Source organism: Doryrhamphus excisus, linkage group LG2, assembly GCF_037039965.1.
Source record: "Doryrhamphus excisus strain RoL-2023G ecotype Guam linkage group LG2, RoL_Dexc_Guam_v1.1, whole genome shotgun sequence".
Taxonomy (NCBI): domain Eukaryota; kingdom Metazoa; phylum Chordata; class Actinopteri; order Syngnathiformes; family Syngnathidae; genus Doryrhamphus; species Doryrhamphus excisus.
This window is the reverse complement of record NC_136358.1, coordinates 28,903,771-28,975,859: the sequence shown is the minus strand read 5'-3', so window position 1 is coordinate 28,975,859 and position 72,089 is coordinate 28,903,771.

Genomic DNA, 72,089 nt, shown 5'->3' with positions numbered 1-72,089 from the left:
TCTATTTTTTGTATGTGCCACAGGCCATTAAAAAAAGGCCCCCGGGCCACACTTTGGATGCGCTTGATTGAAACAATACTCGACACCCAGCAAGGTTATTTTGGTTTCGTACATCACTACGCGGGTACAAAGTACTGAAAGTCACGCTCCAAACGTCGGCCGTCATTCCAAGTCTTTTATCTTGGGCCAAATTGGGGATGACGGTGGCATTTGAAAGCGAAGCGCTGCTAACGTGAGGAAGTAAACGGTTGCCGCTCGGTGGTGTAATGGCGGTGCGGCTAATTAACAGCAAAAAGCCCACCGGTGCGCCCGCCAACGCCAACTGAGGGAAATGTTCCGGAAGCCAGCTGCTTTGTGGTGGTGGTGGTGGGGGGGGGGGGTGCTTTTTTATTCATGCGGGGAACGCAGTCCAGGCGAGGCCCGGGTCCTTTTTAAAACAGGCCAACAAAGCAGCATCGGCATCTTTTTGAGCCTATAATGTAAACCCATCTCCTGCACCTCATCAGCCGCTTGCACGGCCGCTCGCCAGCCAATTAATACGTGAGCCTCTTCATCTCCGCGGCCTTCCTGAATGCTGAAAGGGGCGACAGATAAAAGTGAAGGAGCGTGGCACATTCACGCTCTAATGTTGATGAATGCGCGGCACGGCGGACGCATAAATAAAAGCAACAGACGTGGCAGAAATGAAACATTTTGCAGCCGATAAAGGAAGAAATAAAAAAAGCGTGATGAATGGGAGCGTCGCTGGACTCAACATAAATGGCCTACATTGTCTGACAATTCCATTACCACGTGCCGGTCTAAAATATGCTAATATTCTTGAATTATCTGTGCTTGCTTTGAGCTTTGAGCTTCAGGTGGACACAGGACACGCAAAAATCATCTTGGAAAGATACTAGTGACGATAATCAGAAGTCCATTTCTCCTTTGTTAGCCCTTCCAAGTTGGTGTTCCACTCCTGTTGATCAACCATCGTGCCAACGTGGAGTTCTTTGCTGGCATTAAGACGTCCGTCCAAATGTTTTGCCCTTGAACGTTAGCTTGAGGATGAGCAGCTGCCTCCTCCCCCGTGCGCCCCTACTGAGCATGTGCAAACTCAGTAGATAAATAAGATGTTTAGGAGAGCAAATGTCCTGCAGGAATACTAATTAAGCAGCCTATTTATTTACTCTGCATTGTGCCGCAGGTATTCCGCTTATCTCAACATTGCTTACATGACACAAACGCGGAACGTGGAACGTGGAAAATAAAGATGATGCTGGGGAGGAATCGCAGGATCCAAAATGTTTTGATAGTGAAAAGGATGGATCCAATTGATCGGAGCATCCCGACACTATATTCATGTTGACCAAGTATCAGGTTTATTGCACGGTTATTGCAGTGTTCATATTGTGGTTTATTGCACGGTTATTGCAGTGTTTATAGTGTGGTTTATTGCATGGTTATTGCAGTATTTATGGTGTGGTTTATTGCACGGTTATTGCAGTATTTATGGTGTGGTTTATTGCACAGTTGTTGCAGTGTTTATAGTGTGGCTTATTGCACGGTTATTGCATTATTTATAGTGTGGTTTATTGCACGGTTATTGCAGTGTTTATGGTGTGGTTTATTGCATGGTTATTGCAGTGTTTATGGTGTGGTTTATTGCACGGTTATTGCAGTGTTTATGGTGTGGTTTATTGCACGGTTATTGCAGTGTTTATAGTGTGGTTTATTGCACGGTTATTGCAGTGTTTATAGTGTGGTTTATTGCACGGTTGTTGCAGTGTTTATAGTGTGGCTTATTGCACGGTTATTGCAGTATTTATAGTGTGGTTTATTGCACGGTTATTGCAGTATTTTTGGTGTGGTTTATTGCACGGTTGTTGCAGTGTTTATAGTGTGGCTTATTGCACGGTTATTGCAGTATTTATAGTGTGGTTTATTGCACGGTTATTGCAGTATTTTTGGTGTGGTTTATTGCACGGTTATTGCAGTATTTATAGTGTGGTTTATTGCACGGTTATTGCAGTGTTTATAGTGTGGTTTATTGCACGGTTGTTGCAGTGTTTATAGTGTGGCTTATTGCACGGTTATTGCAGTATTTATAGTGTGGTTTATTGCACGGTTATTGAAGTATTTATGGTGTGGTTTATTGCACGGTTATTGCAGTATTTATGGTGTGGTTTATTGCATGGTTATTGCAGTGTTTATAGTGTGGTTTCTTGCACGGTTGTTGCAGTGTTTATAGTGTGGCTTATTGCACGGTTATTGCAGTATTTATAGTGTGGTTTATTGCTCGGTTATTGCAGTGTTTATAGTGTGGTTTATTGCACGGTTGTTGCAGTGTTTATAGTGTGGCTTATTGCACGGTTATTGCAGTATTTATGGTGTGGTTTATTGCACGGTTATTGCAGTATTTATGGTGTGGTTTATTGCACCGTTATTGCAGTGTTTATGGTGTGGTTTATTGCACGGTTATTGCAGTGTTTATGGTGTGGTTTATTGCACGGTTATTGCAGTGTTTATAGAGTGGTTTATTGCACAGTTGTTGCAGTGTTTATAGTGTGGCTTATTGCATGGTTATTGCAGTATTTATAGTGTGGTTTATTGCACGATTGTTGCAGTGTTTATAGTGTGGCTTATTGCACGGTTATTGCAGTGTTTATAGTGTGGTTTATTGCACGTTATTGCAGTATTTATAGTGTGGTTTATTGCACGGTTATTGGTTATTGTGTGTGTGTGTGTATAATATAAAAGACCTTTGCCAATAAATATGAATACTACTGCAGTAATAATAATAATAATGATAGTAATATCCGGTGTGGAAAATAATCCAGTGTGAGTGGGCGCCCCGCCTGCATTGATCAGGCGTGGAGATGTGCGTGTCGCATTACACGCCGGCTGAAGTGTAAGCGTTCACACGCCGCTGTGATGTTGTCGGCGTCACCGCCGTACGGCAGCCTGGGGCAACGTCTGGTGTTTACCACCCCTCTGATATCCATCTTTAATCAGCCGGGCCCTCGGATGGATTAGCATGCCGCACGTGGAGCTGTGTCAGACATTACCATGCTGCTGCTCGCTGGTGGGGGCGAGATAAGGTCAGCAGTTAAATATTATCACCGGCCACGGGAGAGCGACAGAGAGTGGGAGGCTGTTAGACGAAGGTGCTAGCTGCCATGCTAAAACGCCCTGATAAGAACCAATCATTCAGGGAGGAACTGCGGGCCCTCCGTGATGAGCGGCGGTCATCCGTCTTCAAGATATAGCGGAGACCCTCCCTCTCTGTGATGTCATTAAGGGGAGCCGCTGGAATATAAATCACTGTCATGTCACCTTTGTCTGCGCGTGAGATGGCTTCACCTCAGGCTTCCCTGCGGCGAGCCTCAAACAGGCTGCATCTGATGCTGTTCACAAAATTAATAGGGTGCCTGACGAGATGTTCAAAACACCTTTCAACATCTGGACGTGTCATCCAGCCGTCCGACTTTCCCTCAACAGTGATCAAGACCCCGAGATACTTGAACTCCTCCCCCTGGTGCAAGATCTTGGAACAGAACCATGGCCTCAGGTTTGGGGTGCTGAATCTCATCTGAGAAGCTTCAACCAAACCATCCCAGTAAACGCTGAAGGTCACAGCCTGACAAGGCCATCAGGGCTACATCGTCTGAGATGAGATCCTGAAGCCCCCAAACTGGACTATCTCAACGCCTTGGTCACACCTAGAAAATCTGGCCATAAAAGTTCTGAACATTTGGTCCTTGTTGGGATGTCCGATACAGTAACTGATAAGCCGATATGGTCCAATCTGGCATAAACGTAATGCCGCATTTAAGAACATCATACCAACAGTAAAATATGGCGGTGGTAGTGTGATGGTCTGCGGCTGTTTGGCTGCTTCAGGACTGCGAAGACTTGCTGTGATAAATGGAACCGTGAACTATGCTGTCTAGCAAAAAATCCTGAAGAAGACTGTCGTTCAGAAGTTCTGCAGCAGGACAAAGATCCAGAAGACACCAGCAGGTCCACCTCTGATTGGCTGATGAAAACCCAAACGAAGACTTAGGAGCGGCCTCATCCAAGTCCTGACCTGAATCCTATTGAGATGCTGCAGCATGACCTTAGAAAGCCCCCAATGTGACTGAATGACAACAATTCCGCAAAGACGAGTGGACCAAAATGTAACAGATGGGTAAAATCCATGAAAATTGGCTTTGGCAATATCGCCATTGCTCAAAGGATACAGAAAAAAATGTAAACATCCCATTCCGACATCTTATTTCCACCACGGAGTTGAGCTCACAGTCTATATCCCAAGTGTACGTCACGTAGATGTCGTAATAAGCCACCATAAGCCAAAATAGCCGCCATCAATCATAAAGCAGCACTTTAGCTGGGCTTCGGCCTCCGCTCCGCCGTATTGGAACTAGCAGCCAAGATAAATGGTTCTTACTGTTCCTGTGGCAGTGACCACTGGTGGGGGCAGCGGGGAAAAAATCAATTGTATAATCAGCCGATGAGGAGAAGGGGAAAGGGCCGTGCTGAAGTGTTCAGGCATCCATTCCCCTCCATGCGCCCTCCCCAAATATCCTGCCGACTCATTCTCGACTGCTCTCGACGCAAAATACAAAGCAGGTGCGCATTTCTTTGTGTTTGTTTTCATCTTCATTAGCCAAAGCAATTTCCTTGCTAGTCCTCCTCAGCCAGAATACCAAACACAAAAGTGGAGCAACAACAACGCTTCAAACTCTGGGAATATTTCGGGATGCTTTTTTTGTTTGGGCTCCAGGTAAGAAAGGCTTGCCATGCAGCTCATCATCAACGGCGGCAGCAGCACGCCGCCAGGGTTTGGCTTCCACTTGCGGCTGTTTTTGTCGCTGCGTGACAAACGAGACGCCACGGGTTCGACTTCAAAGATGCTCACGAGTTCACTTGGAAGGTTTTCCAGGAAAAAATTTGAATGGCAGCTGCCTGTGATTGCGGTGGAGAAAAAGACTTGGTACCTGGGGGGGGGGGGGGGGGACAAATCAGGTCTCGGCTCCGAGTCAACATGCTGCTAACCGCTAATGAACTACCGACTTGTGGCAGTTTGGTGCCCGATAAATGAGGCGCCACAAGATGGGGAAAAATGGTCGCTAGCGTCAACGGAATGTAAGGATGACAAAAAACAACCAATATGAAATATGACCTCACAGCTAGGAGACAAGGGTTCAATTCCACCCTCGGCCATCTCTTTGTGGAGTTTGCATGACATTCCAAAAACATGCTAGGTTAGTTAGCGACTCCAAATTGTCCAGAGGTATGAATGTGAGTGTGAATGGTTGTTTGTCAGAATATTTGTCAAAAAATGTGATATTGGTTGATATCGGTGTTGGACAATATCGTTTTTTGTCAAAAAAGCCAATATCAGACATCTCTGGTCTGAAGCAGGTTTTCTATAATCTATGAAAATATTGTATTTACAGTAAGTAAAGAATCCTATTTAGCAGAAATTCACTTATTGCGGTCAGGCCTGGAACCAATGAACTGTGATAAACGAGGGATAACTGTACAGTTCGAAGAATTGGAACGCCACTGCCTGGCGCAGGGGTCCGCAACCATCGGCACCAGAAGAGCCATTTAAAATCCGTCATGTTCTTTTTTCTGTCTTTCTGTTCCTCCTCGTGGCGTGACGAGTCGCGGGTTGCTGACCCCTGGCCTTTAGCCAAAGACAGTCAGCCAGGCGGGTGTCAGACAAGGGGGGGTGGGGGGGTGGGGGGGCTATCATAATCAATCATATCGTAATGAAACCCAATCACGTTACAACACTGGAAAAAAGCTGCCAACATCAAGGTTAGCATAACCAGGCTAGAGGAGTGAATAAATCCTTGGTATCCAACTCACGTTGCTTAGCAACCACACCTGTAGGGGGCGCCCCAGAGCCAACAAACCCCAAGCGAAAACATGTCAGATATAATTGTCCAATAAAAAAAAACAAGTTCACCAGATAGCTTTACAGTTAGCATGCACAGGAGCGCTAGCTTTACCCCTGAGAGCGACGAGATCAAACTCTCAATTAGACTCCTCTGACCTTGAGAAGAACTCCATGGTCCTGGTCGGAATGTTAAGCCTTTTTTCATCAAAAATCGGCGAGAGATTCTTTACTTTAGTGGAGAAGATGAAGAAGCACGTTTGTGTCCGAGCCTGCAGTGGCTGTGTCTACACCAGCAGCAGGAGGACTCCAGCTTCCTAACTGGAGTTACTAAATGGCGGCATGGCGTGCATATAGAAATCAAGTCATTATAGACTTTTAGGAGTGCTGAAGCTCCGGCAGAAGCGATTAAGATGCTTATTAAAAAGGCGAGAAGATGGTGGAGCTCCTCTGCCAGGAGCATCTTATGAAAAGGGAATCATTGTTTTCTTTCTCCCTCGGCTCCTCCGCCTGCTGACACTTCCTGTTCCGTCCTGGTTGACCAACAATGGGGGACAAACCCTCAAACTGACACTTCCTGTTCCGTCCTGGTTGACCAACAATGGGGGACAAACCCTCAAACTGACACTTCCTGTTCCGTCCTGGTTGACCAACAATGGGGGACAAACCCTCAAACTGACACTTCCTGTTCCGTCCTGGTTGACCAACAATGGGGGACAAACCCTCAAACTGACACTTCCTGTTCCGTCCTGGTTGACCAACAATGGGGGACAAACCCTCAAACTGACACTTCCTGTTCCGTCCTGGTTGACCAACAATGGGGGACAAACCCTCAAACTGACACTTCCTGTTCCGTCCTGGTTGACCAACAATGGGGGACAAATCCTCAAAGGGCTGATAATAATACATAATAATTAATCATAATAATAACTACTGTGATTGGCGGGAGACCAGTCCAGGGTGTACCTCGCCTCTCGCACCAAGACAGCTGGGATAGGCTCCAGCATACTGGCAAGCCTCGTGAGGTAGAAGCAGTAGAAAATGAATGAATGAATGAATTATTATTAATAATAATAACTACTGTGATTGGCTGGACACCAGTCCAGGGTGTACACCACCTCTCACCCCAAGACAGCTGGGATAGGCTCCAGCACGCCTGTGACCCTCGAGAGGATAAGCGGTTTTCATGATCAGGAAAATATCTGATACCGATATCAACTGATTTTTGTGCTGATATCCGGTCGAATATTATCATTCCCGATAATTATGGGACATGCCTAATATATATAATAATAATATATAATAGGATAAAACGGGGATTCTCATTGGCCCCTGAAGGCAAACATGATAACCAATGAAATAAAAACCAGCCCAAAGAGCGGAGCAGAGCAGAGCTGCAGAGTTGGATCGTAATTCCCAGTGTTGACCATTACAGCAACGACAGCCTCCACATGACATGGAGCATAGGCGGCCATGATGACTGCACAGCATTTTAATGATGGCCGTGTCAAAGTTCCAGCCAGGCTGGGAGACGGTCAACAAAGTCATCCAACATTGGCTGCTGTCCGAAAAGAACACAGGCTTCTGTTAGCGCACAAATCCCTTTCATCAGCAAACACAAACCCAGGAAGCGATCCACGGGCGGCGAGGAACTGGTTGCGGTAATGGATTTCATCAGACGAGGAGCAAGCAGGCGGGTGCCCCGTTCGACTCCCACGGATGAAAAAGACGTGAAGGCAAAGCCGGCCAGCCAACCAGGGCTCGGCGGTGGCCAAACAACTAGCAAAAGTCAGGACCCATCAACCTTTTAAAACTTAAGGGCAAAGGCGTCAAGGGCAAGTGGGGGCAGTGCCATACCAAATCCAACAGAGGGTGCTGTGGTCACGATATGTATTTTATACTCATATATATCATACAAAGTTGGGTTACATTGTGAAATGAACATGTATTGTAGTACAGAGATCAGGACCAAAATGCAGACAAAAATGTGTCTTTTAAAGATAATAGTGCTATATATAGTGCTAATCAGACGCCAACTGACCAAACAAGGCAAATGATTGACACCGAAGCGTGAAATGAGTAGGGATTGAGAGAACAGAAGAGAACAACGAAGGAAGTAGTTCCAAAATAAGGGCATGGACACCGGAAGTGAGGCAAAGAAAGAAACTAAAAGAGCTATCACATCGCGACACATTGATAGTTCACCTATCTGAATCTGAAGACTGGCTATGTGCTAAATAAATGTTGCATTCATTCCTGTTCAGGGTAAGCTGGAGCCTATCCCAGCTGACTGTGGGGGTAACACACTGGACTAGCTATTAAGTATTTACACTTATGGACAATTTCGAGTTGAATATGCATGTTTTTGGGACGTGGGAGGAAGTACCCGCACAAAACCCACGCAAAGTATTTGTCTATTTTGTGTGTGCAGTAACCTATCGATGGTGAAGCGTCCCCTAAAAGCATCACAAAGTCAATGTCAGCGGGTGAAATTATGACACGGCTTTAAGTGCACACATTCTATCTGCAAAAATCATCTTAATGTAAAATACGCAGGTACTCTCTATGCAAATGGTCTCTCTCGGGAGTGATGTATGATTATGGAATGATTATTACTGTTATGTATGCATTGTCAGCCTAAGTCAGTCTAATGATTTGTGAAAAGGCATCACATTCAGATTAGTAGGAAACAAAGCTATTATGCATCCTTTACCCACTTTATTTACACATGGGGGGGAAATCAAAGTCATACAAATATGCATATGCGGTAAATAACCACCCCGTTTCAACCAGGGGTGTCCAAAGTGCGGCCCAGGGAGCATTTACATTGGCCTGTGGCACATTCAGAAAATATAATTGAACCACTTTAACTTTAATCTAACAGGAAAAAGTCTTAATTTTATGAGAATATCATCATAATATTATGAGGAAAAGAATGTAGTTTTAGTAGCATAAAGTTGAAATATTGTATGAAAGAAAAAAAAAGTTCTAATATTATGAGAAAGTAGTAATTGTAATTTGTAGGAAATTAGGTTGCGGTTATTAGGTTGTTATACGAGAAGAACATTGAAATGTTTGGAAAATTTAAATAAAAATAAAACATTAATAGACGAGTCAGCCATAATTTTACCAGAATAAAGTCAAAATTAAAATTAAAATAAAACATAAATAGATGAGTCAGCCATAATTTTACCAGAATAAAGTCAAAATATTAAGAGAAAGATTTTTTTTATGAGAATAAAATCGTAATATTATGAGGAAAAATAACTTTATTCTAGTAGCATAGAGGCTAAGTATGAAGGAAAAAATATACATATATTTTGGAATATTGTGAGAAACAATCAAAACAAAGTAACTAGTATAATAATTATTCATGTTATTTTTATTAACAACATGATTATAATTATTAATAACAATTAGGAATATAAATTGAGAATTTATGGTGATAATAAAGGTTAAAATTGTCTGGAGTCCCGTCAGCCATGTTGTCGCAGAAGAAAGGCGTTATGTTGTCCTTTTTGTTCCATCCCGAATAACAGAGCGGCTATCAGAAACATGAATCAGATTCTCAGCATGGATGTATGGATGGGAGCGATCGGACCCAAGCCGTGGTCCTGCTCCACCCTGGAATGATGCCAGCGCTGCCAGGAGACGTGATGGAGGAATAATGGACTTCTTTACAGGTCAGCGAGAGACGGTGACCTCTGGCCGTGTTCCGTCTGTCCTCCACTCATCCGCTGCGGCATCCATCACTCAACCGAGGAGCCTCAGGGTTTTGTGAGGATAAGCGGACTGGGAAATTGGACTTTTCTGACCATTAATTCCCTTTCTTGTTGTTTTCCGCAGGCTCACTTGGATGCGTCAATCTCGGCGTCAAGCGTTGATATTCACCGGGCTTTGTTTATCATGCGACATTAATCCTGACCTTTTACGATAAACACTAAATTAGCGGTTATTGTTTACATGCCACACTAACCAGTCACTCCCATCCTATTTTCATCCCGTGGAAACGGGACTTGTTAATCCAGATGATGGCCTCCATGTTGTTGGGCTCGGCTACTGGCGGTGGTCAGTCAGTTGTTTGTCGATATGTGGCCTGTGATTGGCTGGCCACCAGCCCAGGGTGGACCCCGCCTCTCAGCTGGGATAGGCTCCAGCACGCCCGCCACCCATGTGAGGATAAGTGGTAGAAAATGAATGAATGCATTCCTAATGCCTGGTAATTAAAAATATGATTATTCCATAGACACAGATTAATTAATTAATTAATTAATTAATTATTATTTTTTTTAAAATAATATTTTTATGCAGGATGCGGTCTAAAATGTATTATTAAAAAATATTATTTTCAGTATCAGCAGTGAATAGATACATCATATATTTTAATTTGTATTAATTTTAAAATTCAATAATTATGCAGCCGTAGTTGTGGCACTGGTAGTACTGTACTACTAGAATTATATAAACACCAAGTATTTGTATTTAGTGGGCATTACATTAGTGCATTAGGCAGCACACACAGTAATATTCGGCCCAGGGTGTCCAATCCACGTTAGAGACCCCCACAGTGAACCTGGGCCCAGTGAAGTGGGGACACGCCGCCACTTGGGGGCAGTAGCTGACCTGCCACGCTCTTTCCCAGCGGGAATACAGTATTTGCTTCTCTCCTTGTGTGTTGAGTGTTAGTCAGTGGGCCCGCACCGCCTAAGGCCAGGCTGCAATGCAGGCTGGCACCCACTTTAGCCCAGACTCATCCCAGGCCGCCCACACACGGCCAATTAAACCAGGGAGACGTTCCTTTTGGGAACGCCGTGTTCTTATCTGAGCGTGGACACGAGCTCCAATGAGAAACGGAGTGTTTTCTTTTGTGAAAGAAAGGAAATGAGCGCACGTGATCGTTATTCTCAATCGGCTAAGTAGCCATTGTGCTTCATCTCTAAGTCGCCGTGTGATTTATCTTCAGAGTTTCCAGAAACTTGTTTATTTCATAACGCTCCCAAATAAATGCGGAGCGCTCTTGAACTGGGGTTGCTCTTGGCTTATTCTAAAGCTTTCCTAAGCGACTTATTTCTACACGGCCTGTTTCCCCAGCCCCGAGAGAGAGAGAGATCCTTTTATTTGATCTTATTTTTTGGCCTCCTCTGCAGCACAGTGGATGCAGCACTGCCTTCAAAGTAAGAGCGCGTGGAATCACAGCATTGTGGCCAACAAAGGCACGGATGAGCTTTCATGCGCTATGGACGCTCCTATAGGACGTCCTCCTGTGGGCGTGTCGGACCACGCGTGTCAACACGCATGATGCGCCGTCATGCATGACTTGCTGAGACTTTCACGCCTTCGCCACCCGGGCCTCTCGGAGCCAAGGAAGAATGGACGCCTTGGTGGGAGCTGCTCTACAAGCCACGGGTGGACACCGCCGATGTTTTTGTGCAGTTCCCCAGAACAACATCCCACAGAAGTAAATCATTTTTCAGAAGGAAAAAGTTGAATTTGTTCAAGACAAAAGTATGTTTTTGAGGAAAAAAATTGTATAATTATAGATAAATAACAGATGATAGGATTGGTCTGCTGTTTTTAAAAACTTTTATTCAAACACAGCTGTCAACTTTGCTGTGAATTTACTCAAAAACCTCAATCAAAGATCATTGCAATGACAGGAGTTCCTTGCTGTTTTTGAGAACCAAATACAAAACTCCTAGTCAAGATTATCGCTATGAAGGGAGTGCTCTGCTGTTTTTTGGCAACTACTCCAAACATGCACGTCAAATATCCGCTATATTGCTGTTTTTGATGACCTATGATTCTATGACGGAAGTGCTCTGCTGTTTTTGAGGACCTACTGCAAAAATGCTCATCAAGATCATCTCTATGACAAGAGTGTTCTTCTGTTTTTTGGCAGCTACTGCAAACATGCACGTCAAATATCCGCTATATTGCTGTTTTTGATGACCTATTGCAAAAACACCAGCAAAGATCTTCTCTATGATGGGAGTGCTTTGCTGTTTTTGAGGACCTACTTCCAAACACTAGTCGGGATCCTCTCTATGACAGGAGTGCTCTCCTCTTTTGAGGACCTTCTGCAAAAATGCTCATCAAAATCCTCTCTATGACAAGAGTGTTCTGCTGTTTTTTGGCAAACAAAAAAAACTCTATGTGGCAGGAGTGCCTTGCTGTTTTTGAGGACAGATTGGAAAAATAACATTCTGTCTACGGCAGGAGTGCTCCGATGTTTTTCAACAACTACTGCAAAAACGCTCGTCAAAAATCCTTGCCATGACAGGGGCGTTTTGCTGTTTTTGAGAACTTAATGCAAAAACCCAAGTCAAAGATCCTTTGAAATGGGAGCGCTCAAATACCAGGAAGAGAAATGGTCCTCCCCCGGGTAGAATGTGAACATCAGTTGGGGGGTGGGGGGGGTGGAGGAGCGCACTACACAAGCTGTTTCTGGGATCGTACAACACGGCTCAAGTCATGAAAGATACAAAACTAAAGAATCAGTTTCCCTTCTTTGGGTAATTGTTTTTTGGGCGATGCCCCAGAGGGACAGCCCCACATCCCGTTCAGATCTGCCGAGCCAGCAGCGGCAGTACGTATAAAAAGGAAACGATCTGGTCTGTGTGAAGCATGTCAGGATCTTTAAATGCCATCTGAGAGACGCCAGTCCAGCTGCTGGTTGCCATGTTGACAATAACAAGAAGCGAGAGGAACGTACTTCCACTCATGCTTGACATGTCCTGGAACACAAAAAAAGATGTCTCCTGCTTGCGTATGTGCTCAGTCTGCTCGTCCACGAGCTGGAAAACGTCCCGGGGAGGAGGGGGCTGCTTGTCAAAGCCTAGCTAACATGACAGCTGATTCCCTGTTATAGCCCCCCCCCCCCTCCAAACACACTTCCTGTGCAAAATCATGGAAGTATTTTAGTGGGGCAAAAAGTGATATGGAGGGTTGACGCTATCGCACTCGTACAGAAGGCTTGTTTCACAGCAGGTGGCGAATACGCAACACCAACCCCTCATCCAAGAAGCTGTCAGCCCCACTGGGGGGGGGGGGGGGGGGGTGGGTAGGCAGCAGAGGACTTCTGCAGCGACATCCCCCAGAAGTAACTCATTTTTCGGAAGGAAAAAGTTGAATTTGTTCAAGACAAAAGTATGTTTTTGAGGAAAAAAACATATAATAATAGATAAATATTAGGTGATAGGATTGGTCTGCTGTTGTAAATGAACTTTTATTCAAAAACAGCAGTCAACTTTGCTGTTTTTAGGAATTTACTCAAAAACCTCAATCAATGACAGGAGTTCCTTGCTGTTTTTGAGAACCAAATACAAAACTCCTAGTCAAGATCATCGCTATGACGGGAGTGCTCTGCTGTTTTTTGGCAACTACTGCAAACATGCACGTCAAATATTGCTGTTTTTGATGACCTATGATTCTATGACGGAAGTGCTCTGCCGTTTTTGAGGACCTACTGCAAAAATGCTCATCAAGATCATCTCTATGACAAGAGTGTTCTGCTGTTTTTTGGCAACTACTGCAAAAATGCCCGTCAAATATCGGCGATATTGCAGTTTTGCAGGAGTGCCTTGATGTTTTTGAAGACAGATTGGAAAAATACCATTTTGTCTACGGCAGGAGTGCTCTGATGTTTTTCAACAACTACTGCAAAAACAGGGGTGTCTTGCTGTTTTTGAGAACACAAGTCAAAGATCCTTTTTATGACAGAAGAATCTTTCTGTTTTCAGTAATCTGCTGCAAAAATGCTCGCCAAAGATCCTCAATATGAGCCTCCTCAATATGCCTTGCTGTTTTTGAGGATGCAATGCAAAAACACTCGCCCAACATCTTTATGTCAGGAGCACTTTGCCGTTTTTTAGGAATCTGCTGCAAAAATGTTAGATGTTGCTGTTAAGTTTGTGGGCTGGATTTGGCCCCCAAGCCGCCAGGTCGGTAACCCTGATCTATGACGAGGGTTCCACACAGACGCAGACATCTGCTGGCCGTCTTTAATTCAAGACCTTTCATTCTTTCTATTGATTTTGTGGCATTTTTAATTTTTAAAAAAGTCCTGAGCATTCCTTTGCAATAAAGGAGACGCGTGGATGCGTTTATATTCCTCTTTTATCGCCTATCAATTCATGTTTTGTGCATAAGCAACACCCGACCAGCTGCAGAGATGAATCAAAAGTCTAAGAACATGGGAGGAAAATACGGCCGAGCTAATCTTCTCTTGGCTAACCTCTGCTGACACCAAATAAAGATTTCATTTTTAAAAGTCTCGCATAGGTTCCTTTAGCACACAAATCAATCTGTGCACATTAAATACGACGCCGATGCTGAGTAACGCAAGTCACCAACATTTTACAGCGAATGCAGAGGTGGACGATGCCCACTCGTGGTACTTCAAATCCAGATTCTGCATCATCAGGAGGTTGCCTACAGCAATATCTGTTAATGCCAATGGTTTCCATCTAATATCATTTTTAGGGGGTTATCAATGAAGTAATAGCATGTCGAGGATAAACAAGTCATGCATTTGGATTTTTCTTCAGCCACAAAAAAGTCCCATTTGAACGTAACTCCAAAGGCAGGAACGTTGTCACGGAAGACTCATTATTATGTTCATCACATCAAAGAAGGAGAGTTGCGAGGTCAGCAGCCTCGCAGAGAACTTTGGGTGTCCCGGTCTTTGCAAATCCCCGGTTAAAGATCCCAGTGGGAGGCGCGTTGCCGGATTAGCCGGGCGCTGAATGCTGCAGCTCTCTGCGGTGAAACGCAGTAAAGCTGACAGAGAATAAGCTGTAAGTTTGGCTGCGGCGTGTGATTCATTGGACCGCTGACCTTCCTTTAAGGGGGGATGATGAACAGCCCGGTGCTAGACCTCGGGGCCGGGGGGCCGCGCTCCCCCGCTCAGCTGTCTGCTGCCTCACCTTCAGCTCACATTCAATCACTGTGGCCACCGACTGATAAATACTCACCATATGCTCTGCCACTTCCTCCATTGGTGTGGAGAACAAGCAAGGAAATGTCAGCGCCGGTGAAACGACGCCGTCTTGTCCTCCTGTGGGTACGCTGCCCCGCCCTCTGCCCAGCTAATTGGGGTAATGACGGGCAAATTGAGGCCTGCTTAAGTAAATAAGCTGATGCTCAATTTTCTTCGGCATACCGTCGTACCTCGGTATTGGTTATGAGTCCATTCCAAAGGGTCGGACCAGAAACAGATCGCTGCGGGAATCAGGTATCAGGTATCAGGTATCAGGTATCAGGTATCAGGTATCAGGTATCAGGAATCAGAAATCAGGAATCAGGAATCAGGAATCAGGTATCTGGTATCTGGTATCTGGTATCTGGTATCTGGTATCTGGTATCAGGTATCAGGTATCAGGTATCAGGTATCAGGTATCAGGTATCAGGTATCAGGTATCTGGTATCTGGAATCAGGAATCAGGTATCAGGTATCTGGTATCTGGAATCAGGTATCAGGTATCAGGTATCAGGTATCAGGTATCAGGTATCTGGTATCTGGAATCAGGTATCAGGTATCAGGTATCAGGTATCTGGCATCTGGAATCAGGTATCAGGAATCAGGAATCAGGAATCAGGAATCAGGTATCAGGTATCAGGTATCAGGTATCAGGAATCAGGAATCAGGAATCAGGAATCAGGAATCAGGAATCAGGAACTAGGAACCAGGTACCAGGTACCAGGTACCAGGTACTAGGTACCAGTTACCAGGTATCGCTAGATCAAGCAAAGTACCCAACAGTATTACAGTTTGCCACATTTAATACCAAAACCTGGTCAATATTATTGCAAAAAACGTGATCTTTGATTACATCGTCGCATTGCTGAGATGTTTCCTCATTCCTGCTTGTCTTGCGTTCATAAATCTCTATTGTGATTCTTTTCAACTTGTCCTCAGGAGAGTCCGCCGGTCCAGGAGGAACTTGTACTTGACAAATCGATAGAGAAGGCAAAGAATGAGCAATTAGTCCCAGGCTTATTATTTATTGCATTCTGAGTTCAACAACTTTAATAAAGTGTTGGCGTTTGTGGTCAAACAGACTGCGCTGTCGTAATGAGACCACCCGTGAGCAATTAGGCTCCTCAGGTTCCCCTGGAAACACCCATTAATTAGCCGGTCTCGGCATGATTGAGCGCCTTATTCGCTAATACGGTGTCACACATTAATGCCGCAATTTAAATGCAAATGTTGACTTAATGACCCCCGTTGAATCACAATGAATAGTTGCAATTTCTATGTTTTTTATGCGGGGAGGGGTTGCATAACTGTGTTGCGTTCGCAGTCTTACCCAATGGTATCACGCCATGAAAGTACCTTTAGTGACTTCATTCTGTGTAATCGCATCACCAGCGACTCCCGTTAATAATTCAGCCCAACAAAAGGGTTACAGCGGGGGAGCGCAGTGATCCCTCACTTTTCGTACAAAACCTAACCTTGGCCCAACGCGACGGTCCCTGCAGGGCCTGCGCTGGTCCGAGATGGTTGTAATGGCACTAATCAGTCGCTGCAAGCTCTATGCTAATACCCCCGCCTGGCTTATGAATCTTTAAAGAGGTGATGTCAAAGACAAAAGGAGGCGGGGCTCAGGGTGGGTGGGAGAGACGTGAGCGCCTCTAAATCTGATTAGCTCGGCATCACGCTCTTGAATGCAGCCGCATGATTGGTCTAATTATTTCTATATACTTTGGAACTCCCTATGTGCCTGCTTATAATAATGAAGATAATAAAATAACTTTATTATATGAATGCGTACTGGCGACACCCAAGAAAGACCAAAATATGTATTCGGGAATTATTACCAACTTATGGTGAATGACCGTAAATATTTTCTTTGTAAAAAAAAGTACACATAATGCAAATAAATTCAATCACTGGCTCAAAAAAGCTCACAACATAAATACTACTACTAATAATAATTTCATATAGTGGTGCAGGTCAAGTACCATATTTTCTGGACTATAAGTCACTCCGGAGTATAAGTCGCACAAGACCAAAAATGCATAATTATGTAGAAAAAAACATACATAAGTCACTCCGGAGTATAAGTCGCACAAGGCCAAAAATGAATAATTAGGTAGAAAAAAACACACATAAGTCGCACTGGGGTATAAGTGGCAGGAACAGCCAACCTACGAAAAAAAGGGGGACTTATAGTCCGGAAAATACAGTAATTGGAGTTGTTGGATTATGTCGTTGCTCGAGTCACCAGGTTAGTTAGCACCGGTAGTGCAATGTAAAAATACATATAGCATTAGGTACTACTAATGCTATATTAGCGTGTTTTGTCGTGTACTATACGTGTTACGCTGCAGTGTATAGTGTCAATACATGTTTACACACCAAGCGATTAAACGATGACATTAGTGCAATAGCTGCAGATCCAGGTCAAATACACACTAAATCCGCACGCTACAGGATGCAAATCGCAATGAGGGCACACGTCTGGTCACACCGGCGCTGCTTGGTGCTAACGAGGATGCTAATGTTGGTGCTATTTACACCGCAACGGTTAAGTTGCCTGACTTTTGCTCTTGGTTTCAGCACATCAAAGCTTAACAGCTTAGTTCCAACTGGGAGGAATAACACGGGATGTAAAGTATTACCACTTAGTGGCCATGCTGGACCACCCAAAGACAGCTGGGATAGGCTCCAGCATAACTCCAAGACCCTAAGCGGCATAGAAAGTGAATGATGATGGACTTATTTTCATGAGCATGATTGCTAAAAGTGTGACAACACTTCCCTCCCTCGTTCTTAATGACCCACTTTAAAGCAAAAAGAGTAATCGCTACGCCTGCAGGTGCATCCGCATATAGACGGTGACAGATTAACGCTGACATACAGATGAAGAGCGTTGCTTGAGTAAGGTAATTACTGACGTGCATTTTGGGCTGTGCATACCTGAGGCTCATTTCTTAGCATCGCGCACAAAAACAAAAACAAAGCGGAAGCTCAGTGATTTCGCCATTCAGGTCAACAACAGACCTCAGGCTGTCTGTCACGGCTCACTCGGAGAGGCAACGCGGCTCACCAACTCACGTACTCGCGTACTCACGTACTCACGTACTCACGTACTCACCACAAGGCAGCCGTGATGCAAAAGTATCAATGTCAGATATCTGAAGAACAGGAAACAGACCTTCCATCCATCAGTTTTCCGTACCGCTTGTCACGGGTAAGGGGGGGCCCTAACCCAGCTGTCTTCGTTTGAGAGGTGGGATGCATCCTGGGATGGTGGCCAGCCAATCAGAGAGGGAAAGTGACCATATTATGCTAAATACCCAGCTGCAGCAACAATACATGTTCATGAGTAGAAACTGTTAATGTCGTCAATATCGACCAAGTCCCGGCGAAAAACATCTGTGAAAATTGTTCTGTACATATTTCACATTTGCATGTCAACATTCACAGCCTGGCTGAAACCTGTTTATCATCTTCTAAACATGTTTATTGTACATTATTAGACACCGCTGCTCTTCAAAATATTGGCTCTCCTCTCTGGGAGTCGGCTGCATCTGCGCTTCAGAAGGCAGCGGTTGCGGCTGGAGGGCCCAGCAGAGGTGGATAAACCTGCTTTTTATTCAGGTTTTCAGTTCAGATTTTGAATTTTAGTCAGAAGACTAAAAATAAATGCATTGTGGAATAGAAAAGGTGAGCATGTTGTTCATGTTCTAGTAAAACCAGCATATCCAGCATAAATGTTCCCAAAATGAGTCGTCATTTAGTAAAAGTATCTCCCACAAGAAAAAGCCTTGACCGAGCTGCCATGGTGTAGTGCTTAGTAGAGTACGTAAAACTTGCTTTAAAAAAATTGCTTTTTTGAGTAATAATAAGACATAGTCAACCATGAAACAGCTATAATTTATTACGTAATTTATTTGAAAAATCTCAAAATTATTGCCAAGCATACGTAAAACTTAAAAAAAATTTAAAAAATTGCTTTTTTCAAGTGAGTCAAAAATAATTTCTAATATACCAGCCCTTGATTTGTACATGTTTATGTCTTGTTTCATTATTAAGTGCAAACATGAAACTTCCATGTCACAATCAGGGCTAGCGAGGTGAACGCAAGCTAATACATGAGGGTGGGTGTGTCGTAAATCACATTTTTTATTTAATGTCTCTTCAAATTGCTCAAGAAAAAAAGAAATCCTGAAAGATCCAAGCAAAGTAGAAAATGTTCCTAGTTGACCATATTTATGTTGCCAACGCTCCAGCTCAGCAGTGACGGTATCAGGGAAGACGTGCGTTAAGAAAAACTATTGCAAACTGAATGTGTCGTGATCAGATGAGCTTTCAAATGCTTGACCGCTGGCATGCAGAGACTGATGCAGAAGCGTGCAAATAAATATATTTTTAATAAGGAAAACAAGATGCTTTTCAGATGCTCTGAAAAGAAACAACTGGCAGAAGGAACCCTTCAGGTGACAGCGGCAGCGAGGAGAGTCGAGTCGATGAACAAGAACGATGCTTTCTTCTTCTTTGGTTTGACGGCAGGTTGGAACCATGGCTTAAAAAACCTCATTTTATATTAATTCAGATAATAGAGACAGAAGAAAATAATAATAATAGTAATACTACTACTACTAATACTGTATTCTAACAACTAATAAAAGCAATTCAAATCCTTTAAGCCCCCCCAGCGTACCTGCTATGCTGCTGGGCTTTTAACCCCCACTAATTACAATTGTAAACATCTGTGTTCAACTCCGCTGGCGTAAAGTGGCTGCCACTTACGCCCAGCTGTAAGTGCAGCATTTCAAAATAGGAGTGAAGGACAGGAAGTGATCATTCCTGTTCCGCCAATGGGTTGCCATGGTTACCACAGGAGCAGCAGAATGGATAATTGAAACAACCGGAAACAAGCAGACACCGTCAGTGACTGATGCACGATCGTGCCCGCTGTCTTAAAAAAAATGCCCCGTGTACTTATGGAACAAGTTGAAGATTCCAAAGTGAATATTGCAATATATTAAGAGGGGAGTAATATTTCATGTATGGCTCATATCAACCATATCCAAGTGTACCTAATGTTGTGGCCCATGAATACAGGTTTATATGTTGTTCAGTGTCTGCACGGCGCTGGGGCATGCCCACTCTGCCGTGATTGGTCACACACCCAAAAGTGCTTCCTAATCATGAACCATATAAGGAAGTCTGCTCTCTGTGACATCACAAAGGGCCAGTTATGACCACACCTTTTGAAACCGAGCATTTTGAGCCATCCCAGACTTCTTTCAGGGCTCACTTCCAAATGTGCAAACCTCATGATCTGAAACTTTGGCATGGTTTAAGACCAGAATGCAACATTCTAACTACATTTATAGGTCAGAAACGTGGAAAAAGCATCATAAATAAATATAATATATATAAATATATATAAATATATATAAATATCAGTCAACGACAATACAACTGAACCTGTGATTGACTGGCAACCAGTCCATGGTGCACCGTGGGCTCCAGCAAACCCCTGAGGCCCTAATGAGGATAAGTGGCATAGAAAATGGATGGATGGAACACGAAATGCAGTTTTTAAATGAAACTTTTTGTTATTAAGGGAGAAAGGCTACATGACCCTGTGTGAAAAAGTGATTACCCCCAATATACAGATACAAAGCATACTGTGAGGTCAACATGCTAACCACTAGACCACTGTGCAGCAGTACACAGTACATAGAAATTTATGTATATGGTAGTAGTTCTTGTGTATTTTTTTACCTCTTTTTTAAACATTTGAAATGAACGTGAGCAGCACGGTGGACAAGCGATTAGCATGTTGGCGGCACAGTCAGGAGATTGGGAAGATCTGGGTTCGACTCTCCATTCCATTTCCATTTCCAAGAACATGTTAGCTTCATTGGCGACCCCAAATTGTCCATCGGTATGAAGTGGGTGGGAATGGTTGGTTGTCCATATGCCCCCGCCACCCCGTATGAGGATAAGCGTCACGGAAAAGCGAAGGATTGAAATGAATATGTGGTACATCAGCAAGTAAGAAAGAGTGTTGTTTCCTCTCATCCCTCCTTTTTATCCCCCAACATAAATTCAAAGGCTTTTGCCCCGTCTTTGGAGACAGACTGAGCGTCTCACAACAAGATAAAGATCACCCTGGGCAATAAAGGCGTCCATTTTGGAGTGTGAGTCATGCTGCTGCTGCGGTGCAGTGCTGGAGGTATCACAGGGAGCGATGTGATCGTCTCTTCTTGTGTTGTACAATTCGTGACAGAGAGACGATAGTAAAAAAAACACACAAAACCTGAGTCATCTTGTCCAGCTGACTTGAAGTCTTGAGGGGAGCATTTTTAAAAGGATGATGACGATGATGATGATGATGGCTTTATCCTTTCTAATCCAAGCCGGGTTTCACTACGCTTTAGTAAGTACATGCAACTAATGAGGAGTTAATGGTGTGAGTCTGCCGCATAGAAATATTCTTGTAAACGCCCATTTACTTTCATTTATACTTTTAACATGTGTCAGATGCAGCCTTTTCCACGTGATGCTGAGCACCCAAACAGAATTCTGGCAAATATTTGTCTTCCTTTCATGTTTGCCTCACCACCGTCTGTTAGACAGTTTGTGTAGTACAATTATCCGTCCGATTCCAAAACCTCAAAGCTGAATTACCATAAATTCAAGTGTATACACTGCACCCACTAAAGTTAGAGGGCAAAAACACTGGACTATAAGCGGCACATATACAAGCACAAGTTTGTGAAGTCCAAGTAGGTCTTTACCGGACAGGAACCAATAATAAGCCAGGAAAAAGTCACAATGAGCTTGTCACTGGAAATTACAGGAGCTCCGAATCACGGTTGTCATCTTCCAAAGAACAATAAAGTCATCACACAGCAAGACCACAAGGAGTACTTATAAGATATATAAAAATATGTGCATATGTGTTATTCAGTTGTTCCAAAAAGGTCGAACGAAACCCAACTGTACAAAAACCAAGGTCATATTTCCCCATAGGATATAAAATGCTAATCCAATTCATCAGTTCCAGACACCTAAAAATATGAACAAAAATACTTTACATGCAAAAGAGTGACTTTGCTGTTGCTGCGGAAGCGTACATTGTGGTGAGATTCAATTCATTTGTGTTTCTCACCTTTTTAATCAAATTGCTGGCACTTGGAACTTTATTTGGTCCCATTGTGGGTTATTGAGCAGTCACAATGAAAAATGCACGGATCAGCAATGCCAAGGGTGCTTTGTTTGGGCACTCTTGCACATAACAATAAAGTACAAGGCAAACAAAATACTTTATTCTTATTTGTTAAATGCAAATTAAATGGAAAGTACATTTTAGATAAACCTTGTCAACAAAAATGAAATTTGGCTGTATTGTTGTGGGTTCTTTAATATGATATTAAAGTACTCAGACACAGCTTGGCGGTGGAAGAGAAGAGGACTGGTCCTTAATTTCCGTGTATATTGACTTATATAAGGCTTCAACCACGTATGAATGACATGCATCAACAGATATCTTCCCAACAGAACTTTGCCGGCGAATCTTCTCAGTCATCCAGTCATTCTATTCTCAAGGCGATCAATCACAACTGGACTGTTCATGTTGTCTTAGGCTTTACCAGTTGGTGCTCAAAGACGGGATGACTTCCAGGAAGACTGGGACTTATTAGCGGGAGCAGAAGGTGGACTTCACAATGTGTAAGAGCAATGTTCAAACAACCTTAGGTCAAGGTGAACTCTTCTTTAGTGTGATTGGAGTTCACAGAAAGATTCATTCTATAATCTGATTCCACCCGTCGGGGGTCCCAAAACCCCCAAAATATGCAGAAAAAAAAGCTGTTTCAAACAACCAATGAAATGTGAGCGTTATTGTCTTCTAACTTCACAGCTAATAATGTGTCATTCATTTAGCATAATGCTAATTACTCTTGGACTGTTAACAAGAGCAAAAATAAGCTTGATACTTCCCCTTCCCAGCTTAGCGTGGATGTGTGAAGCAGATGTGAGAAGCAATCTTCAGATGGTTTGTCGGCCAGTTTCAAAACGACGAGCTTTCCATGTTTGGGGACTGATCTCGCAAAACATAGAGAAAAAAAATCAAGAAAGAAGGCTTCTGGCGGCGCGCTCCAGTGGAACTTATTCTAAGAAATCACCAGAACGGCCAACTCTCTCTGCATGATGCAATTCTAATTTATACAGCAAAGAATTGTGGGTCAGATTTTGGCAGCTTGTGTAAGATTGTTTCCCTCATGCATTACTGCACACAGGAGGATCACACCGCCGCTGCCTGGCCAAACGGCGCCTGCCTGTCAGAAACTCCGGCAAATTAATCCTCATTTCTGCTTTTTTTTGGCCGTGAACACGAGCCGCTTGCCAATTTCCACACACGCATCATTCACCATCACATGGAAAGCAATAAGTGAGTGGACTGTCTGATTCCACGTGCTCCTGCGGGATTCGCACAAGAACAAGCTAGCTTAATTAGATGCCGCGAGGAAGTGCCCAACAAGGTCCCTTAATTGCGTTTGGAAACAGACCTCATTTAAAAATCACATGCTACATGTAAAGCAAACAACGTTACATGAACAAACAACTTCCTGCTATTTTTATGCGTGCTATTCAAATGGAGAATAAATCTAATTAAATTGAAAACAATAAGCTTCAACAAGCTGCAAGATGTCGTCAATGTAATGACGTGCGCTCTACCTAGTGCGGCTGTAGTGCATTATCTGAGTGCTGAGCCTCTCCTCTAAATGACTAATCTTTGTCCCCGCGGTTGCAAATAAAAGACATTTCATTCTCGTTGTCTTTCCAAGAGGGCGTGGAAGAGCTAATTAAGCCGTGGAGGAGAAGCCAGGCTAACCACTAAGCTAGCTTAAATGTAAAGCACACTTTAACACAAGGCTAGGATATGCAGCAATGGACAGGAAATTAGCAAGTAGACTAATAAGAGTCTAGAGACGGAATCATCACAGCATCTACACTGTCCGAAACTGGAAATGACACATTACGCTACCTTATGTATAATTAGCTAAAATCGTGTACATCCTGTAGATAGAGACTGCGGTAGATACTCCTGATCAAAATTTGATCACCTGTGGAAAAATTGCAAGAATTTACATTTTGTACTGTTGAAACTCAAAAGGGAAATTTGCCCATCATTCACATTCCGTGAGAAAATGAGTTAATATGAGCTAGCTAGCATGAGCTAGCATGAGAAATCCCTATTTTGACGCTAAAGCCCGAACAAAAACCCCCTCAAAAAACAGTGTTTCATACCGGACTTGTATATTAACCAAGCATATTAACCAAGCTAACATGAAAAACTACTTTTTATCTCACGGACTAACACGACGCGTCGCTAATTGCTAATCTCAGCGTCATTCCCAGACGGAAGAGTGGATACCTAGCTCTCAGTTTGGCTACAAAGACTAAACAAGATGCTGGTTTGTCGTCAGCATATGTCAGCACACGTCTTGTGCTGGAAGACGCAGCCATCCCAAGTGTTGACGTTGACAGAACTAGCATAAGTATTTGTATCAATGCGCCCAGAAAAGAAGTCTTGGTAAAACCCACACATACACGGGGAAAACATGCAAACTCTACACAGAGATGACCGAGGGTGGAATTTAACCCGGGTCTCCTAGCTGTAAGGTCTGTAAGGCGCTAACCACCCGATTTTCAAATATTTCTTTATAAATAAGAGATACAGGATATGGTGTTGGGATTGTATAGAAGTCACAACGTTCGCTCCACTGTGCTGACTGCGTGCTAGCTCTAGTAGGCGTGCATTAATTACACAAAAACATTGAACGTAATTAATGAAATAAATTAGTTAATAATGACTTTTCACTTGTTAACAATTATTGGCTGGATCGGCCCGGCTATGGTTAGCGCAGTGGAATCTGAACAAAGCTTATTAGTTTATGAATTTTCATGAACTGCACCGTTGTGGAGTTCTTATATTCCCAATATTCAATTTGAGGGTCATCAACAAGGGGCAGGAAATTGCCGATGTCTTGGGGGGGGGGTCATAAGAAGGAACAGCCCTTCTCTCTTCATGCTCTGCCTTTTCCCGTTGAAAAGGCTGCGGCTGTACGGCATAGTCGAGATGGTGTTTTGCATATAGATGCAGCTCACGCGGCCTGACCTCTCCCACGTATCCACATCATTGGATGGGTCCGTTTCGGCATCACCGGTCGCCGTGCAGCTGCCATAGTGGGACTAAAAAGGTAGAGCTAATTAAAAATAATGAGCCGCGGCTGCTGTCCTCCTTGTGTGAAAGAAACGTCTCGGCGGGGACAAGGTGAGTACAAATCCACCATGGAAACCCGCACCGAGCGTTTCTTCTTCCAGCCTCGTGTTTGTTGGCTTAGCAACCGTTGATAATCAATTCCTGCGCTGATTATTTATCATCACCGAGCAAAGTCATTACTCTGAAAATGATGAACATTTTGGAAGGAAGCTTGAAGGTCAGCACTAGACTGTGTTTTCACATGGAGGAAAAAGACGACTGAGATTCAGTAGGTTCTTGGAAGTAGGATGTTACGCTGCCTTGGCTGCACGAAGACGTCAAGAAACAATCCGATGTTTTTAGACCTTTTTTCTTCAAGGCGTATTTAGACATTGTTCCAAACTTTGTATGTCCAGCTTTGGATAGCGATTACCGATATGCTAATAGAAAACGTCCGTTGGTTACCGATCTGGTATTACAGTTAGCCCTTTTTCTGAGCAGTAGTAGTACTACTCTTTAGGATTTCAAAGTACAATTCAATGCCAGTGTCCTTGATGTCATTTTGACAGTGATAAAGCAACAGACATGTGGACGGTATTGTAGCATCGAGATTAATATTAGGCATTCGGTTTTAGAGACAGATGAAGATCGATTCAACATAACTTTAGTTTCGGCTTTTTGGGGAGATTTTGACCATTTTGATTTGGAGTCCTAATTATTTCCAAGTGGATACAAGCGAATAGTGGTTGATTTGATAAAATGATGGGATGGAATTAGGATGGATGCTTCCTAGATGAACAAAAGTACATGTATTCTGTATTTTAGTATTAATAGTAGAGGTGCTCCGATCGATCGGCCACCGATATTCGTTCAGTACACTCTGCTTCTGCACCTGTACAAATATTTTTATGGTCTTGCGACAAAGTAGATCTCAGACTTATCAGATCCATGTAAACCATCTCAAGCTCTGAGAAGTTCAGGACCGGATCTCCTGTGGGCGCCCGGTGTCAGGACTAAACACGGTGAGGCCAAGTTTCAGTTTTGGGCTGCCAAAATCTGGAACAGTCTTCCAGGAGAAATTGGTCTGTTTTGTGTAATGATTTTATGAAGTCATTTGATCCTCGTCATCAATAAAGCATGTTGAAAGACTTTGTGTACAAATTGTACTCGACAAATAAACTCGTCTTACAAATTACTCATACCTAAACAGACTTTTTTTTATGATGCGTTTTGGCATTACTCGTGATGTTCTGTCTCCCGTTCATGCGCAATAATTTGCTGCGGTTGGACACTCTTCAACGTAAATATTAAGACAGAGGAGGGCAGAACAATGAAACGGTACAGCGGGACGGAGCCTTAATGAGGCTCCTCACATAATGTACATGACAGATCCTTTTTGTTGGATATAAAGTCATGGAGACGATTCACTAAACGCTAATGGGATATTGGGCTTTTGGGTGAAATATCAGGATGAAGCTAAAATGCACTATAACCTTTCGAAGTGAACTTCATTTGACCTTCTGTAAACTTTTCAATGTTTCCGTGGTTTTTCCAGCACTTGCTGTTAGAAGGACTTGAATGCAACTCGTCCAGTGTCTCCGTATCGCTCTTGCAACCTGATGATGACACTCTGTGACACCCAAAGTCTGGAGTGAGCAAACCTTTTGATTTGCAGGCTACATTGGTTTCATTGGTTACACCCTGGACTGGTGGCCAGCCAATCACAGGGCACATATAGACAAACAACCATTCACACTCACGGTTCATTCATACCTATGGACAATTTGGAGTGGCCAATTAACCTAGCATGTTTTTGGAATGTGGGAGGAAACCGGAGTACCCGGAGAAAACCCACGCATGCACGGGGAGAACATGCAAACTCCACACAGAGATGGCCGAGGGTGGAATTGAGGTCTGCACGCTAACAACACGACCGCCGTGCAGCCCGGAATCACGTTCCTCATCACCGAAATCTGACCTAATTTGGCTCATTTGGAAAAGTGGGCGGTAAAAACTTCATAACTTCCCCAAAATCCCCAAACTGAGGGTGGAATTGAACTCGGGTCTCCTAGCTGTGAGGCCTGTACGCTAACCACTCGATCACCGTGCAGCCCTTAAACAATACAATGTAACTCCAAGTCAGTCACACTTCTTATCCCCCGAGAAATTCTTGATGTAAAAGTTCCTATCATGGCGACAGCGAGCTATGTCAACATGGCCGTCAGTCTTCTTGAGAATCACCAGGGTTATTTGCTCCCCGCTGAAGAGTTTGAAGTTAATTGTGTGCGCGGTGTAAAGTGGAGCATCACATTGCTGACAATCATGGCTTGTTACGATTCAGGGAATGTTGAGTGGTGCCTATCGACTGGCGTCTTCCATCCCAATCAGATGCACGACGAGAGCGAAGGGAGCACACTGTGGAATTTATGATCAACTCAACTTGTAAGACGTGTCCAATCCCGCCGAGCTGTGTTTTGCTGTCGCCGCAACTAACGCGGCGCCGTGGGGGCTTTTCCGCACACAAACAAACAAACAACAATAATGCGGCATCCGAATGCATTGATTACTTTGTGTTGCCGTAATAAAACAGACAGTCGCTGTGTGATTGATGCACTCGCGTTCCCCTCGGAGATGCACGCCATGCCACCGGTTATTTGGCTCCTAATGTAAGTCCAATTAATCCATTCCAGACGCCAAAATATCAACAGAAAATTTACATGATACTTTTACATGGAGGCATACCAATTCATATACAAATAAATGATGAATGAAAGATAAACAAACATTTATGGTTCTTGATTGGAACAAGGAAAAACACCACACAAGATGACCAAGGTTGCCATGAGCCACGTATACATGGACCCAAATAGTCCAATTGCATTCGGTTTATTTGCTCAAACGGAAAGAATGTAACCCTTGTATACACCTCATTCCCAAAAAAAAGTGCCAATTCAAATAACATATAATGGGATTCCCAGGGGTGGAATATTCCTTTCCCCAATCCGATTGAGGTATCTTGTTCCCACTCAAACGGAAAGTTGTCAGGTTGCGTTCTTCTTCGTGGTGTTTTTCTTCTTCTGTTGTTTATTGGTGGTTGGCAAGCGGCTTTCGTGTGCATTAGCGCCATCTGTGGAACAGAATCTAAACCCTAAGTCCAGTTTTATTAAAAAAGAAAATATATATCTAAATAAAACATTTATCCCGGGTGCGAAAAAAATGGCAATACGGAGTTATTCCAACAAGCGGAAGAAAAACTTGGGGAAGTCGTTATCACGTGATGTTGATGTTTAAGTTTTTCTGGGCATGCCCCATTGACTGTTCTGGTTGATTGTAGCGGCGCATGTAAACAAGAGATTGGAATATTCCCGGGTGCGTTCTTCAGTTTTAAAAATGGAGGCCAGCAATCGGCACTGGACTGCTAAGCAAAGTTTGTTTTTGATCCAAACTAATTTCAAGACTGGACGGATGAAAAACTGGCAATACGGAGTTATTCCAAAAAAGTGGAAGAAAAACTCTGACACTAACATGTTTTTTGGAATGTGGGAGGAAACCGGAGAAAACCCACGCATGCACGGGGAGAACATGCAAACTCCACACAGAAATTTGTGGCAGTATTTTGTAATGTCATTTCAGTGATAACCAAAACTGACACAAACCAGGGTGTACGAAACCTGAGGTTCCACTGGAGGTTCCACTGGAGGTTCCACTGGACATTCCACTGCTGGTTCCATGGCCTTGACCGTCTTTGGATTTTGGACATGTTCCCAAAGGTGAAGAGTATAAAGCCAACGATTCCAACTATTAGAGTCTCACTTTCAGTTTCATTTCTCAGTAAACATCAGATAGGAAATATTTCCTATGGTGGCGGCTAAAAGTCTTCCCATTTCGATGATATAGGAAAAAAAAAACGTCTCTGCGGCATTCATCCAGACATTTTTGATAGGAACCAAATGAAATTATACACAGACACTCCGTAGCAAACATACTTATGCATTTTAATCAAAAGTCGATTTAGATTCTGATTCTTGTGTTCCGGCGCGCTTGCAATAGTGCGATAAAGACAGTCGGAAGAACCGTAGGAAGGTGGCGAGCCACTTAACATGGAAATGGTTCCTCCGTCCTCTGGATGGGAACACCAACCAATCAACAGGCAAAAGATGCTTCAGCTGATCTATCAACATTTGCACGCTTTGTCAACACAAACATTGGGTTCACAATTGATAACCAAGATTTTTCGTAAGAAACCAACGTTGGCGAATGCTCGAGGAAGACTTTAGGAGCAAATATCTCCAGGAAACGACGGTTTAATGTATTTCCCCAAGGATGCTGAGTGTAAAAGTGCAACAGAAGTCGGATCGCTGGGTGTCCTTGCGGTCCAACAAAGCCGGCGCGCCACGGCGTGATGGATGCGGCTCGCTTCCCATCCCCCGCTGCAGCTCGTCGGCTCGGGGCTAAATTCCCGGCTGTAGGATAAGCTCGGTGTGCGTTAAAAATACCGACGCCACCCTCGCCTGCGTTTCGCCTGAGGAAACACTCAATTGACCTTAAAGGCCACTTTAGGAATTGAGTGTGAAATATTTCACTTGATGGAATTTGCATGAAAGCGACACTTTCTGCCCGCCTCTTCATTTATTCATATCAGCAGGAGAGCCGGAGAAGCTTCCTTGGCCCTCACGGGAGCAAATCCTGAATAATAACACCCTTGCGTACCTTCGTCTCAATTCCGGTCTTTGCTGAGGCTTTGGCTTAGCCGCCTACAGGCTAGGCTAGTGTCACATGCGTGTGGAAAAACCCTCATTGGCGTTCTTCATCTTTTTCCTGGAGATTGACTGCAAGGGGAAAAAGTGGAGGCAGTAATCGAGTGTTGCACCACGAGGATCTGGGAATGTTCTCCGGAAGTCGAGGAATACAACGACAAGAGGACCTGAAAGGCAAACAGATGTCCCCTTGATGGTTCTGTGTTAGCGTACGAAAACCACTTAAAGTCAGAGTGGAGTGGAATGAAACAAAACATAGCGTAGTTCAGCCTCTTACACGGAATATCTGAGAGCCTGGCGGCCACGCGGAATCTAATTAGGCTTGAAGAAAACTGCATTATTGCCTCATTACTGTTAATTGACCTCTCCGAGACCTGTTACTGGAACGCTGCAGAGGATGCCTGCATAGACACAAACGCTACCAGAGGAAATGGACAGGCGGCCTGTTTGCGAGTCAATTCTTTTGCATGTTTGACCGCAAACTAGGCTAGCCAAGCAGAAGATGCTAATTTTCCAGTGTTGCCTCGGGCAGCTCGAGATTATTCGCCGTATCAAGCCACGGTGCGATGCTTAGTAGGTCGCGGTAATGGATTCATTTGTTCCGAACAAGTCAGTCACACTCGCATTTGTTCGATTCAATATTTTATTTAATCCTGCCCTTTCTCCGCGATATGGAGAGGTGGCGAAATTGCCGTTAAGGATGACATGATGGCTACGAAACAGGTCACTTCCGGGGCGGAACCGACCTAAACAAAGCAAACAAATCGTGAAACGGGACTCCCAAAACAAGAGCATTCAGACGCCACCTCCTAAATGTTACAAAGGAGGTGGAATCGCCCCTTAAAGCGTCTCCCATCAACATGCGCGCGTAGCTGGAGGCTGCGGCCATCTTGCCTCATTAAATTCTCATGCAGCCGTCATCAAAAGCCGTCTTTCATGTCAGCGCGTTGCTGTGCGGACCGGACCGTTCTCCGCTGAAGAACTTGTTTTTTGTTTTAGTTGTTTGCTCTTCAAAAGAGACGCTCATCCTGGAAAGACGAAGCTTCTGATGTTTGACTTTTGACAACAGCTGGCATCAGCACGCCAGCGTCAGCGCCACATGTTCAAAACCCGGGGCTGCCGGCGATGAAACGTTTGACGGCGGGGGAAAGTAACACGATTGGCTGTGAGCGTACACTAAATGTTGCTTTCGATAAAAAACGGAAGGTTTGGGTGAAGAACTTCATCTGTATGCGTGTTAGCTCATCAAACGTTTCACCGCTAACGTTCCGTGCGTTTTGACTTTTACAGGACTTGAAAATATCAGCAAGTTGTTGTCACTTCCTGTGTCACTATGGACGATGTCAAAGGAAGTGATCCATGTTATGATGTCATAATTTGTAACATTATAATACTATGACTTTTTTCTGTTAACATCAGCACGTTATTGTCGCAGCTTTTTTTTTGGTCACTCTTGTTTTATGCAGCTTTTGTTAGAATTTTATGATGTAATATTACCAGTAATTACCAGTAATTACCAGTTTTTCCAGTAATACTAACACTTTACTTTTTTTGGGAACGTTTGTTGGCAATTTTTTTCCAGCAACTAAAACAAATATCTCTCATAACTATGAAAAAAAGTTTCTCTTGTGATGTTGTGACTATTATAATACGTTTTTGGCTTTTGTCATCTTCTGACTTTTCTCTGGATTTTGTGTTTTCAATTCACCTTTTTTTAGGGGGGGGACTTTCTAAAAAAAAGGTAATTTTCCATCTTTTTTCAAGGAAAATAATAAAACAAAATAAAAAAATCAGGGTTTTATACTGATACAGATCTCGATCATTCATGAGTGAAATGGGCCGATACCGATACTGGGCCAATGCTGATCCCATACATGCAGTTTAAATGTTTAAATGTACTCCTGGCAATATTAGGGTCACCAAGGTTTCTTCTATGAGAGCTACTTTTACCAAATGAAAATGGCCAAGAACTACACATTTTGTTAACATTTATTTCCATATCTTATGTCAAGCCAAAAAAAGCCAATATGCTGCTTTTACCAGAACATGAACAACATGCTGGGATCCACAACTCACCTTTTCTATTCCACAATGCATTTATTTCTAGTCTTCTCACATTATTCACTGAAAACCTGAATGAAAAGCAGGTTTGTCCTCCTCGGCTGGGGCCTCCAGCCGCACTGTGCCCTCGGCATCCCGGAGAGGAGACAAAATGCTGGCACTCATCCGTGACTCGTCGTGACGGTCAATGTTTCTTTTGATATTATGACAATTCACGTTTTATTATTATGACTTTTCTCATGAATTCACAATATAATATTATAATATTAAAACTTCTTTCTTGTAATATTACTAATATTTTTGCAGATTTCTTTCACATCATTTTGTTATCATAACATTTATTCTTAATGTGGCAATATGTTTGGTTCTATGGCGGTAGAAGTTGTGCAGAACTTCACTGCAGCTGTTCCAAGAAAGTAAAAATATACTTTGTAGGTATGAAAGTGGATGACTACCCCGGTGAGAACGTGTGCGTTCTACGACATACACGTCATGGCGATGACAGACACGTTGATATCGCTGCCTTCTGTCAGGTGTCAGCGCTGCCTTGCCACAAAATAAAAGAAATCCAAATCCAAATGCACATCAAATGCAAACATCACACGTGCGTATTTCTATCTCCGTGTGTTTACCAGCGACAGGGGCGGGAACTTGTCGAGACCGCAGCGAGTGTGGATTTTTGTGTGATCTCTGAAAAGCAGCAAATATTTTGAATAGACTATGTATTATTGAAATGATGTACACAGTATTAGTTAAACAATTTGCTGCAATCCAGCACTACGTATATTCTGTTCTTACATATAACGTTGACTTTTGATTGACACCGTCAGAAAGGTATCCATTTAGCAATATGTTGCATTATTTAAGAGTTTAAATGTGTTGTGTCAGGAAATCATTGAAAATAATCTCCAATCACAAAAACTTCAATTCAGCCCCGCCCCCCCCCCCAAAAAAAAACAACAAAATTGGGGAATGACACCAGATTTCCTTAATCAACAATAAAATATATTAGGGCTGTCAAATGATCAATTAATCGGATGAAGCGCAGTTTTTCATTTAATTAATCATGATTAATCATCATTACCCACTGTCTGAAATATGTCCATTTTGACTGTATTTGATGAACAGAAAGATAACTGACAGGACAGGATTTTTGGTTGGTTGGTTGGTACTTTTATAATCAGTAACTGTTACATTTGTTCACTTCCTGCTTTCCTATAGTTTTTTTATTTGTATTTTTTTTTGTCACATATCGAAGTAGGAGGTGATATGAGCAACCAATGACATAATGGGTACCATAGACTGGTTCAAGACTCTTCATGAGTAATATAAAATTATAAAAAAATATTATAATTATAAAAAATACAATATGTTCCTATAGGAAATATTGCCTAGTTTTTTTCCGACGTTTTGGTTTTCGTCATTTCAAAAACTTGAATGAACAGCACCTCTGCTGGCTGCATCAGGTAGTGCACTCTATTTGCCACCCCTCATATAAAGAATGTTTATCATCACAATGTTTATTAGCATCTTAAATCAACATTTTAAAGTCAACCTTTTGAAATGAAATATTTGGGTGTCAGTATGGAACACACCAGTCAATATTCATGTTGATTCTCCATTATTGTTGCATTTAGAGTGTTTACAACCCCCCCGGCCCGGATAAGCCAGCCGGCGTAAACATCGATAAATGCTGCTGCTGTTATGGCACGCAACTAAACAGCAAGTCTAATTTCTCACGGTGCCGCTCCTCAACACAGGCTCTGCCATCATTCCACTTGTCTCTTCACTGCATACCCCCCCCCCCGGCCCCCCATTTTTGTTTGGTGTCGGCAATAAAATGTAGTGATCGGGGCGCCAGGTGAGAGATGACGAGCGGATTCGATATGTGAGGAATACAATCAGCGTGAATTTCAGTGATGGTCTGGTGGCATTAAAGAAGCTCTTCACCATGGAGTCATTGCCGATAAAACGCGTGGCCGTGAAAAAGCTAATGGACAACTTGTTTTTCTTTCTGCACAGGTTTAGTTAAGTGATTATTTCAAGCCCCTTTCACTCTCATTTTGGATTGTGATGTGTCTCTGTACTCTGCGCGGTAGGGACGGTAATTGGCTGTGCGCGGCCCGAGTGGTGCATTACATGATTTCTTTCACGTCATACAGTATGAGCACAAATCACAGTTTAGTGCTCCATCTTTTATGTTCATAGAAAGCACTGGCACTTTAACAAGAAAAGCTTGATGCTTTATGCATCCCCCCCCCATCCCCCCATCCCGACTACATAGGAAAACAACATTTCATCACTGTCAGCAAACAACAGGTAATGCACCCCCAACACCGACACCCCTCTCAAGCAAGGTTGGCCATTGGGTCGATTAACCATAAACCTGATAAATGAGCAAGAAAAATCACACAATAACGTGTCAGAAGTTCTATACAATTTCATCAGCTCCATCTGAATATTTTTATACAACATTGGGGCTTTTAATAAAGATAATAATATTCTTTTTTACAAGGTCAAAAGAGAAAAAAGTACACAGATTGAGTTGTGACATTTGCCAAGTTGTTCATATTACATCTAGTATTACTTAAAGGGGACCTATTATGCTCATTTTGTTGTGGACTCCTGTAGAGCAGCTACACACAATAACCTGAATCTGCATCTCCAGGATCTGCACCAATTCCAGAACTGTTTCCAACCTGTGCTGTCATGATTGATGAACATGAAAAAACACGATAAATTGTAGTCATTTGACAGTCCTAATTATAATAATGTACAAAATAGAATAATGCTTTAGACCAGGGGTGGGCAAACTACGGCCCGGGGGCCACATCCGGCCCGCCAAGTGTTTGAATACGGCCCGGCCAATCTTTCCAAAGTATTTCATTTAAACTCAACATACAACCTGGCATCATGGCCTGAGCCAACCTTTTGATGGTTTTATCAATTTTGTTTTTTGACATGGTCTGTTGTTTACAAAGTGCTCCTGAAAAAAGGGACACAAGCACATAATAATAATAATAATTATTATTATTAGATTATTAGATTATTATAATTATTATTAGAACTATTATGATTATTATAATTATTATATTAATGCTAATTATTATATTAATTATATATAGTATTATTGTTATATTTGCATATTTTACATAATAATAATATAATAATTATTATTCTAATTTTATTGTAATTATTATAATATTTTATTATTTTTAAAATATTTAAATATAAATATAAAATAATAAATAATAATAGCAGATTGCATGACAATTTTACAGATACAATAATACCAGGTGGACTGTTACGTGTAAAATATATAGTCTGCCCCCCCCCCCCCCCCCCCGTAAATTTTGTCATATCAATGCAGCCCGCGAGTCAAAAAGTTTGCCCACCCCTGCTTTAGACGGTACTCTAACTGCAGTCAAACCTCGGTTTTTGTAATACAAAATGCCCCGGTTTTCATATGATTTGGTTTACATCGAAACTTTGCGTTCAAATTTTCTCTCATTTTCACTGTCTTGGTTTTCGTACAATATTTTGAGCTCAAGTCCCCAAACAAAGAACTCTCAACCATCCATTTGTCATTTTTGACATTATTTCCTGCATGACAAACTTGAATTATCCCACCATACTGAAGCTCTGATCCATGAGTTTGAAAGGCTTAAAGCTGGACTCAACATTGGATGTCGTGGTAGGACTCGTGGTGTCCAACACTGTGGAAATCCTGAAGAGGAAAAGTAATGAGGATTTTCACGGACATCCCCACGGACTCTTCCAATCGAGCTTTTACCGTGCTTATTTCCAGGAATTGTTACATTCCTACTGAGGATAGGCGGCATATCCAGAATGGATGGATGGGTGGAAGTGGCGAGCTAATTTGCTTGAGAGGCGATTTGATGAGGTCATCTTTTGCGCGCCCGGAGCTCATTTTTGCACAGCTGCTGGAAATGTGACTAAAATATCTATCTAGTATGTCTATGTATCTGTGTATCTGTCAGTGTATATATTATGTACTGTAGTTATGAATGTAGTGGAATTAGCTTCCTTTCAAGTTTATTCAAGCCCATTTTTACGTGCCATGAGAGTGACGTTGGTGTGATTCCCTGGAGGTCAGTACTGCGGCTAAGATTAAAGTCAATTATAAATCGGGAACCCTACTTCACTTAAAGTCACCTATCACGATTGGCTGTGCAACCGATTAACAAGCGATAAACGAGGGATTACTGTATAAAAAAAAGTGCAACATTTTTTCTGAAATGTGTGCACTTGAAAAAAACCGCCATCTTCACACCTTCAGCGTGTGGTGTGGCGTCTACAAGGTCATTCGCCCACCAGCAGCGGGCACCTTCCGCCTGGCGTCGGGTCGATAATATTTCTGCTAAAGCATTACAGCTGCGTATTCCCCCCCGAGGCGCCATGACGTTATCGTGTGTATCTAATCTCTCGCCGAGCCCAAAGCAGATAGAGCCAAGTTTTTTTGTCTTCTTTTGTGTGTCACTACGCCAGATACACGACACAAACAAAGCCACGCGCTGATGAATCGCCCCACGTTCATCATTTCCGAGTATTGTCTTGATAACGGTGCCTGTGAATCTCACATGAGAGTAGGCTTCTACTCGGAGGAAGTAATCAAGAGCATTTTAATAAACAGGCGTCCTCATGGCATGCCGGTCCAGTAGACAATGGCCACAGATGTGTGATTACCTCAAGTGATGGGCAGCTAAGACTCGAGGACATCTGTAATCAGGAACCCTTCAGCAAACAGCTTTTTTATGGCTAATTTACAAATGAAACCATCTTGATTTCAATCAGATTCTACTTCCATTCCTGGAAATAATTTCATCTGCACTAGCTTTAAACGTGCTATGAAAGTGTCTTGAGAATTGAGAGCCTATTAGCTTGGCTGAAGCCGGCTGTGTTCTTAATGAAGCCCTCCCTCCTCGTCATGCTAATGAATATTGAGTGTAAAGACAGCTGCATCAGGTATCGTAAAGTGCTCCAAGCCGTGTTCCTGGTGCATATTTTTGAGCGGTATTAATGTCTCTGAGCATGGCCGGATGATCACCCTCGCCGGGCTGGAAAGCAAAAATAAATCACAAATTTCCATCACCCTGAAGTAGCGGAAAACCCGCATTGAGAGGTCACTAATTGAAGTGAGCGGAGGGTCACGGAAAGAGCCATGCTCTCACCTGGATGCCGGAGATGCGTCGCAATCTCCAATTAGCCAGGAATGAGTCATCTACCGAGCACTCGAGTGACGATTTCGGTGAGAATATCGGGTTTTTTATCTTAATGTCCCGCAACGAATGGCGTGTCGTGTGTCGGAGTGGCTCGTAAATGGGCGCCGGCGTGTAAATCAAACGGAATTAACGTTCCTAAGCAAATTTATGCTACTAGACAACTCGGACTGCATAGACGGCTGCAATGTGTCCCAGCAAACTGGCGTTCCAACATGGACGACCCATTTAGAGCGAGCATAGTAGGATACTGAGCCTTCTTAAAACAACATAAAATCAAAACAAAAAAAACATCCACACTCACATTCTTAACTTTGGACAATTTGAAGTCGCCAAATTCGCAAAAAGTGCCAATCCGAATGAAGCATGTTTTCTTGGCTTTTCGTTGTAGCCGAACCTCAGCGGGCCTCCTTGGTAACGGGAAAGAAAGAATGTCCAACGCAAAGGAGACAACAGAAAATCCCGATCAGACTCATTCTGGCTTTGCTGGCTAAAGAAGGTTAGTCTCCAAAGTGTCTGACATGAACTCTTATTGTCCAGCAAACCGTGTTCTCCTTCCATCCGGCGTAAACAGTCCCTCATCTGGAACCAAGAAGAAAGTTAAGATGATGAAAGCAAGTCCGAGGTGTACTTATGGCATCCCTGGGAGACAGTGACCTTGAAAAACCTTTGCAAAGTTCTTAAGCAAGCTAATGTGGATTAATTCCTCTCTGTCAGGACGCGCCAATTAAATTAGGAATTAACTTTATTTCCCGGCCATACGTATTATCAGCAAGGTCTTGATCCTACGATGGGTCTCAGCAGCTCCTCCACAAGAGAGAAGAAAAAAAAAATCCAAGTCCAAAAAGGGAAAAACAATGAGCTGAGTATCCTCTTCACGGGCAAATAATTAAGGATTAGCCAGCAAGACTGAGCTAATTATGTCGACAGCGACTGGATCATGATGATGAGGGGAATGGAAAGGCAGCCACTAGTGACGAATGGAAGCCAATAATTGACTGATTATTTTCAGATAACAACAAATGGACGCTTCAAAATTCAAGACAATGAATGTGTTGATTTGTTCAGTTTTTCAAGTACTTTTCCCAATAGAATCAATGGAAAGGATGGAATTTATTCCAGGGCCATTTTATTTTATTTTATTTTATTTTATTTTATTTTATTTTATTTTATTTTATTTTATTTTATTTTATTTTATTTTATTTTCACCGCTTTAATGTTTTACAATGCCTGGTGACGCCGTGCAGGTTCTGAGTGAAAAAAGATGGGAATTGAACCCAATTTGTCGTACAAACATTTTCAACACACTACAAGCCTTCAAAATAAAAGTGCTGTTTGTCGTCTTACAGTGTAAACAAGAGTGTGATCAAAAACTGCATGGGTGACTACATCTTCCTTATGATTTCACTGATTGTATTTGTCATGAGTTTCATACTTTGCACTTTACTTTGTTCTTCTACCGATGTTTGTGCCACATAGAAAAGCACAGCTTCCCAAATGACGTAATTTCCAGCATGATTGACAACAGTTCTGAACGTCTCATGCCGTGGCGACCGTGGTGTTGCGAGCGTACTTTTGTTCACAACTTGACTCTGGCTGCGTATTTGGCTCAAATCTCAGCCAGGCGTGTCGCCGCTCAACAGAGTCTGTTCCACAGGAAGACCTCCGAAGCAAGCCGAGCGGGGTGAGAGGAGGAGTTATTCCTAATCGTTCCACCGCAGTTGCGAGAGAAAAGCATTTTTGCCTGGCAATCGTGCTGGCGTGAGAGGGAGCGAAATGAATATTTGATGGCGTGAGATGGATACATTCTCCTCAGTGGGAAGCTGGACCAAATTTGTGCTGTATTAGCCGGAATGGGATGTCCTCCGAGCATCATCTTGCTGCAACCATTTCATGTCTTGTTTGCTTCCTTTTAATCCACATCTTTCCCGTTTGCTGTTTCGTTCTGTGATGTATTCAAATGCATATTTCATATGCATATTTAAAGCAGTGTTACAGGCCAAAACCAACCCTCAATGGCAAAAATATGCAAATAATGTGACTTGTGTTTTTTTCTACCTAATTTTTGGCCTTGTGCGACTTATACTCCGCAGCGACTTATGTATGTTTTTTTCATCGCACACTGTCCATGGTTGAAATTCTTCTTTAGTGTGGCCATTTATTTTGGTTGCAGTGCTGGTTGGTCATCCAAAGTAGGAATTGAAATTGTAGATAAACGGAATGTTAGTCTTCGATGCTGTGTGACAGACGCCAAATGCTACATCAGAAATCAGGAGGAGGTTTTTCCAAACGAGGCCGATTGAAGCCGGGTCACAGAAAGTTGATGGAAAGAGTGTGAGCGTGTGAAAACGGGTGAGGAAGCTGCGACTGGAAACGAGTCGTCATTTTACACTTTTAGACCACCGGTGAATAATGCATGAAAGGCAAGTGTGAAAAATGTCTGCCGCTCGAAAAACTTTGGTTGGCAGCATGATGTTCAAGGACTGGAAACGAGAGAGGAAAAGTTAAACATGATTCTCTTGCTCCGTTCTGTACAGAAGAAGCCTTTGGGTCAGCAAAACAACTTATTTCCCATCTTTCTTATTGAACCATGTCAGTTGCCGCTCTTTATTGCAGTCGGCTCAGCTTTCACTTCGGTCGGAGAACTGCTGAAGTCAGTAAACTCGCTGGATTTGCGCTTTTGAGTGGAGCCACTAGTGTGAAATCTTAGCTCCCTGCTAGATTAACTACCCAATGACAGAGGCTTTTTATGGCTCTGTTTCATCACCGCGAGGGATTCTCCACCTGGAATTATTTTATTTCACTGCCGGCAATTATTGGTAAAGAGAGACTGTTGATCATGCAATCCACCCCTCATCCAATCACCAAGTGAGGATCCGTGCGGAAATTGGAGATAGTTATCAGCCATGTCAACCCCACGCTGAGTGATACTGTCCACTTAGAGTCATCGACAAGGGGAATGTCAAGAAGGGAGCTACAGTACGAGCGCCCATGGAAGAGGCGGCCATTTCTGAATTTAATGGAACGAGGCCGTGCTTACACATCTTAAAAGTACCTCCATTCCGACAGGTCCGCAGATCAAACTAATTTTTCCACAGGAAAGTCTTTGGTTTACAGGATATCTGATCTGAAAAGTGCCAGTGATGTCCTGCACGTCCATGGAGTCTTCAGTGGTCTTCCAGGAGGATCTACCTGACATTCGTCTTAGAAGATCCTATCTTCACTGAAACCAACAATTTGCAATTTGCAATCACATTCCAGATAATCTGATGCCAGGGGGAGACTGGGGCGAATAAAGGCATTTACCTTACCTTATTTTACCTTACCTTACCTTACCGGACCGGACGATTAAAGGCATTTACCTTACCTTACCTTACTGGACCGGACGAATAAAGGCATTTACCTTACCTTACCTTACCTTACTGGACCGGACGAATAAAGGCATTTACCTTACCTTACCTTACCTTACTGGACCGGACGAATAAAGGCATTTACCTTACCTTACCTTACCTTACTGGACCGGACGAATAAAGGCATTTACCTTACCTTACCTTACCTTACTGGACCGGACGAATAAAGGCATTTACCTTACCTTACCTTACCTTACTGGACCGGACGAATAAAAGCATTTACCTTACCTTTCCTTATCGGACCGGACGAATAAAGGCATTTACCTTACCTTACCTTACCTTACTGGACCGGACGAATAAAGGCATTTACCTTACCTTACCTTACCTTACTGGACCGGACGAATAAAAGCATTTACCTTACCTTACCTTATCGGACCGGACGAATAAAGGCATTTACCTTACCTTACCTTACCTTACTGGACCGGACGAATAAAGGCATTTACCTTACCGGACCGGACCAGACGAATAAAAGCATTTACCTTGCCTTACCTTATCGGACCGGACGAATAAAGGCATTTACCTTACCTTACCTTACCGGACAAGACCAGACCAGACCGGACCAACTCAGCGAGAGACTCAGGGAAACTGTAACTGTAATGTGTGAGGGAAGCGTCTTTAATTGCAAAGCAGAGCGCAGTAAAAGGCCATCAGTGTCATCAGCACCAAAGAGGAGCAGGCAGGGAGAAAAGTCCATAAAACAGCCAGGGGTCCAGGAAGTCCAGCAAATGAGGTAACGACTGGCAGCAGGACGAAGGCAAGGTAATCATAAAAAGAGACCAAGGTAATTTAGGGAAAATAACGGCGATCACACTATTGTGCTACATCCAAACATGGAGGTAATCCAGGAGGAAATATGTGGCGCTAAACAGCTGACTCAATCTTACTCAAACTGACCCGGCAATATGGATTGCAGGATTGAAGGGAACCGCACCAGGGAACTTTGTATTGATTTCTACGTGCAGACAGCACAGAATGACAAACATTTTGCTTTGAAGGACAAGCTTTCATACTCAAACAGAACAGGTGGAAAATCAACTATGTTTGATACTTCAGTAGCAGTACATGGACCCTGTATGCTAATGTACACGTTAGCAAGCATACTTAGCACCTTAAATGTCAAGGAAGGAAACACATTTTTGTATCCCACATATCCGAGTTTTAATTGGTAGGAACTGGACTCTTGGTGTTCTGTTGTCAGATCAGATCTAATCTAATTGAGAGTCTGAGCGCCCGGAGCCTGGGTTTGAATTCTCATTGACTACATTCATGCAGCAGAGAAGTAAAGCAGCCAAACTGCGGGGTACCGACTTCCGTAATGCATCCTGGCAGTCGAGGCGGCTGACATGTGACCCACATGGCAAGGAGCCTCATGGTAACATCTAGTTGTTATGCACGGAGATGACGTTCCATATTCAACATGTTGTGTGGCGCCCTTATTAACGATAACAGCTCTGGCACTGGCTGGATCCCCATCCTCCCTGAACCCCGCCCTGCACCCCTGCACCTCTGCGCCCCACCGCTCAACCTCCGCTCTCCTTCATCCCGGCAACTTTGATCCCTGCAACCCATCCACCGTCATCTGCCTTGTTTGTTCCTCATCGGGCGTTTCGCCAGCCGTCTGTCAATGAGGGGACGATTCCACCCAGCAGATTCGCATTATTGCGTTGGCACGGGGAAGGTAATTATCGGTGAAAGTCGTCATCTTTTCAGAGGAAGCTCGGTAATGTCCCACTGGGGGAGTCCTGTTAATTTCATCTGAACGTTCCCACCAGCAGCGGCTGATGTATAAAAAACATCCACAAGAAAAAACAATATCTGCTTACTGTCAGCATCCATATTGGAAACCTTATATGGACTGTAGGGCTTATTCGAGCTGTCAGGACGGAACGCAGACACAAAAACAGACATGGTACTTTCAAGCGCCTGCAGGTATTTGTAAAAGTTCTGCTCGTTGTCATCTTTTTAAAGAAAAGAAAAAAGTGGAACAGCTAAACAGAACAATCGATGAGAAATTGTACTCTGCTGGAATGGCGGCAGAACTTTTTTTTGGGGGGGGTCTGTATTTAACCTCCTTCCTTCTAAAGTGATCACTCGGGCATTTATCCCAGGTCACGATCACAACCACTCTAATTCTGTAAATTCTCACTCAACAGGTCACAATCCTTCACCGATCTCCCGATCTCCACAGCTGAGGTATCTGAATGCTTTTGGGGGGAGGGGTTGTTTGGCCGACTCAGCATTCTTGACATAGCGGCATTTCCAAGTTGATCAATGTCGCTCAGACCCCCATTCATCTATTTTCTACCGCTTATCCTCATGAGGGTGGCGGGGGTATGCTGGAGTCTATCCCAGCTGTGCAATCTTCACATTTGGAACAAACCTATGTGTGTGCGTGCATTTGTGTGTAAAATTTTCGTACAATACGAAACTTTCTGCACGCCAAACTCCTCTACACTCTCACCCCTTCCTGCCATGTGTGATTTGTCTCTTAAAGAGGAACTGCACTTTTTGGGAATTTTGCCTATCATTCCCAATCTTTATGTGAAACATGGACACCTATTTTGTTTTTTCCCTTTTCTGTGCATGAAAACACCAGAAAATGAGTTAATGTGAGCTAGCTTACAATGCTTTTTTGAGGGATTTTTTTTGTGTGAAGGCTTTAGCGTCAAAATAGGTATTTCCCATGACTAGCACATATTAATTCGTTTTCTGCTGTTATAACACAGAAAAGGGAAATTTATTATATAAAATATATTATAATTATTATATTAATGCTAATTATTATATTAATTATATATAATATTATTGTTATATTTGCATATTTCACATAATAATAATATAATAATAATTATTTTAATTTTATTGTAATTATTATAATATTTTATTATTTTTAAAATATTTAAATATAAATATAAAATAATAAATAATAATAGCAGATTGCATGACAATTTTACAGATACAATAATACCAGGTGGACTGTTACGTGTAAAATATATAGCCCCCCCCCTGTAAATTTTGTCATATCAATGCGGCCCGTGAGTCAAAAAGTTTGCCCACCCCTGGCATAAGGATTGGGAATGATGGGCAAAATACCAAAGAAAAATCCTCGCCAAGCTCTTATCGAATGCACCTAAGCCAACTTGTGGCTGTTTTTATGGCTTAAAGGTTCTCTAAAGTGTTAATGCATGAGTGGAGTGTTGCATCATCACCTCTTTTTGCTTCACTCTAACCCCCCCCTCATAATAGACATATATATACATATATACACGTTGTTGGGATTGGGCACTGAGAGATTTGAAAAACGTCTAAATACATCTTTGGTATGGAATGCGTAAAGTAACATTATCATTACTTTCAACTACTTCCATTTATGGAAGTGTCCCTGAGTTATCAGTGCAATTGCTTTTTGGGAAAGCAACTACTAACGATAACAAATGACTTTGTTAAAGTCATTTGGCCAACGCTGACTATGAGCATTAACATACAAATCTTTCATTCGAGTCTACTCAAATGAAAGAGGTTTCCCAGCCTGAGTTCAGTCATGTTGTTTCCAAAGGCTTTTGAAATGCATCGTGTTAATGGCATCGAACGCTGAGCCGTTCTGCAATTAACGTCACTCTGGGTTCTGGCTCAGTGACAAAGTAAATGAGTGCCGTGTACGTTGTGTTCCGATCCGACCGAACGTTCACACACGAGGGTGGCATGGCAAGAACAGCAGCCCGGTGCTTCGAAACAAAACAGATGTTGGACCATGACCCACTCTGGGACTAAATGACAGTCGAAACGGGTTTAGAGCAATGTGGAGTCAGATAAATGGACCTAATTTGGTTATAGTGGGGGGCCCTGGCCGGGAAATGGCCGCTGACACCTGAGACCCTGCTATATGTCAAGGCTCAATCGGAGCAGGCCGCCGCCCGCCCATACATCTCCATTTGACGTGACAAGACACACAATCCAATTCTTCAGCAGAGGAAGAAAAGCACGGGAGGGAGGCTGGGCTGAGACGAGGTGAGAGGGAGGAGGCCCCACAAAGACATAATGAGTTTGTTTTAGACGATAAAGGTGCTGCAAAGATTGTTTAGGCCTCATTAAACTGCAGCAGACTCTAAATCTTGGTGCTTTCTCACTCGGGAGAATTGAGAGCCAGAGACAAAACACGATTGGAGGCAATTAAAGAAATGTTCAGGTAGACACTTTTAATTGCAGCCCTTAAATGGAAAGCTTTTAGTGCATTTCTTTATGTTCTGAGATACAGACATGCATTTCAATTTACATTTTCATCTTCATTTTCTCTTTATCTTGAAAAATTAGCCTATCCCATCAGTTTGACGGATCGTTGGAGTGTCAGGACAGGAATAGTACCTTACCTATCAAGAACCAGGTATAAGTTCTGCTGTGAATCAGAAACCATATTTGGTATTTAAACTACCAGGGACCGTATTTGGTACCTTATTCAGTTACTATGGTACCCAATATGTCATTGTATGCTCATATCACCTCGTACTTTGGGTACTTAAATGCTGTATATATGGACATTTTAATGTTCACATGGCCATGAAGACACCACAGCTTCAGGTGGTGCATGGTCGTCAAATGGCGAGCATCCCTCATGACTGAGGGCCCTGGTCTGGTTTTTTTCGACCGGACAACGCTGTAGTTGGCTGCTGGCTGGACCAAGGACTTAAAAGCTCATTAAAATCCAAATCAGCTAAAGGTCAATTCTGGCTATATTTCAAGTAGTCTTAAGATTTGGATCATGTCTCAGAAACCGGATTTGGTATCAGAAGTATCAGGAACCATATTTGGTACCCTGTATATTAGAACTCAGAGTTGTGACTCTATTTACAGCAGTTCTTTTCCCTTCACCCCCCCCCCCCCCCACCTCAAGGGACAGACATATTTATTCATCCGCCCGATTTGAAATAGTCGAGAACCTGATATTTGTTCACGTATCTGAACTGTACAGACTGAACTTGGAACTGGAGGAAAATGGAGAGCATCCAAGCAAGACTGAAGTTGCATGCTGAGTACATTTCTACATCTTGGTAGGTCTGCATTGGAATGAAGGCCTCCGGCGTCCCCTGACAGGACTCCATTTTGCTTTCCTTCCAGCCCATTCGTTTCCTTTTCATTCTTCAAAGCCATAATGTGCTTCGTTAAGGATTTCACGTCTTCCTGCTGTTTATCTGTTATGGTCTTTAGTAGGGAGGAGCTGGATACCATCATGCGTTTTTGCTGGGTACGAGCATGAAACGAGTGCAGCTCGTCATTATCCGTAATCGTTTTAGTAGTTTAGTAGTAGTATTTTGTAGGGTTTTTTTCTATAAGGAACCGCCTTATTGTCAGGTTCAAATTCCTGTGACATTTTTAAAAACACTTAAATACAGAAGAGACAGACAACAATATTCAAAGTTACTCGCAGCGAGGAGAGTGAAAGCACATACCCAGTGACATGCCGCTGCACTCTGAATATGCAGTTCACACTCCTCTCTTTTTATTCTCTTTTCGGGGGTCACTACTACATGTTCGTGCAACTCTAAGGGGGGGGGGCTGTTGTACGAGCTGTATTTGTTTGTCTATGTGTGTGTGTGTGTATATGTGAGAGTAATTACTTTTATTGTTTTATGAGTTCTTATCTTGACACATTCTTGCAGGATTATCATGAACATCTGCGGGGTTGCTGTTGGCGCATCCAGGCACCTCCAGAACCTGGGGGTCGCTGGGGGTCTCTGATCAGGGTCACAGGAACATTCCTTCTTCAGCACATTCAAACTTTTTCTATTGTCTAAGCAAATGGATATAAGGGTGATAACTAACGCTATATTCATTCTATCTTTATTATATTCTAAGACTTATGTACCAGGAAGCGTACTGTGTGCCAAAACAAAGCAGCATTTCCAACGGCTCTGAGGTAATCATGATGATGCTTCTGCAAACTCATTACCAGTCATCAGTGTTTCATCACACCAGAGTGCTCCACGTCCAAGCGAGTATCACATTGCAGAAAACAAGCAGCCATGTTCCAGTCAGTCATTAGAGTCAAACAATACCGCGACGATGACTCAAGATCAGAACAGCTCTTCACAGCTAATTGCAGTGGAACACTCGGCCGTGGGGGGGTTGGGATGGACACCTCTCAGCGGCATCCCCACGACTCACCACAACAGCAAGACGGTCGCTTTCCGTGTTGTGTTCCGCCAATTTCACGGCTATGAATTTTGCATAAAGTTTGAGGCAACAGTGTACACACACCGCCATCAATGTCAACCCCCAACCCCTTGTTGTAATTAATCGTATATCTCTAGGGGGCACGGAGATAGCGAGGCGGTGGGGGCAAGCTGAAGCCCGGATAGCCGTAATCTGACATTGATGTACAGCAAAAATGGAAGTCCTAGTTCACCTTCCCTTTGTTCCCGGGAAAGGGAAGTGACATGTGAAAGGGTGTAATTAATGGACCAACAAATAGCTCCGGTTTGGTTTAATGACAATCTATGTGTTAAGAACCGTTCACCATTGTTACCGTGGCAACGCTGCTTCCCAGAGGAGCGCTGACAGGTAATTCTGCATTTTTGAAACGGTAATGAAGCAGAGTGCAATGCCAGATTACACCTGAGGGACGAAGACGTCAGGTGTCCTTCGGGGTGTAAAAGTGCAACGCTCTCGATCATCAACGAGGCCGCCGGCAGCCAAGCATTTCAGCGATGGCGGCGAGTCTGAAGGTCGTAAAGCGTATCGGCGTGACGTACCCAATTACTAACTGATGCATTAAATGAATGATGGGCAAATGAAGCTGCCGTGACAAATGGAGAGACCACCGTTGGCAACCTTTTAGCCAGAAAAGTAGCTAGGAGCTGAACTAGAAGTGCTGGATGACATCATCATCTCATTTACGTACAATTTGTTGTCAAATGCTGAAGGAAAAAGAACAAAATCTCTCAGGGGAGGCAAAAACGTGGGTGAAAACACCTTAATTATGTTTAAAACCACAAATAAACGGGATTCTTGATGTGTTAAATCCCGTTCATTAAAATAAAATCTCTCTAAAACGTGTGATCTATGTGTGGCTATTCAGAACCACAGCAAAAATTATTGTTGACAACTTAGTAATTTTGTAAATGTCAATTTTGTAAATTGCATTTCAAGTTTGAATCTGGTAGTGACAACAAATATAAACAAATATAATATACCGTATTTTCCGGACTATAAGTCGCACTTTTTTTCATAGGTTGGCTGTTCCTGCAACTTATACTCCAGAGCGACTTATAAATGTTTGGTCAAGTAGTTTGGAAAATAAATTACCTGCAAAAAATGCCACTTATACTCCAGTGCGACTCATGTATGTTTTTTTTTTATACTTAATTATGCATTTTTGGCGTTATAACTTGGAGCGACTTATAGTCCGGAAAATACGGTACAAATATAACAGTTTGCTATGCACGCCATATTGCACGCTAAAAAGGAGGAGAACGTTTAGCATACATTTTGGATGCTAATTTAAAAACATGCTAAGTTGGTGGATGTTAACGCAGGTCCATAAAGGAGCGCAGTGCTTGATATTTACAGCCACTTCTAAGAGAGCGTTGCCATTTTGTCATCAGTCAGTCCAAGCGAGGTGCCATCTATTTGGCACCGAATGCTGATCTCAAACCCCTCAAATATTGTCAGCCTGAAGCTAATCCTCCAAATCTTGGGCTTGACTCAACCCGACCCCAACTCCCGCGTGGCAATACTTACATTGTCCTCGGCGGCTTCCAAGCTGATGATAAAATGCCACACCTGTGAGTTTTAATAATGCCGGCGAGTCAAAGGAGCCGTGAAACGCTGTGAGGGGGCACCGGTGCATTAATCAGGCAGCCTCTGTGTCACGAGCGATATGATACAGAAAGAAACTGCTTTGTCCGTGTATTATCTGTCTCTTTGCTTGTTTAATAAGAAAGAAACAAAGAATGGCGTTTAGCACCCCCCGCATGCCTGAAGGTAAAAATGAAACTGGAGGTAATAAGAGTCTTGTTTTCACAGCTTCTGGTATTGTTACTCGTGAAGGAAAGGAAAGGAAAAGATGCCTTGATGCCTCAGTGAACAAACGAAAGCAGAAACACCACGAAAGCGGTTCAAGCAAGGGCAGTGATGAAAGCTGATTGGTCCAGGACTCCAGCCTCTTACACAATCTCGAGTGTATAAAAGGGTGGGCAGGGAAAGGAAGGGTGCTTTTTTGCAGCTGCGCTGTAATAAGACCCGCTTACTTGTAGGCATACAGGAACGGCAGATAAGCCCGGACGTCTGTATTAGGTATTCAGGAATATCAGGAATAAACAATCTGGTTTTCATTCTATAATTTGGTTCTTTAAGATTCCCTTATCCTCTATTCAGAACCCACTTAGAGTCCTCAGGGGGAAGATTTCTACACCAGCCAATGAGAAGAACCTGTTGGCTCGTATGTACTTAAGCAGCCAATCAATTCATTAATAGCACGTTACGTTTACGTTTAGATTTGTCCGATGTAAAAAACATCCCGTAGCTCAAAAAAGGCTGACAAACACTGCGTTGCGCCTAATCAAGACATTTATTTTGTACATCACATTGTTCCCTTCGGCACCTTTAGGAGGTGTCCCTCCATCTTAATCCATTGTCTGCACTCAATGACAGTTTGGAAGCATCGGGGTCCAAGGTCTGGCGTTCCTTTGGGAGCCTTGAGTGCTCGTGTTTTCGGTGCATACCTCTGTGGCCTTTTATATGACAAGCTAGTGGTATCGGAGGATGGGCAGGATTCTGGTTCACCGCCCCTCACCAGCCGTCATCCTGCTCTCCTGCTCGCCACCCCCTCAGGGAGCCGCCATCAACACCTTGCACTGCTGCCAGGAATTACAGATATGTGATTGAACTCAGACCCCAAAGCAGGCAAAATGTAATCCACCACCCAAAAACCTTGTTGCCCTGCAAGGTGAGAAGCAGTCAGTCTTTAGGGCTCAAGTTAGACCTTCCCCTGATAAAAGACCAGCTTAGGCGGCTGCAGGGACGCCACTTCAAAGTCTTATCTAACACGTCAGATTATAAAAGCCTGCAGTGTTTTAACAGCAAAGCATCCAAAGGTACCGCGGGCCCCCCCCCCCCGGCAGTAAGTCTCAAACAAATAGTGATCCATTGTACCGTACATCTTCCAGAGTCCGCATCTGTTTGCAATCAGAGCTGATCAAAGCTGACAGCAGCGGAAAACGCTCACCCTGACATCAAAACATTGATATGTTACATAACATCAATCACACATCGACGGCTAACTCAGCAACCCAAATTCGTCTGCAGTAATAATTTGGCACCGGCGACAAACGGGTGCGTTTGACTTTTCTTAAAACCGAAACGGTTTGATTTTTCATTATGACAAATTAACATTGATACATTAAAATATTCCAATAGTAAGACAAAGATTAGCATTAGCGATTAACATTATGCTAACAACATGGAAAGCACCATTGACATGCTAACGCTATTAGCGCTACTATCATTTTATTAAGCTTAACGTGATTGTTCGTTGTACTCACACAAATACAATTTAGACGTTTCAGTGGCAAAGAAAGGAAGGATGTTTTCCAGAAAATTCCCTGGTAGCCATTTTTGGTTTCCAGAACGTTCTGACAATATCAAGTTTTTATGATGATTTCTCAATGTTAGATGACTTGTTTTGTTTTCTTAATGTTCCCCTAATGTCCCCTCAGTACGGATGTTCTGATCATGTTCGGATTGTTTTACAAATTCCTTTGATGCGGGATATGAATATCAGAGTTTTTGCTTTTGTTTGGTTATTTGGCACTACTAACTTCATTTACTCCCATCACAAACAAACTTACTAGTAAATATATAGGCCATAACGATGGTTTTTCAGATTTATAGTATGCCTTTATCACTGACCATTTTCAAGCTACAACCTTTTCAAAAAGTAACATCAAGAGTGAAAAAAACTGGGCCTAAAGAGCAATCAAACGTAGCATACGTAACATCAGGCTGTGGTTTTTCTTTTTTCATTTTCTATATTAAATAGCGTGTTTATCGTTTTTGCAAATTGTGGTTGCAGCAGAATAATGGGTTTATTTTGCGTTATTTCCCTGGACTGGTGGCCCGCTAATCACAGGGCACATATAGACAAACAACCATTCACACTCACATTCATACCTATGGACAATTTGGAATTTGCATCATTGCATGTAAACTTATAGTTATTGTCTATAAAATGTGTTTTGGTTAACATATTTTGGGGTCTGGAATGTAATTTTCATGATTTTGTATGGGAAAATCTGCTTTGGTTAGAGTCCGTTTTGGTTAGTGTCGGCCCTTCTGGAACGGATTAATGTTGTTAACTAAGGCACCACTGTACTTCCCCACCGGGCATTGGATAGGTACTGGAGCATCGCCTACCTGGATTCCACTGTAAGCAAATAACTATGGCAAGCCAGGATGGACAAACAGAGGAGCAGCGAGAAAGCGACGGCACAAAAAAGGCCGACGGCATCACAGATTGGCACCCAAAACTGTCTGCGAGGTGCCAGTGTTGAACACTGATCCACTGGCCACTCCAACAAACATGATTACATAAATCAGCTTAAAGCCTCTCGTGTCACTCGAGCGCAATCCTTCCAGACAGGCTAATAAATTACAGCAAACAAACTTAGCGGCCCGGTCGCAGTAATTGGGTTTGCTGTCTGTTGCCGCACATTCCGATGTGCCAAAGCGGGTTATTATGCCTCATCATAAAAATGCAACGGCCGGACATAATGTTGTTTTTTTGATAAGGCAGGCGAGCGCACGGGTGGATTTGAATATGCTTAGCTGAGATTTAGCATCTCCGCCTGCAGCATTGTGACCGCCGTCATTTTTTATTCACTGTTTATTAAATGCTGCGGGTCGCCAGCACGCGGGCAGACGGGGACGACATATTGTTGAATGCTGATGCCGCGTGCCCGCACAAACATCATGCAGCCGCCGAGCTTATCATGGGATGCTGTCTTGCACCATTAAGCAGCAGCCTGGGATACTCATCACTAGGGGGAGGAGGAACATAAAATGCAAATGCTTACAATAACTGGGGTGCACAATACACTCCATCAGGAAAAGCAACGTGATAAAGCAAAGCAAAAAAGAAACGGGCGGAATTGGATGATTATTTCATTACATCAAGACATTTTATCACACGGGATATTTGGTTTAATACGCGTCTATATATACAGTGTGTGAATTATTAACAATGCACTCAAGAGGCGTCTATCGATTGGGCCCGCTACAAGTGTCATACGACCCACACGTTATCACATGATCTGCGTAGATTGCCTTTCCCGCCGCGGCTACTGGCAATGAAATGAGCAAACTGGAGAGCATACTAAATATACCAGTGATGAATCCCTCCAACAAACTCCCTTTGACCTTGAAATGTTCTTCACTTTCTCATTTGCAGCCGTACAGACTGAGTTTGACACCGTTTTATTCTGCTGACTGTTGGCAGCCACACTTGGGCCTTCAGGACCGAGCCAGTGGAACCAGTTTTGGTCACTTAGGTGCCATATTTTAATGTGTAATTCATTCCGTAATCTAATAAAGTCAGCAGGCTTGGAACTTTTTGGTACATCCCAACACATCCCAACGTTAGCATCAGTTCACTCGCTAATTGTTTACTTGCACAGGTAGCATTTTAGCAGGCATGGAACTATTTTGGTAACTAAATCAAACTAAAGCTGATATTCAAAATAGATTTCGCAGAACCTAATTTGGCCTTTATTTTATTTACAATTTGTTGTTGGCACAGGGAAGCATTTTTAAGACTAACTTGTAGTAACACATCCCACGTTAGCATCAGTTCAGTTGCTAATAGTTTACTTGCACATGTAGCATTTTAGCGGGCATGGAACTATTTTTGGTAACTAAATCAAACTAAAGCCGATGTTCAAAATAGGTTTAGCAGAACCTAATTTGTTGTTGGCACAGGGAAGCATTTTTAAGACTAACTTGTAGTAACACATCGTACGTTAGCATCAGTTCAGTTGCTAATAGTTTACTTGCACAGATAGCATTTTAGCGGGCATGGAACTATTTTTGGTAACTAAATCAAACTAAAGCCGATGTTCAAAATAGGTTTAGCAGAACCTAATTTGTTGTTGGCACAGGGAAGCATTTTTAAGACTAACTTGTAGTAACACATCCCACGTTAGCATCAGTTCACTCGCTAATTGTTTACTTGCACAGGTAGCATTATAGCAGGCATGGAACTATTTTTGGTAACTAAATCAAACTAAAGCCGATGTTCAAAACAGATTCAGCAGAACCTAATTTGTAAAGTAGAAACTTGAAATAGCCACATTTCAACTTCAATATGTTGTTTTTTTTTTTACTTTCATAACAGCAGCCACAATACAATTTTGCCTCAGTTTTTGCTGGCTAGCCATTAATTTTCCTGCCATTTTTGGGTTACTTCCTGTTTGTCAGCGTTCTAAATGGACCCCGCATATTTGTTGGGATGGCTTCAAAGTCTAACCACTAGATGCAGTACAACTGGCAACTCCTCCTGTGCTGATGTGTGAACTAAAATCCAAATGAAAGTATGAATAAAATAAAGTATTGTTTTCAAATACACTGTACACACGTGCACCAACCTAGCCTCCACATAAGCGCTAATTGCCAAGATGAAGTCACTGTGTTCTTTATTCAGAACGATGCTGCTGAAAGGCGGCGTGGTTAAAACGCCAGCTGCTGCTGATGCATCATGATGCGTCGCATGATAGATCACCGCGTTGGTCGCAGCTGGGGACAATAACGAAACTTGGATGGGAGAAGCAGCCATCAATTAAATGCGCATTTCATCAAGAAGGCAGGAAATGAGAAGTAATCCTTGGAAATTAGGCTGCAAATAGCCTCTCATTTTCATCTTAATCTCGCAGCCCTTGTTTCGCTTTTTTTTTTTTTTTTTTTTTAAACCAAGGACGACTAGCAAATCAAACTGAGGTGTGAAACCATCCCGATATCGCCTTTTAGATGACTGGCTGTGGATTCACACTACAGTACGTACACTGGTAATCAAACTGGTTGAAAAATAACCAAAAATTGCATTGTTGTTGAGGTTATAAGTAGAGCTTAAAAATGCACAAAGAAGAAATAGTAGTTGAATAAAAAAAATAATTGCAAAACAGCAAAAAATATATATATTTTTTTAATTTTAAGACCGCAGCTTTTAAATGGTTAAATCTTGGCAAAAATGTGGGTTGAATGTTGATGGGACGACTGCATTATTCTTTTGGTGTCGACCCAAAGTTCATGACCTTAGGTGATACTTAATGATACTTTATACTGCAAATACGGTGGCCAATTCAAATACCCCGCTAACGTAATCCTGTGTACTTTACCTAGGTTAATTTTAGCCTGGAAGTTGACCAGACCCGGTGTTCAGTAGTACTTGTACATTTTACTTGTGGCAAAATGACTTCGGAAGTTGGATATACGGCTCCGTAGCAACAGTGGTATCTTTGAAAAAGTGGAATCGTTGGCATAGCTATGGTATTGGGTCAAAAACCCAATTGTTACTTGTTGCTGATTAATGCCTTTGTTATGTTTTATGTATTGTCACATACAGTCTGTGCATCCAAGAACATTTATGCAGGGCATATCCTGATCCTTGAGAGCAGTTATGACGTTATTGTCTTCGGGCATGACACAGCTATCACTTTCTGGAGACTTCATTGGCGTGTATTGCCTTGACGTTACTGTTAATGCAGTGTAAGAAGATAGCGGCCTTGTGCCTTCATTACCGCCTCCGTTATTTCCAGCTACAGAGAGAGCCGCTATGGTAGACAATGTACAGTGTACTTTAAAGGGCCTCAGGCGTTTATTACCCAATCAATACCCAACTTAATCTAATTTAGTGGGAAGTGATGAACTCTTTTACTTTACTTTACCCCCCGCTAAAAAGGCCTTTCATTGCCTCATTCTTTTCATGCTGCAGACAAATACAATGTTCTCCAAGCCCCCGCCGTGACTGTTCTCACGCCCTCCCCCTTTTTTTTCCACTTCTGGGAAGAAGGTTTTTTTTTCCAGCTTTCCTTCTTTTACTTTGCCAAACTTTATGGCCGGTGTGTGCATGAGGGTGTCACACCTTTTGCACTATGGTGTTGGGGATTGGTGCGGTCTGTCCAGACTGGAAACATGGTATCCATGGGAGGAAACCGGAGTACCCGGAGAAAATCTACCCATGCACGGGGAGAACATGCAAACTCCACACAGAGATACTCAATCAAACCCAGGTTTTCCCGATCTCCTGGCTCTGTGGCCAACATGCTACATGCTAACCACTCGGCCTGCATAAGTTGTCACATGTCGCTTCGTTGAGAAACAACACTTTCATTTTAGTCCATGGTTCCCAAGCATGACTTTCTGATTTCAGTGCATCAAAGAAAGTGAAATATGAAGTCAATTTAGATATCTTAAAATGCTCAGAAACATTGGCCGACGTTGGCTGCTGAAAGGGTTAAAAGGATAAAGACGGTATTCTTGAACAGTGAAAGAATATGCAGGAAGCTCAGGCCAAACGTCTCCGCTTACGAAAGGATGTGCCTGGACTGCAGGATGGGGCGCTTGAACACAACACAGACGTTTTTGCATTACGGCAGCTAGACAGCCGCCCCCCCCCCCCACCCCCATGTGCCATGATTTGAATGAAAAGCCAAATAAAGTGATGAAACTATTGGGTGCCTTATCTGACTTATCAACTCCTCGCCCTTGGTGCATGAAACACGCATCAGATTGATTCGCACTGATTTCCGTTTAAAGGGACACCACACACGTTGTCATCATGTGTGGGGCGAATAAAACCAAAACTATTGTAGATTGTAAAGAAAGACGTGGAATCACAGATCTCCTGCAATCAGAGGCTGAGCCTGATTGCATGACTATAATGGACGTGGATTTATGCCAACATTGAACATGCTACTCATGTTGGGAACGTTTATTTCCATAGCTTAAGTCAAGCCAAACAAAGCCTATATGCCGGTTTTACCAGAACATGAAATCACATTTCTATTTCACAATATTTATTTCTAGTCTTCTTACATTATTCACTGAAAACCTGAATGAAAAGCAGGTTTTTCCACCTCTGCTGGGCCCTCCAGACGCATCCGCCGCCTTCTTAAGTGCAGATGCATTTGACTCCCTCTTCTGTGCCCGGAGAGGACTTACAATATCAGTGTGATATCCGTACTGAGGAGGTACTCAGGTTGGGATCGGGGGCTTTATAGCCGCTGCCTGACGGATGATCACGTTGCCAAGCACCAACCTAAACTTTTCAAAGCGCCACCCCGGTGACAAATGTTCGAGGCACCGTTTTTGTTGTACGGGGTGCTAAGCTTACATCACATGGCAGACATGCTAGTTCTGGTACCCTTTTTCACTGATACCGGCTGATACCGGTCGGTGGACGATCGATCAAAGGGAAACTGGTGGCGAAATGAAGAGCAAGCTCGTATCTCTGCAGGCATCTTTAGCAAAGCGCTGCAAGACACAGATAGTAAGAAGTTGCTGTTGTTTTTGTGGATGTTGTCTCGCTTGGACAGTTGCTCCGGGCACCACTGGAACCATCCCAAAGATTCCTCTGTTCTCTATTAATCACAGAGCGGCAAAACACAGGGAAAATACAATGTGCTTGCTTTATAGTTGGCTCATGTGGACGTTGTCTTACGAGAGGGGTCGAGCTCGGCTCCTCCAGTCGTTCCTTTCCAGCAGCGAGAGCGATGGCGTTATTGATGAAATGGGAGCAATTGGAAAAGAAAGCTTTGTGGCCTCTTCTTTGTCGGCAAGCAGAAAGGAACACAAAGGCCTTCTCGTCGCTGGCTGGAGCGACAAGCTCTTCGTCTTTAGAGGCGGCACAGAAAAATCGATGCTGCGCAAATGCAGGCCCTCTTCTGTGGCCAACATTGTGTTGTTTCCATCTCACTTTGGGGGGCTTTGTTTTGCGTGGATGTCGGGGCAGCAGTTTCGTAATGCACCCATGTTGGCTGAAAACTAGAACACGACAAGACCAGGGATGGAATGGTCCGCCATGATCACAGCTTGGTACATACTCTTTTTGAAAACATAAACCTGCTGACCTTTGTGACTTCATGTGACAAAGTGGATGGGTTGGAACTCATCACTTGTCCCTTTAAGACCGGCCATCCATCCATCCATCCATCCACCTCTGTCAATCCTTCCATCCATCTCTGTCAATCCATCCCAGCTCTCCAAGCTCTCCCAGTTCTCCAAGCTCTTCCAGCTCTCCAAGCTCTCCAAGCACTCCAAGCTCTCCCAGTTCTCCAAGTTCTCCCAGTTCTTCAAGCTCTCCCAGCTCTCCAAGCACTCCAAGCTCTCCCAGTTCTCCCAGTTCTTCAAGCTCTCCCAGCTCTCCAAACTCTCCTAGCTCTCCCAGCTCTCCAAGCTTTCCCAGCTCTCCCAGTATTCCAAGCTCTCCCAGCTCTCCGTTTTTGTGTTTCCAGCAAGTCGACCCCACTGGAAGGCATTAACGCTGGGGTCACCAATGTAGCGGCTCCAAGTTACACAAAGTGTTTTTAAATCAAAAGCAGCAGCTTCCTGTACATTGTACACAAACCACGCCCCCTAGCCCACAACTGACTGGGTGAGAGATACGCTCCCTGGTGTCCACCACTCCATTTTTTGTGTGTAATTCTGATCAAATGAAATAAACAATATCACGTTCATGGAAATCCGACCGTGCTGTAGCCTAGTCACCATCATTAGCTCACGAAATGAAGTTGAAGATTTGAACACGTGTGCTTTTAATGGCAAGACATACGGAACATGTCCGATGTTTCAAAGCTGTACATTCAGTGCTGTCGTTTGTAATGGATTTGTTACAAGCAAGCAGGCAGGAAGAGCTGTAGGCAAGATGTAGCGTGTATCCCTTAGATGGACTGAACGGGAATACGTCCGTGGTGTGGGAGGGAAACAACATTAAAGGCGGCGCATTGTCGATTAGACGCCAGCTCAGCAGTGGCAATAAGATCTGGGCGTAGAACCGACACACTGGCGTTTTCTGCATTAATTGGCGACTATTGTGTCTGTGACAGCATTCGCTCATCTACGGGCTGAAACGGCGCCGACGGAGACGCATGGCGTCCTCGCAGCTGCCATTCGTCTTCCCCCCGTTTGACCGTCAGAGGAAAATGATGAATGTTTAGCGTATGACTGCCACTTCCTGTCCTCTTGCTGACCTCATTGCTGCATTGTAATTGGGCTCCGGGTCCCAGAAGGAAGACGAGCAGAAAACGTGAAATCCTAATTACACTTTCAAATAATCCGACCAGTTTCTTTTTCTCGCCATAAAGCGTTTTCCTGCTTTTACGTTAGCATTTGTTTATATCGGGTCTGACACTTTTATTAAGTCTTCACATCCTCCGTTCTCAACAGCAGCTCCTCTCCAGCCGAGAAGAGAAATCCTAATTAATCATAATTCAAAGCCCACTGCTTCAAATGTTTGTTCCCTTCTGAAGGATGGAGTTATTGCTCTTTGGGTGCTCACATTTAAGCAGATAAAGACATTGTGGGGAACCATAACACGCAAAGACTCTCTGAAGGGCTATGATGCTGATGAGGGCATCCATTTTGTGTTTGGAGGCCATGGAGGAACAACAGGAGACCTTCTTCTGCTTCCATTCAATAAAAAGACTTCATTTGTACCTCGCTTTTCCAGCAAGAAAGTGACCAGCATGAGCACCGGGTATTCTTAAAAAAAACACAGTTTTGTGGTATTGGGTGAATACTGATGATTAATCTCCAAGGGAAACTCATGTTTCCAGCAGCTCTGGAAAAAAGTCATAATAAATGGTAATGGTAATGGTAATGGTAATGGTAATGGTTTAATTTCATTTGAACATGCATCAGATTCCAATTGAGTGCATCCCATAATCAGTTCCCAGTTCCACATGTCCAAAAGGAGTAGGAAGAAGCAAAGCTTATTAAATCCTACCCCTCCATCTGGTACTTTTACAATCAGTAACTGTTACATTTGTTCACTTCCTGCTTTCATAATATTTATTTTTATTTTATAAATTTTTATATATTTTATTTTATTTTATTTTTTGTCACGTACTGAAGTACGAGGGGCGGCACGGCAGTCTAGTGGTTAGTGCGCAGACCTCACAGCTAGGAGACCAGGGTTCAATTCCCACCCTCGGCCATCTCTGTGTGGAGTTTGCGTGTTCTCCCCGTGCATGCGTGGGTTTTCTCCGGGTACTCCGGGTTTCCTCCCACATTCCAAAAACATGCTAGGTTAATTAGCCACTCCAAATTGTCGCATTGAATGTGAGTGTGAATGGTCGTTTGTCTATATGTGCCCTGTGATTGGCTGGCGACCAGTCCAGGGTGTACCCCGCCTCTCGCCCGAAGACAGCTGGGATAGGCTCCAGCACCCCCGCGACCCTCGTGGGGAAAAAAAGCGGTAGAAAATGAATGAATGAATGAATGAAGTACGAGGTGATATGACCATGTACATGTACATGTACATTTGTTGCTTCATCAGTCAGGATTAAAGTTATTCCAATGGATGCTTTCTTAAAGACGTGTCTGGAAGAATTGCAAAGGGCTGCAACTTTCCTCCTGTGTTCGCGTGGAAGAATTCCCGCTCTAAGTGGTTCCCTGATTTTTAATAATCAGAGGGCTTTTAGTGTAAGTGCTGTGGTGCCTGCTCCAATCCAAATAGAAGAAACATACTCCATAAGTGGTCGCTTGTATGCCTTTTTTAAGGAAACATTTTTATGACGCAAATGTCTTACTCTTTTGAACGCACGTTGTTTGAATGAATGAACGAAGTTGCACGAGCAGATAAACTATGAAAAAAATGTGAATTATAGTCCGGAAAATATGGTACAGTGTAAGAAACTTATAAATAGACTCCACTTTACCGCCGAGTCATCAAACATTGGTATTAATTGCTGTGGCTGGAGGCGACTGATTTATGGGTTTTGTATGAACTCCACAAGAGGGTAGTAGCTGTGTTTTACTAGCATTACTAGCTTTACTCTAGCTCTGCATGCGCTTTAAAATGTTGCTCCTCAACTGAAGGTCATGCGTGTTGCATGTGTCAGATTTGCTGTAGTTTGAGGTTAGCGCTATTAATCGGTACATGCTATACGTTACTGCATTTTCCTCGCGTCTTTAAGTCTTGGCATTATGGGAAATAAAGAGATTATCATTGAGAAGCAAGGACTCCTGCCGCCAACAACATGGCTGACAAATTACATGACCGTTTCAGATAGGCTAACGCTATTGGTATTCCAGCGTGTGCTTATTATTGGAGTATAAAAAGCCAGCAGCTCGGCTCTTTGTTGTGAACGCTTGGCGCCATGCTCGGGTCTGATACCGCCATGTGCTTTTATTTCCCTGCACGCGGCCCATTGTGCCTCGGCAGGCATTATCAATGGCCAACACATGTGGGCCTGCCTCTGACTGGCCCAGTAGCACACTGACCACCAAAACGTGCTAATCCACCGCCGCCCGCTAAATGGACGGCGAACAATTGCTTGGCATTTGCAGCTCAGGTGGGAGATTGTCTTCTTCTGCGGGAGGACAACATCATTTTCCCATCCTGAATGTTGCACAGATTAATCACATGATCCTGTCGACATTTCCGCAAGAACTACGACACAGTTTAACGCACGATAACAGGATCAGTCCGCATTCTGTTCCCGATGCTAAAGGATAGCGCTGTCAATCCACTGCCTCGTTATTCATACATCATAAGGACGTGTGTGTATTGAGCCGGCTGTTACACAAGGAAATCAAGCCGTCTGACAGCCCGATCAATGACCACCTCGACTGATTTAGACCACCGCGGCCCCCCCACCGCATCCCGGAGAGACGATGACGCTAACTCGCTGCCGCTGCGGGAACTGACTCCTCGTCAAGGTCACCTCAAGGCCAAAGAGATGACACCGGGCATCAAAAGACTTCCTTTTACAGGTGACGACATCGTATGGAGTCACGCGAGGTTATCGCTGTTTCACCATGAGACCTCTGAGACGTCTGGCCTTCTCAGTTTCTCCAAGAAGCACTCCAAGCCCTCAAGGGTGCGATGGTGCTCGCCGCCTCGCCCTTCAGCGGCGGCCAGATGTCCCTGGAGTGGGCATGAGTGGACTTTGACATTGAACCTTGCCTGGAGATGTCGGCCCTGGCGTGCTGACGCTCATACTCGTCATCTGCTGACCTGGAGGTCACCCTGACACACTTCCAGAGACCTCCAGCCAGAAGCCAGGATGATAAATAAAAACACTCAGGCCGGCTCTTTGAGGCCATGTCAAGTATTTTGCGTCATGTACAACTAACGCACACAGGAAACATTGCATGTTGCGTGAGCATCTTAGCATGTTAGGAAACATGCCCATATTTGGCATCACCAAAAATTTGCCACTTTTGCAATAACCTTACTTCTGATTGACATGTAGACTGACCAATGGAGAGAGTGACCTACTCAACCAACTGCTTCGGTTGCAACTAATAATTCATAGGGATGATTTGCATGTTAAAAGGAGGATGGATGAAGGAAAGTAGCTAACCTGGACCTTCTCACCATCCAACACTCTGACACTTGGAATTGTATTTATGCTCCATGCGGAATAAAAGGCGCAACAAATAACACCGTCGACCTGCACAAGACAAGGTGGAGTTTTGGCGCCGAGTATGATGCTAGCAGAGACGTTTGAGGTGGCTGCATGCAACGCATGAAACAATGTCCTCTAGCAAGATGGCCGCCATCCCGGGGAGGTATCATTCATGCGGTGTCAATTACTCAACAGCAGATGCACCCAGACGTACGTCTTCAAACTGTCACCCTGATATCACGTCCATGCGTGTTTTATCTTTATCACGTTTTTTGGTTTGTTTCTGTCCTGATTTGGAAGATTTGTTTGTGCCCCCCCTGAGAGGAAGATGACATTCATGACATCAGCTCAGCACATTTTTCTTCTTCACCGCTGGAAGCCTCAGACTAATGAGGCAGTGCGGCCACTTTTTGCATCCACAGTCTGCTTCGTCCCTCAAAACTTCCCTCTGCTCAGACGTAATAATGCTCAATTTTATTTGCCACTGTCATCGCATTGAGGTAGTCGTCGTACTATACTACTATGGACTACTAGGGACTACTACGGACTACTATGGACTACTATGGACTACTATGGACTACTATGGACTACAGCATTACAATGATGACTTATATGATGACTTCATGGAATACGGCAAAAATACATTTCAAGGTACTCCAATTTAGTTGTTGTATAAGTGACTGGTGCAACAATGCACAGCGTACATTACGAAATAAGTTTACCAAGTAATGGTAATGGTAATGGTAATGGTAATGGTAATGGTAATGGTAATGGTTTAATTTCATTTGAACATGCATCAGATTCCAATTGAGTGCATCCCATAATCAGTTCCCAGTTCCACATGTCCAAAAGGAGTAGGAAGAAGCAAAGCTTATTAAATCCTACCCCTCCATCTGGTACTTTTACAATCACTAACTGTTACATTTGTTCACTTCCTGCTTTCATAATATAGTTAAATTTTTTTTTGTAATTTTTGGCCTTGATTGTACACCGTCTTCTCACGTGCCGTGGTAGTTCAAGTAAAAATGTGGAGTCATACGCCCCCAAAAGCCCCGAATGACCCAGATCAAGACGGCGCTCAACCAGAGTGCGTTATGGAATCTGCGTGCGGGGCGCGTGCAGGCTTCCACCACGCTGCAGTCTAACAGTCTTCACTTCAAAGAGGTGAAATCTTGTTTTCTTTTTATCTTTAATTAAAACATTGCTGGCTGCAATGAGTCACACTCCTCTCTAAAACCCGACAGACAAAAAAAAAAAAAACTCCCTCCGCATTCATGAGTGATTACATGACACACAAGTCTAAGATTAGCCCTCATTTGACTAACTCCTGCACAGCTGGAGGGCGTGGACAAAAGGTGGCGCGAGTCTATTAAAAGACCGGTCGACATCGCTAAACATGCTGAGATTAGTAACGGCTACGATTCACAATTAAAGTGTTGTCCCAGCGCAGTCAAAGTCCTCCATCACGCCGAAACAAGAACCTTTTTAGGGTGCAGGCGGACTGGAAAATCGGCTGTCATTGACAACACTCTGGATTTCTGTGTTAAGTTGAATTGTCCGACTGCTACCGGAGGCAGCAGCCGTGGAACGCCGCCAAGCTGCAGTGTGCCGTGCCCTGTTAAAGGTCAGAGGTTAACCGTCCTGTCCAGAGGGGGCTTCAGAGCATTTGGCCTTAATTGCGAGGGTCAGAGGACAGCGGTCATAAATCACACACCGATGATCAACGAGCAGAGCCAAAGTCGGGTCAATCCTTGGTTTCGTATGAAGGTGGAAAAAGAACGGTGAACATTTTTCCAGCAGGGGTGACGCGTCAGACGTAAATCCAAGCTCATAGGCTGCAGGACCTCTCAGGGCCTGGCGGGTCTGATACACCCTTGACCCATTTCATCGTCACTGAGTGAGTGCTCTCTCTCCACGGAAACCAGTCTCTGGGATTTCATACAGAACAAGAAAACAAATAGAGTGGTACCTCGGTTTTTGTTATGAACCGTTTCATAGAGCTGAATCGTATGAAAACTGAAACTATTTTTTCCATGGGAATCATTGGACACCCAATGAATCTATTCCAAAAATTGAGTTGTTCAACAACCAAGGTTGGCACCGGTTGGTTCCATCCGTTAATGATTTTTTTTTTACGTTAATACTGGTCCGGGTCCCACGAGCATTTAGCTTCTAACAAATAAACAAAACGCCACCCCTTTGGTGTTCAGGCCAGTACTACAATGACTGGAACACTAATGAAGGTTCATTCATTCATTTTCTACCGCTTTTGGTGCTGGAGCCTATCCCAGCCGTCTTCGGGCAGGAGGTGGGGTCCACCCTGGACTGGTGGCCAGCCAATCCCAGGGCACATATAGACAAACAACCATTCACACTCACATCCATACCTATGGACAATTAACCTAGCTTTTTCCTAGTTTTTGGAATTGGGGAGGAAACCGGAGTACCCGGAGAGAACATGCCAACTCCACACAGAGCTGGCCGAGGGTGGAATCGAACCCTGTTCTCCTAGCAGTGAGGTCTGCGCGCTAACCACTCATCCACCGTGCCGCCCACTAATGAGGGTTATTCTACCCAAATGTCGAGGCCTCAGTCCACTATATCTTAAAGACTGTCATTTTGCATCGTTTGGGGGGGGGGGGCACTTCCCTGGATAATAAGTGCTTGGATCCTAGATTACAGCTGTCCTATCTAGTCTGAATCCTGTTGATGAGTAAAATAAGCCGTCTGTAGTGATTGGTTCAGTGTTGCTTTAATTGTCATTTATCTCGTATTAAATATTAAAAGCTCCATCATCATCCAGGCTGTGATGCGACACGTGCAGAACACGCATGCCTAAAACAAGAACAACAATTACACCAAAAAAAAAACACATTCTGTTTTGGGGATAAAACCCGTCAGCCTCCTCTGAGACTCATTTCCACATCCAGCAAACCGTCCCACAGCCTTGTTCGCCACTTCTTTTGAAGTCGTTGTCTCTGAGGTGATAAACGACTTCTATCACAGTCAATGCAAACCTCATCCCGCGAGTAATTACCGGGCGAGGGCTCGTGTTCACCGCGGTCTTGAACAGAAAAAGCCCCCTGAATGCCAGCCAGCCGGTCGGTGATCATATTTTCTCAGTGGAGGAAGAAACATGCCATGTTTCATTCCTTTTTTTCCCGTCTTGTTAGCACCCCCTGGGGGGAGGCAGGAAGATAGGACGCTGGTCCAGACTGAGAGCCATCATTGCGTGTTTACGCCTCACAGGTGAGCACCGCCGAAGGGTCTTTGCTGTCACAGGAAATAGAAATAAACATTTAAACACAATGACGTCTTTAAAACTGCCATTGCTGTCACTTGTGCTTCTCCGGTGTGGAACGGAGTAAATAAATATCCCCCGCTTGCGTCTTGTCCGGCAAAGTCATATTTAACCGTCTAACAGTGGAAGCACGCGGCGAGTGTGGCCGGGAAGTAGCGGCGATGGGAAGATGTCCGCTGATGCTGTGATTTATGGTTCCATTTGCTGGGACTCCACCTCTCTGCCATAACTTCCTGTTGATGCGTCAATAAAGACAAACTGGGTAGCCTTGGTGGATGTTTAATATACTCTGTTTATGTTGGTTTTTTTACCTCTTTCATGTAGTCTTTTATATAGTTCCAAACTCGCAGCATCATATTTTAAGCGTGCTTAAAGGAACAGTTTGTAGTCCGTTTGACACACAATGTTTTTTTTTTTAGTGGCCTGTGGAAGTAAATAAAACAAAAACAAACACAAAACAACAAAAATTCATCAAATCAAGAAAAGGTCGAGAAAAAAAAGTTGTAATCTTACCAAAAAAAAAATCTAAAATGTAATTTTTGGAGAATTCGAAGAAGTTGAAATATTTTGTTAGAATTTTTATATTATTGGAAACATACTATTATATAATTATATACTGTAATACTTGAATTAAATACTATAATTATGAAAACAACCAAAAAAACAAATAAAAATAAAATTTTTTTAAAAAGTGGTGGGACTAAAGTCAAAATTACGAGAAGTAAATTACAAGAAAATTATTTGCAATTTTACGAGAATAAACTAGCAACATTATTAGTGGGAAATGAAGTCATTTTAATAGCGCAATTTCAAAATATTAAAGAAAAAATATGGTCTTTTTTAAGCGGTAGCATTAGAAAATGTCATTTAGGGAAAATTAAGATTGAGGAAAAGGTTATAATATCATGGGAATAAAGTCATAACCTGACAAGAAGAAAATGTGCAAAGATTGTTTAAAATCAGAGTTGTTTAAAATCAATATTTGAGAAATTAAGAAAAACAAAAAGAGCAAAGTTGATATTAACAATATGCTTTTTCACCTACAGTATATCGCGAAGCTGAGAGTTTTGGCATCCCTGCACTAGACAGACCACTTTGTACAATCGCAAAGTGAACACAAAAATTAAATGAAAAATATCAGGACAACTTTGTTTTATTTTATTTTTTACAAAGTAGCACAAGGCATGCTGGGAGCCATAAACACTCCCAGCGATGCTACAATACATGATATTTTGATGCTTTCCATATTTTGTGGAATCCTTGATGCGGTGTAGCCTCACCCAGACAATAATATGGCATTGTTGACACAATGTATCAAGGAAGAACCAGGCGCTAACGGCGCTAACAGAGCCGTAATGGTGCTCCCTGCAATGAATGCTATGATGTTGTAGATGTGTTGTACTCAACCAGCAGCAAAATTGTACCACACAAAGGCTTGACAAGACCATCACAAGGTCCCCGCAGGCTCTTTATTGATCCCAACAAAAGGTTCCCACCACGGCAAAGCAGCTGAGAGTGCAGAGGAGCTGTCATTTCTGGAAAAATATAAAATACTCCCCTTGAACTGCATTATCATATTCTGGTGGGGATTAAAAAGAGGGGAAATGCAAATCAGATGTCGCAGTCCATCAATCAGTACAGTACAATGAATTCAATGAATATGTTGTCCCATGCAAAAAGATGAAAAGTCCAGTGTCGCGCGTCATAAACAGGGCATTCTGTGCCAACCATCAATTCTGAGGTGTTTAATCCTGTCAGTGGTGCGGATGCCTTTGCGCAATCCTTTTTTCACGGTAGAAATGTATCAACACAAACCGGCTACCACTGATGCTCGATGCCCAACCCCGCCACCGCTATAAGCAAAGACTGAATACAGGCTTCCACAGCAGTGCACACAAACAGGGTTAAGGAGGTGAGCTCTGGTGGCAAGCCTCTCGTGAGGAAAAGCTGTGATGGCGTGATGAAAGAAACACTTTTTGCTTGCTCTTGTAGAGATGTAGCAGCGGTTTTCAAGGTACAGTACTGCCACCCGCAGGACTGGAGTGGAATAGAATCGTGAAATGGATCAGGATTTTTCCAATCCAGGAGCCAGACATGCTTGGGAACGTTTGAATGTCCTGTACATTTTAATCAACCTTTTGCATAATGTCCTCATTTCACGTAGGGGACGCCGCCGTCCTCTGCTCATTTCCACATTTGTCAAGGACACTTTTTGGCGCAATAAGTCATCTTTCACTGTGGGCACATCATTTCACTCAAGGTTTCGTTGTTCTTTTTCTTCCCCTCTCAGCTCCGTCCTCGTTTAGCCTAAAGCCAAGGATCCCAAAGACACGACAGCTCGTCCTGACAGCTCCATCTGGACCAGCCACACGGGCCCAGGCCAGATCACAGAGCAGGAAATGCCTCTCGTGGTCGCTGTCCACTTTGCTCCGTCGCCATTTTCTCGCCTTTTGATATGTGGCTTTACCAACCTCAACCATGAGGGAGATTAACGTTTAACCTGCATGACATATCCTGGGAGATTTACTGTTTGATTTGCTTCTCTCTGAAATGTACACAATATGACACCCCCCCACCCCCCCCTCGCGTCTCTGTGTGTGTGTGTGTATGGGGGGGCTTTTGATTGAGATATGTGACGCTGCCACACTTTATGGCCGACCACTATTCAAGTGTCCTTGGGCGAGGTTGCACCGCCGTCCGGCTCGGCTTCCAACTGGCGGCCATTATTCCCGCCTCCATCAATCTAACAAGGGGCTTGCCCTGCTATCCCGGCTCCTGCGGGATGTCATCGGAATGTGCTGGAAGAGACAGACAGCACATGTTGACTGACAAACAGCGTCGGTAAAAAAGTAAACAAGTTGACAGGATCGCTTGCCATCCAAATGCAAACTGGAAGACGGTGGATCATTTCGTAAAAGGATGGAAACGTTTTGACAAATAAATATTTGCCATAAAGTACAGAAATTAGTCTAAAAAAAATTCAAATTTTTACAGACTGAGTTAATTTTGAAGGCCCATCTCTGTACTTATTTATCTTGTTTTAGATTCACAACTGCTGGTTTCCACAAATAGACAGCTGTCTGGTTTTCATGTTGTTTTCACCTCTAAATTCAGCCTCCACAGGCAAAACCTAGCCTACCCAATCTGAGAGGGAGCGTAAACATTCAGTGCTATGAAGGGATTGAACAAGCAAAGCGCTAGGTCTAGGGATGCGCTAGTTAGGGTTTAATGGTGCAGAGTTTGATACCGGATCCAGCATTACCTGACAAAACACATAATTCCAGGGGAAGTATCCACTGAAGTATCTAATGTAGCTTAGAGTCCAGTATGAAAACCTAAATGAGTGTTCACTAAGGATTTTATAGATATTGGTACAAAACCAAAAAGATGTGAAAAAGTGAGACCCGATTCAAAGTTAACAATACGAGGAACTGTGTGACTAAATCAAGCAAATCCCAACGTCAACTACAACAACAATAAAATGTGACACTTTAAGAGGATGTACTGCCGCAGCTTTTCTTTTAAACCGTAACTGTGGTGTGGCCCACGACGAAAATGAGGTCGACACCCCCGTCAAGGCCAGGTGACGCATGACACATGGTGATCATCATACATGATGACTGCTGCGCATGGTTGACTGCATTTCAGTTTCTCTTTGGCGGCATGAATGCGTCGGGCAGAGCTCATTGGGCCAAAACAACATGGCCGACCGAGTAGTGTTCATGTTTCATCGCCAAACTACATTCTTGTAATGCTGGTGTGTAAAACACAAAAGTCCCTAAATAAATCGGGCTTGTAGTTTGGAGCAGATATTTGTACCGAGTCCTTTTGAAGTCTGGCGTTTGGGCTTTAATGCTGAGGGCAATTTCAAGCGCAATTCGGAGCGCTGCCATTATATTGAGCAGCTGAAGTGGGCAAGCAAAGAGCAGCGATTACGTCTAAGTGGCGACGCCACTGAGGCGACTGACGCACACCTTAACAACACACACTTTGGAAAAAAAAAGACCAAAAACAGCAGACTCGTTAAAGAGTTCTATATCTCCGCTGTCTTTCGGCGTGGCCGGCAGTAAATCCAACCAGGCTTTCTTCAGATATCATTGCAGCATAACAGGCTTGCATGCTGGTGACATCACGTTGGGGAAACTTCAGAAATCCTTCAAGAAGGTGAGCTTCATGAAGGGAAAAGAACACGCAGGAGAGATGGTGAAAACTAAAGACGAGGTATATGGATTATTCTACTTACTACAAGACGAGAAACAGCGTGACATAATGATCATACGGAATACAAAACAAGGACTACTTTTATCTACTGCATGCTACCATGGAAACAAGGCCATCAGAAGGCTAATCAGGATCCTTCATTGTAACAAAAACACATTCATCTGTTCCTATTAGCGTTTACCACTAAATCATACAAAAGATGATGCACTAATACGTCTACAACTTGCCGCGGGCGGAAGAAAAGACGCTTTTTTTAAGCACTCAACGGTTGTTCTAGTTTGGACTTGGACTGGCAGACTGTGGAGATCAACTGATCGACGACCAAAGTCAGGAAATGAAGGTTTTACGATTGATTAAAGCGGTAGAAAAGTAATGAATGAATAATAATAATAGTAATTATCAATTATGCAATATCACAATTATGTTATCTTTTTTCATTTAAAATAAATTGTAATTTAATAATTAAATATTCCTTTAATGTATTCAAATGATACTCTGAATAAAAATTTTTCCACAAAAAAAAAAGAATTATCTTGTAAAAATGACAACTACACCTTCTCCCTCATTAAAAGAAGAAAGAACAAACAACAACCACAAAGATCATTATTTTTTCTCGTATTACATTTGTGGGAAGTTATTACATTTACAGTTTTTCACTTTCCCACATATGTAATAAATTTAGTATTACGTTTGCAGTAGGCAAATTTTATTAGGTTTGTGGGAAATTGATTACATTTGTGGGATTATTACATTCAAAGTTTGTAATTACATTCACCCGTTTGTGGTTTATGGCCAGTTATTACGTTTGCGGGTGTAACATGTTCCCAAGGAGAACACTTTGGACTTTGGACTCAATTTGTGTCCTGTCATCCCATTCCCAGCACACTACGACAACCGCCGGATGAGGAGGGTGCCAGATTGTTACCTTATGTAGCACTGAAAATATCAACACATGCTAACTACGCATGCTAAAGCCCGGTTGCGATGACGATTGTTCAGACTCAAATTATGTGACCGTTACGAAAAATAGCAAAGTGGTTGAGGCTGACAGGTACGCTCAAACACATGCCGTTCCCGCATCCACGCCTTACGTAACACGGATTCCGAGTTGGCCCGCACTCTTCTCTGGGCGGGCTAGCTTAATCGGGATTGATAGTACAGCACATCACCTCTAAATTTAGTCTCGCCGAGAACATTGGTCTCCTTGCCATGTTGCTGCGGGGCCAAGCCGAGGATGCTGCTCACATCCTCGGTGGTCACGCACTCCACGGGAGGCGCTGGAGCCCAGAGGAGCTCCTGGATGTCACACCAGGAACACGGCTCGGGTTTTGTTTTTATCCTTGTCTCCTTGTCTCCTTGAGCTGGAATTCTGTGGATCTTTCGGATGTGAACAGAACCAAATGCCCATATTTGAGCCACCCCAAATATGCAATTATTAGAAAGTTGACAGCAGAAAAAGACAAAAAATATTATTTGGGCAGGGATGGTATGAACAAAAATGACAAAAATATTATATTTTTTGTCTATATTTATAGTATGTGTTTTCCAGTATCAGTCGTTAGAGAACCCCTCGTGTCCATCATTGTTTTTTTTTTACTTCCTGGTTTTTAGTGTAGAAATGCCATGAAATTAATAATGAAATATATGTTGTGTTGTCATTATGTCACATATAATTATAATAATAAAAACACATTTTATTTTATTTTATTTTATTTTATTTTATTTTATTTTATTTTATTTTATTTTATTTTATTTTATTTTATTTATTATTATAAAGTGGAAATTAAAAAATGTAAAAGGCAAACAAATATAATAGAACTAAAGTACTACAGGTTGGCAGCTCTTTCACGATAATATTTTTGGATAATATCACATACATTTTGTTTATTGCTTTTTATTTATGTTTAAATGTTAATTGTCCAAATATTATATCATCTGTTTTTCCAATTTGAACTTCCCGGCTTTACTTTCTAAATATATATATATCATCACATTTGATTTGGTTTAGCCCCCTTCGACTGACCAATCTTCTTGTTTGCACTCATCAGGCAGCCATGATGGTTGAAGCTAACATATGTTCTCCGCCTGGAAGCCTTGAAGAGAGAAATTGAAATGCTACTTTTCAGGGCTGAGGTGCTGGTGGGCGTTCTAACATTGGACAGACTCCACCTGCCACACCAAGATTGATTGCCAGCCAGATTGAGTTGGAGAGGAAGTTCTCAACGCAGATGAAGACGATTTGGTTGGAAAAAAAAAAAATGTGCAGATGCTTTTCGGGGGCCGAGAAGGCTCCTTTTGGACCTCGTCCTCCTCCCTCAAGTGTGAAACATCTCAGTTTGCCATGAATTTCACACTTGCGTGATTTTGTTTATTAAATGCCAGACTTGGTCAAGGCTGAGACGGGGGAGGAAAATCTCTCAAACTTGAAGCAATCTCTCAATTTCACTCCCTGATTCCACGCTAAACGAGGCGAAGGACATGCGGATGCGTTGTGACAACTGGCGGGATGTCGGGACAAGACCAATGGGCTTATTAAATTGATCAGAGATTAATAGCTTGGCCCGCGTGGGGACGTCCGCTAATTAACGAGGAGCTAAACAGCAAATTAAACAGGCGGCAATGCAATTATGGAGGTGAGTGTTGATCAATAACGAGCGTTGTGACGGAACTTTCCAGGCGAGATGCATAATTAGGTTACCTATAGATCTGTATGCACGAATTGTCATTGACTATTTCCACCTAAAAAGGAGGCTGCTTGGAGATAGTAGCCCTTCCAGGAGCCGAGGCAGATCAAATGAAAATAAAATAATATTAAAAGCCAATTTTAATGACTAATAGAGAATCATGACATGAAAAGGCAGGTGACACCGTGACACCACTTCCTGCTCCAGGGGAGCAGCTTACTGGTTTCTCCCGGTTGACACTTGCTTGTCTGCTTCCTACTCATGCTCTCTCTCTCTCTCTCTCTCTCTCTCACTCCTCAGACCTTGATGGGAGGAGCTACCTGGCCGGCCACAGGTGTTCTCCATCACCACCTCTCCCATTTAGGCTCACCTGTGGCAGCAGGAGGGCGTCGTTGTGTTGCTCCTTGTGGACGCACGTCACACGCCAGTCCAACCAAACTTCCTTTAGGAAAACTAGACCATTTTAACATGCTTTAAAGATGGCTGTCTTTTTTTTAATTATTTTTTAAAATTTGTAAAATTTGTAAAAAAAAATTTTTTTTTAATTTTTTTAATTTTTTAAATTTTTTTAATTTGGGCAGATAGTATCGAAAAAAAAAAATTAAAGATGGCTGTCCTCTGCTATATTCTATGTATATTGATTGAACACAGCCTGGAGCTTGAAAATAAAAGAGCAAAATG